General features: G+C 44.5%; 1 protein-coding gene across 11 annotated transcripts; it reads right to left on the bottom strand.

Annotated features, from left to right (window-relative positions):
- Positions 1-28,181: 28,181 nt before the first annotated feature.
- LOC147641677 (uncharacterized) lies at positions 28,182-69,092 on the bottom strand. 11 transcript variants are annotated; one of them, XR_015265830.1, is made up of 9 exons: positions 68,658-69,091; positions 56,870-57,075; positions 34,203-34,818; positions 33,895-34,108; positions 32,170-32,277; positions 29,386-29,484; positions 29,235-29,304; positions 28,864-29,001; positions 28,182-28,531 (listed from the first exon to the last, which is right to left on the bottom strand). XR_015265830.1 is itself a non-coding variant. In XM_086798186.1 (9 exons), exons 1-8 carry the CDS (start codon positions 68,900-68,902, stop codon positions 28,908-28,910), a joined length of 1,584 nt encoding a protein of 527 aa, XP_086654312.1. In that variant the 5' UTR covers positions 68,903-69,091; the 3' UTR covers positions 28,182-28,531; positions 28,864-28,907. The 11 variants fall into 11 exon arrangements, 7 of the variants coding, with proteins under 7 accessions (XP_086654312.1, XP_086654319.1, XP_086654294.1 ...); XR_015265836.1 differs by having other exon boundaries at positions 28,864-28,933; positions 29,235-29,315; positions 29,413-29,484; XM_086798186.1 differs by having other exon boundaries at positions 28,864-28,933.
- Between the last annotated feature and the right edge of the window lie 2,997 nt (positions 69,093-72,089).

Here is a 72,089-nt window from a genome sequence, read left to right as displayed (position 1 = left end):
TCCTCTCAGCTTAAAAATATTATATCTACTTTCTTACACCTTCAGCTGACTTCCTTTGACACTTAGTTGTCCCTATCTGACATTACTGACTCTTAGAGAGCTGACATCAATTGATTCAGCTCTGACTAAGCAAAGTTCAAATCTTCACTCACAATTGATTTTCCTCAATAATTTTAATCAAAACAACATATTCATCACAACTAAACACCATATCACAAACTCTAGCATCCACTCGACAACATGCTCAAATTCAAGCACTCTGTCTTCTTCAAACTTGCAAAACAAAACCAGTCTTAACAACCTTGAGACCCTGGACAAAACAAGAGGGAAAATAAATATTAAAAATTTGAGGGATACCATGCAGGTAGCTCTCTGCCAACTCTTCAAATCCTCATTTTCATCTCCACAGCATCAAGTTTCTCTGCTAGATACTATAGCCAACTTTTATATATCTCTTTCTCTCTTTAACTCATTCTCCTAGTCTTCTTCTTTGAACATCTTTCTCCCTCCTCTGCATGCTGTCTATGCCGCTGCATATACCTATCTGCATTTTTTTTTCTCCCCTCGACTCTCAAATAAAAGTCTCCTTCATCAAAAAAACAAAATCTCCCCCATACTTTTTCCCTCGTTCCTTCCTAAAGAAAGACTTGCCATTCGATATCCTCCAGCTCCCCACCTTCCTCTTTCTTTTCTCATCCTCCTCATTCTTCTGGATCTTCCACATGCATCAACACGACTGCTTGTCTTTTTAAGTAGGAGAATGGCCATACACATTATTCACCCATTTATTTAGATTGATTAGGCTGATTTCATACTACATCCACTCATACATGAAGGTGTATAGCTACGTCCTATAGTGGCATATACACCTTCAAAACACTATCTAAAAGAAAAAAGAGGGTTTCCAAAAAAACTGCATCAACATCTAACAAAATATTGACTCTGGATCCTCCATCCAATAGAACACTAGAAATACTCTAGCCTACCAGCATCACCTTAATTACTGGAACAAACTCATTGATGACCAAAACTTCCGCATTGATGACCACAACTTCCGCTTTGATAACCAGAACTTCCGCTTTGGTGGAACATATGGCTGTGGCACTACTAGAACTGGGAATTTCCAAAATTGACTGGGGCTTTATTGTTGCAGGTCTAATAGCCTCCCTGGATACTCTCTGATAGCCTCCCTGGATACTCTCTGATAGTACAATCCACCCTCTAAATTGAATGCACTTCAATGCAATTTATGCTCAATTAAATGCAGATATCCTATTTTTAATGCCTCTACCACATTTAGACTTATCTTACTAGATATGGACTGTAAAGGAAAGGAACGGACATGGCAGAAGTGCCACGACCATGGCCTGATAAGCGAATGAGCATTCCCTTATCAGAGCAGCCAGACACAGAATAGTTTTGCCTGGAAATTTCCTCAAACACCTGCTGATTTCAGGTGCCTAACCATTGTTTTTTGGTGTTTTTATTTCAATAGGGAGCTAAAGCTAATCTCTAGCTACCTATTGGTGCCTATAATGCATGATTTAAACTAGCAATTGAGATTAATTAGATGATTAAGATAGAATGCAAGTTTAAGGAAAAAACACATAAAATTGAGATTTTGCTTGAATGTTAAGGGCAAGGTAAGGGCACTCACTTGCTTCTCCCACTCTTGGTGAAGGCTCGAATGCTCCAATGCTCGATTAACAACCAAAGCTCCGCGTAATCTCCATCAAAAAACAAAACAAAACAAGGTTAAACATCCAACCGTTGGATTTGCACTCCAACCAAGCTAAATCAAAGACTCTAGCACATGAATGGTGTAGAAGACCCCTAAGCCAAATGCCTTCCCCTGTAGCGGTGCCAAAGATGTTAAGGAATAACACACTACCTTGCACACAAGAGAGAAAGAAGAGGAGAAGGATGCATGCAAGAGTCAAATATGGAGAATAGCACTTGGCCACTCTATGAAGGTTATCTCCTCGATGTGAAGCCACTACGGGCTCACTACACACTCTCCTTGTGTCACCCAAGAAGAGATCTAATGCTAGGTAGAGAGCAAGAGGGAAGGAGCTTTGGAGAGCTCAACCACCTCATGCCACTAGTATGCACATAGGACATGGTAGATAGCAAGGAGAGGGTATAGGAGAAGAGGAGAGCATTTGCTCTTAAATCTTGAATTGGATCAAGAGGTAAGACCCCTTCACATCATCATGTGCAGTGCACACAAGAAATAGCTAAGTTCAACGGGGAGCAGTTCCATACATGGCAAACAAAGACCATGTACTTGCTCATGAGGAAGAATCTATGGGGGCTAATTGAGGAAAGTGATGAATGTCTAGTGGAGAGTGGGGAGAATGAGTGGAAGAATAGAAATGAGAAAGCATTAGGGCTCATTGCACTTAGCTTAAATGATGAAATCATTCACCACATTGTAGGGACACAATAAGCTAAAGATGCATGGAATGAACTTAACAAATTATTTGGCACTCAAGCAAAGAATTCAAAGATAAATCTGCTAATGCAATTTTATAAACTTGACATGAAGAAAAGTGAACCTCTAACCACACACTTGAACAAATACAAAAGCATTAAGTAACAACTTGCAGCCATTGGGAAGAAAGTAGAAGATGACAAGGCACTAGTAGTGCTTCTAAAGAGTGTGGACAAGGGAGAGTATGAGAACATTGTGGCAGCCTTAAAGAATGTACCGGATTTGAAGCTGCATGAGATAGAAGAAGCTCTATTAGAGCAAGAGAACAAGGTCAAAGAGAAGAAAGGATTGGAACCAATAACTGGAGAGGAGAAAGCATTCTACACCCAAGGAGGCCTCGCATGAGGACGAGGACAAGGAAGAGGTAGGGAAGGAGGAAGGACCTTCACTTGCCACAACTGTGGGAAGCCAGGACACATGGCTAGAGACTGCTACTACAGCAAACCAAATGAAGAAGGATCGATATTGGCAAACTTCATGGAGACTCCTAAGGTAGAGGAGTCAAGACATCTTTTCTCAGAGAGAAAGAGAGAGAAACCCCACAACCCAATGTAACCTGCCCCAATAGAGTAAAACCACCTCTAAGCCACCGATGATGTAGGCCATGTGGTAGTTGTATGTGTGAGCACTTTAGTCAAGGTCACGGGTACTTGTAGTAGTAGCCTTGGACACATAGAGAGAGAGTGTCAAGGACTATGAGTTAGGGACTTGAGGCATTGGCCACGGGCTACCAAGTAAGAGGGAAACTTGGTATAGAGTCCAGGTGTGCTAGAGTTATTCACTTGAGGGGAGGTGTTGAAATATGCAAGTGAATGGGTGTGTGCAAGAACAAGCCCTTAGCTAGAGATCATAAAGGGAGTCTGTAATTGAGTGGGTAGCAATGAAAAAGTGAGAAGAATCTACTGATGAGAGAATCAAGGATAGCATGAGTGAATATAGGGATATGGAAAGATTCTAGGAAAAGGTGCCCCCAACAGATGTAGGGGAGGTGGCATAAATCAAGGAGAAATCAGTGGGATTAGATGCTTGGCATCTTGTGGATGTAAAACCTATAAATTGAGGCATTGGCCTAATGAGAAATTGTTGGTTTTTGAGTATCCATGCCTACATTAAGCTATTAGATTAATTGTGCACTAATCTCATCGTAATCACCTCCTAATTACATACTAATCATGTTGATCTATGCATTTGATCCACCATAACTCATTACATTGTTGTAATTTAACTCACTTGGGTGACACAAGTGGTGGTGGAGTATCCATGCCTACATTAAGCTATTAGATCAATTGTGTACTAATCTCATCGTAATCACCTCCTAATTACATACTAATCATGTTTATCCTTGCATTTGATCCACCATAGCTCATTACATTGCTGCAATTTAACTCACTTGGGTGACACAAGTGGTGGTGGAGTGAGCCCCTAGCAACCTCACAAAGGGGAGTTAACCCTCATTAGGATTGGCTAAGTACACATCTCTGACTTGACCCTTGCATGGCTATTTCTCTTCTTATTTCCCTCTCTTGTGTGCAAGGTTGTATGTTTAGATTGACATCTTTGGTGCCACTGTTGGTGATAGCACTTAGCTTAGGGTCCTCCACATATTTCATTTGCTAGAGTCCTCATTTGGCCTGGTTGGAGCAAATCCACCGGTTGATTACTTGTTGTTTGTTTGTTTGATTGTGTTCAATGGAGCTATGGAGGTCAACTGGAGCATTGGAGCATCAAGGTCTTTACCAAGCAGGAGACACAAGTGTTCAATCTTTGCTCTCTTGACATTCATACAATTTTTTATTTTTTGTTAAGTTTGTACCATAGTTTAATCATCAAATTAATCTTAATTTGTTAGGTTTCTTTATGTATTCTAGGCATCATTAGGTAGCTAGAGATTAGCTCTAGCTCCCTATTAAAACAAAAATCCACAAAAATATTGGGAAGATACCTAAATCTATAAAAAATAGAGGAAAGTAGGTGAAAATTCCATTCTAGATGAACCTCTGAGAAGTGAATGCCTGTTCCATTCATATAGTGAACGATCGTGGTTAACTTGCCACGCCCGTTCCATTCCTCCTAGGTAAATTTTGTGAAATCTTCACGCATTAATTCAGAAGTGAGCATTAAAAAGATAATATTTGCATTAAGTTGGCATAAATTACATTTAACCAAGGCATACAAGTGCACTGTCAGAGAATATTGTAGGTGGCAGTTAGACTTGCAACATTAAATTTACTGAAAAATCTCTAAAAACTAGAAGTGAATGCCCATACCATTCACGGCGTATGCCCATTCCATTTGAATCGAACGGCCATTCCTTCCCAAAAGCATATGCCGTTTCCAACGTGTTTCCTTCAACTGCCACACATGTGTCAGTTTCCCCACACTCGTACCATTCACAGCGTATGTATGTGCCATTTGTGCCATGCCCGTACCTTCTCCATTTGAAAGTACATGCCCATTCCTTCCTAAAGTCATGTGTAACGCCTCCGCTATGGCTGCGTCTTCCTCAAGCCGCCATAGCCGAGGCGTGGAGAAGAAGAGAGGGTGGAAGTCGGTTCACCTCCCAACCATATAATGACGAGTTAGGGTTTCTCGTTGGGTTTTATACCAAAACCCTGGCCTGTGTCCACACCTCCTAGCCCGGCCGCCCATCTTACTTAAGAACCGTGCTAACTTAGATGTGTACACACATCAACCAAACCCTAACACCCATTAACCCCTGAACCCCGCTAGCACTAATAATACTCTCGAGACTCCGAAAGCTATTAACTTATGCTAGGGTTCGACTTCCGTAGGACCATAGTCCTGACATCATGCTTGTGTCTTCCAAGAAACTTACACATGTGCCGTCTTCTTCTTGAGAAGTGTACACTTCTTCCCTCCTAAAGCGTACGCCCGTACCATCTCAAAGCGTACAGCCATACCATTTAAAAAAAAGACTATTCACAGGGGGGTTCTGCATAGTAGTTCCACACATTCATGCACTTATGTTCAGGTAAATTGGTGCGAAACAACCCTCTCTTTGACGATATAAACTCTCCCGAAGCTCCCTCGCTTATAAGGTTAGACCCATCAGGGTCAATATCGCCTGGAGCCAAATGGTGCTCGTCTTTGATAGCACCAGTGAGAGCAAAGACTATCCCAGCACAGGATGAGAAACTCTTGACCTTGAAATAGGGGAACCTGAAGCTCAGTGTATGGACAGATCACCTATCCAAGAGCAAGACCCTACCTCTCCCACACATTCACAGAAAAGCCTTGCTTCAAGGCTCTGCAACATCAGCAAGAAAGATAAGCTTCTCATCCCTAATGTCGGCAACAAATTCACCAACCTCAAGACTACACGGTATAGGACAAACCCTGGCCTAAGCACTCTTCACAGAGTTCCAACCCTCTGGTATACCCAAAGCCAACTCTCTGGTGGATCCCCAAACCTCTCCTACAAGCCCAACACTTCTACGAGCGCATCCATCACATTTGGGTCCTCAAATCTCCCCAACATCAACTTCCAGCCCATGTCACTTAGCAGTCCCCCACCCTTCAATGGAAGCCCGAGGCAACATCTGCCATGAAGACTGCCCAAGAAAGAGGTTAAAAAAACTCCATAGTGACACTGAAACCCCCATGCTACCGCTGCCGTTGACAAAGTCAATGCTGATATACCTTCAACATTAGCAACCCCCCCACCTCTCATTATGAAGCGGCCACAACTCCTTCAGCCTCAGGTACTGCCTTACCAACGGCCTCAAAATCCCTCAAGGAAGTGACCCCTACTACCTTTCCCCATTACCCAATTGAAATCGACTCCTTATCTTGGCGAATTGGGCACGCGGTCAGTACAAAACCCGCAAAGGGGTGCTGGTAGCATAGCTCTTATGTATAAAACCTATCTCAGGATACACACACATAAAAAAGAAAAAAGGAAAAAGAAAAAAGAAAAAAGAATGCCACGGTCGTACCACATTTGCCACGGTCATTTCTTTCTCAACTCAAGTGCCACGCCTATTCGACATGTGCCATAACTATTCCAAATCTTATTCAAAGCCTCTGGCCATTTAATGTGTGCCACGGCTTTTCCTTTCTGGTCCCCTGAGTGAATGCCTATCCCCTTCTCCAAGTTGAAATCCCACGCCCGTTTGCTTTGCATTTCTTGATGCCGCAGGGCTGTTCATTCACCAAGCCGTGCCCGTTCGCTTCCACAGTTCGTTTGCCACGGTCATTCGCTGACTTTGCCACCACGACCGTTCCCTGAAAGTGCCACGGCCATTCCTTGGATTTTCCACGATTGTATCCTTTAGCCAGACCTAAAAATCAAGGGCCCACCCCCTCCATTTCCTCACTTTCAGCTCTTCCCCTGGCCGAACTATTGCCCTTTTTTCTCTTTAGCCTTCACACTCACTTGCCAGCCAGCACCATGCCAGAATCATCCCACTCCTCTCAAGAGGTCTTTCTACACACCTCTATCCGGAGGAAGAGACCTGCAAGTGGCTGTTTCAAAGAGTATGCAAAGCACTCGTCGACCCAGCTCTCTCACTTGGGTGAAGCACTCATGAAGAATTTTAACGGGCATACAATACATTCCCTTATGAAAAACAATCATAAGGTGTAGCACAAGCCCCTTTACTACATAGGATCGTGTTACATGGCCATGGGTACAGACCTTGCTTTGGTGCAGAAGCTGGAACAACTTGGTTTGGGGAGACTGCCTACCTTAGAGCCATGGGGGCCATACCTCTACAACGCTCTTCACTTCACCGAAACCTACAATGCCAACTCGATGCCAATCAGCATATTGGGGCGAGGTCATGGATCATGACGACCGAAGGCACTAGCAGGTACAGCTCAGTATTGCTTTGATCAGAGATGCGTTGTCACTCCCGCACATGGATCAGCCATACATCTGCCTGACCAACGCGTCAAAGCTAACCAGAGGTTTATTCAGGGGCAGCGCCAAACAAGGATGGTGTCAAATGGGTGAATATTACATAGGAGGATCTTGTCATGTGCTAGCACGAGCATTACAGTTCCGACTCACCACCAGGTGGATAGACCGTACAACATGTCTACTTTGGCTCGGGTCCACCAAGGCTAGATGGTGAACTGGGCGGATTACCTTTTCAGAGAACTACACGTAGTCTGCTCCAACCCCTAAGGGAAGCTGGTGGGTGCTACCCGCTTACCACAGTACTCTATTATGCAGCTCGATGGGAGGAGTTGCCTCGTGCAATCCAATTGAGCGACCCAGATGGTGCAGTCACTTATCACCCTCTCCATCTACTTCTCCTAACCCCCCACCAGCAAAGAGGCCACTCCATGAACCAACAGTTTACAGAATGGACTCCGCCGCCCCCCAGCCCAGGACCCCAACACAAGATCAGCTAGCAGCAGGTGTGCAGAAGCCACCAAAAAGGCCACCGAGGTGGAGGAAGAGTGGCAGAAACATGAGTTTTTCAATAGGAACCTCTTTGAAACAATGCCTCCAGAACGCTTTGCCAAGATGCCATCCTATGCAAAGGCAAGCCCTTCTTCCCCCAATGCTACACAAAACATAGTCAACACTCTCCGTTGGGTGCGCTCGGGCAGCTTCCGTTCTAGTCAAGCTTATGTAGAAAGTGTACATGCGGCCCACAGAGATGTGCTGAATTTTGCTCTTGGATTCTCTCACATGGCAAGAGATATCATTACTACACAGATGATTGATTGTATTTACTGTTAGCAAAAGGTGGCCCATATGTCCTAGAGAGAAATACTGCTCACTATCATCGAGGGCCTGCATCAAGATGCACAAAATCGGGCCCAAACTACGGAGGACACCCTTGCTTGCACTGACACCACAGATTTTGTCAAGCATCGAGAGATTATAAAGGCCACAATCTGTACTTTGGAAGAGCAGCTCGGAGACGCTGAAGCTCAGGCAGCCCAACCTCCTCCCACACCCTCTGCTACTTCCTCCAGCACCTTAGACAAAAAGGTGGACACCCTGATGGACACGGGCTACGGAGCTCCCTATCTTGGCCCTTCCCCCACAAACTCCCTACCAGCCCATCAATCTCCAATTTCAGAGCATCCATTTAAACCTTGTACAGCATAACCTCTACATCTCATTGAGCCACTGTCCTGCCAACACTTCACATACACCCTCACCAAACTCCCCATTGCGAGTGTAACCTTGATCCCCCATTTCTACTTCTCCAGGGGTTTCTCTCTTGCCAGCACCCTCACGACTTTTTTCAGCTCCCCCAGCACCCTCTCCAAGCCGTCATGAATGAGCTAGAGCCATCTTGTTTAATTTGGCTTTCCCATTGACCACCTAGTCGACCTAATTGACTTATTAGTCCCGAAAGGCTTATGCCCCCACCCCTTCTCCTTGTGCAGATCTCCACAGGGGAACTCCATTATCTATAGACAGTCAAGTGGCACATACTCAATAGTGCCTATATTTCTCTTTAGGTGGACCCCCTCCCACCATACTCTGCAAATGGCTTGCTGGTTCTCTACCCTAGGCGCTTTGAGAAGATCGAGGTGATGGCACCAACTGGCATATCCCAGTTTGATGATACACATGTAGCTTTCCTATGGGAGTTCTCTGCTGACGAGGTTGTTGTTTTGCTGTTGCATTCTTTCATGCTGCCCACGGCCCCACAGACGCCGCTGGAGCTGGCCCTGCCCCCCCGAATGACAACAACAGAGGTGATGATGGGCAGGGTAGCTTTCCACCTCCACCTCCACCCCCAGGAACCTCTTCTCCCCCACTCAGCTCATCCTCCACACCTCCCAATAACCAACCCCCACCATCACCACCCCCCTCAAGTACCTCTACCCTTCCTCTTTTTCATGCACCATCTTCTTCTCCCCCCCTTCATTTTCCCACTCCACCCCCATCACCCACACCTCCCTCCCCACCTTCTTTATCCCTTCAGTTAGGCATGCACACTGCATTCAGGGATATACCCTCCACATCTGCTAAACCCCCACCACTTCTCAATGCCAGGCTCGCCATAAGACCCTCAACATCAACAACCCCTCCACCCCTATCGCCAGCTCAGCAAACACCCACCCAAACCCTTGAAGAAGGGGAGATCCCACTGCCACCACCATCTGAGCGTGAGGAGGTCAACCCTCTAAACTAGCGTGATCCCCTCGACCATGGAGTTCGAGCAGGCCGCCATAGATATCCTGCTCGGTCGACAACTCCAGGCTGAGCCCCTTACCCGCACACCGACAACCTCGACCTCAACGTACTTTGCCCGTACCTCAATATGCGAAGCATCATCAATGGTGGCATGACCACACCCACCCCAAACTTACAGGCGGCTACCACTGGCCACCTGCTGCTACTCGCCCCATAATGTTTGATCTCATGGGTGAGCAGCCGGCCTAGCAGTGACCATTCCTCGCCAAACCATTTATTTGGGAGACCTACTGCAACGCGCCGTGTGCACTAAGGATCAGCCCTGATGACTACCTTCCAATTCGCCGCCCGCCACCGAGAGTGGGCTTGAAGTGTCTTTCATAGAGCAGATGAAGAACACCAATTAAAGTTCAACTTTTCGTGGTTCGCCCCCCTAGTCCATGCAACATCCATGCACTGAAGAAAGTATAGTATGGTGCTTTCACGAGTTCATCCGCCGACCAGGTCCCCGACCCGACCGTGATGGCCACTATTCGATTCTTCAATCTTATCATCACACTGCTAGAGTCGTTTCCAGACTGGGACCATTACTTTGAAGACGCTCTTTTGACATCAACAAAGGGCCCACCCTCAAGCAGTTCTTTGGCTATTACGAGCGAGTTATGTGGATGCTCACTTGGCGCCTTCAAACTTTTGAAGATATGATGGAGACCACTTTTTGGACCAGCTACCGAGTCTTCCATCGAGCCCCTCCTTCTCCACGTTGATTGTATATAAGACATGGGATGACCGAGCTTATGGCTTGTGTAACACCGGTCATGAGAAATAGGTGTACATAGAGCTAATGAAACTAGGAAGACCAGTTTTGGGCCCCCACTTGTAAATGGGCTCATGTATATAAGACATTTTATGAAATATGAAAAGGGACAATCCCATTTGTCTCACTTGAGTTTGCCTTCTCTCTCTCTCTCTCTCTCTCTCTCTCTCATTTGAGATTATGGTTGCATGCTTGCTTGTATGCTTAGATTATTGGTATGTGAGTAGGAATGGTAATGCTCTCCCTTCTCTTCTCCTCTACCTTCTCCTTGCTATCTACCATGTCCTATGTGCATACTAGTGGCATGAGGTAGAGGTTGAGCTCTCCATAGCTCCTTCCCTCTTACTCTCTACCTAGTAGTGGATCTCTTCTTGGGTGACACAAGGAGAGTTTGGAGTGAGTAGTGGCTTCGCATCATCGAGGAGTTAACCCTCATAGGGTTGGCCAAGTGCTATTCTCTCGATTCGACTCTTGCATGCATCCTTCTCTTCTTCTTTCTCTCTTGTGTGCAAGGTAGTGTGTTATTCCTTAGCATCAGGTCTGAGTTAGCACATGCATGACTAGGTTAGATAGGAGTCAGTAGGAAGTCAACAAAAAGTTGTTGACTAGCTTAGATAGGAGTCAACAGAAAGTTGTTGACTAGCTTAGATAGGAGTCAACAGGAAGGTTGCTGACATGATCAGAGGACACAGAAGTGGTCAGGTGTCTGAGTCAGCCGAGTTAGCACAGTCAAGACTAGGTTAGATATGAGTCACCAAGAAAGTTGCTGACATGATCAATAAGGCTCAAGAGCAAGGGTTTTGAGGATTGTAAGCTCTAGAGGAACTAAGAGTCTAGAGGACATGAATCTAATAGAGGTCAAGTGCAGTTAGCTGAATAAGATATAGTTAGTAGATGAGGGTCAGATGAGGTTTGATACAGTCAACTAGAGGTCAGATGAGGTCTGATACAGTCAACTAGAGGTCAGGAATCTAGCAGAGGTCAAGAATCAGATACAGTTAGCCAGAGGTTAGGAATCTAACAGAGGTCAGGTGTAGTTAGCTGAATCAGATACAGTTGGGGTTTGATATAATTCCAGTAGATCAGAGGAGGTCAGATGAGGAGTTAGGATTGAAGATCAGAATTGTTGAGAGTTAGATCTGACCTAGGAGGACATTTTGGTGGGTCAATTGATTTAGACTGAGGGGGTTTAGGTGTCCAAAATAGGAGCGGTCAGGATCAAGAGTTGTCCAAAGTTGCATTTAAGCAAGTCCACTGAGCTAAAGAGAGGCAAGCCAAGACCTTTAGTTTTGGTGTTTGTTTGTTTGGTGTTTGGTGTTTTACATACCTGATCTCATCCTGCCTTCCTGTAGTGCTAGCTAGTTGTAGCTAGTGTGAGAGCTGAAAATCCCTCATAGACTAGTGCCCCCAGTGAGTAAGGCTTTGAATCACATATAGCTTGTGAGAAGAAGTGGGTATTATGGAGAACACATATATGCCTACCTATTTGGTGATTCCTTTGTTTTTTTGGAGAGGAAGGGGAAGATGCACAAACATTTTTAGAAAATGTGGCTGCTTCATGCATTCTGAATAATAAGGATACACCATAAGATAGGAGGACTACCTTGGTCTTGGGACTACTTCATGCATTCTGAACAACAAGGATACACCATCAGATAGGAGGACTACCTTGGTCTTGGGACTGAGGAAAGAGGCTAAGGAATGGTTACTAATTTGGATAGATAGGTTCAAAAGTCAGAAGCAGTTAGAACTCAATTTTAAAAAGGAAGAGATGTAGCAACCTTATGGCAGAAGATTCTTGGTCTAAAACAAAAGAAATTGGATGAATATGCTAAATATAAAGCTGAATTTCTAAGGTTGTGGGGTAGACGGATAAGAGTCTTAACCAATCCTGGAGAGGTGGCACAATTTTTGAAAAAAGGCATAGCTATTGCAGGTTTGCACCCTATGCTGCTGTGAAGGCCAAAGTGGAAGAGGTTGAACCTGCTGACTTTGACAAAGTAGAAGCAAGGGCCTTATATAAGGCAAAGAAATACAAACACAGGAAACACATGCAAGGGGCAAAGGAAGATGAAGGACCATCAACAACAAGAGGAGGGGAAATAAGAAAAAAGAGCAAGGAAGAGCAAACTATGCAAGGAGGACACCCTCAGGGCATAAGAATGAGAGATGGTGAGCACAATGAAGTAGATGGAGGTAGAGAAATGGAAAGAAGTAGAGGAAGGATCCCTAATTTTCAATGTTGGAATTTTGGGGAGTTTGGTCATGGTATGAATAATTGCCCTTGGCTTAGTATGGAGTAGCTTTTCCAGTTTATCCACAGGTTGTTCTACAAGTACCATAGATTTTAGCAGGGGAAAATAAGTAAGTATAAGGAGGAAATCAGTAGAGTAATTCATGAGCTCATAGGCAATGTGAATTGACGAAGAAGAATGTGGAATAACAAGAAAGGATGTGGAACGATGTGAAAAATGAGAGTTCGTTAGAAACTGTATTTATGAAACCTGTTTTTAAAAGACTGTTTTATGTCAAGAATGCTGGGGAAGCATTTTGACTATCTGGTCGATTATGGTCATAATAACGACCTAAGTGAAAGTTGCAACAGCGCGACGGAGAGTCATTGGAGGACGTCTCGCGTGGCAAGGTCGGCCAGCCGAGGTCTTGACCAGCCTTGGTTCGATTTAAATGGTGAGCTTCCGGTGTATGATGGATGAGGGGCCAAGGAAGCGGCCTATGAGTGAAGCGCTAGGTGACCTGTGAAGGAGCCTAGAGGGTGCTGACCATACGATGCTCGGGCTCTGGGGTGCATCGAGGAAGAAAATGGAACAATGAGTTGGAGTTGTTTTCTAAACACGAGCATGGATCTGGTTAATTGGCCTTGCTGGTCTTCAACGGATGAGTCCATGGCTTTTTTATATGGACCTGTTGGTTCATCTTGCTGATGTTCAACGGAGAGTCCATTTGGATTTTCTTAAGTGATTATATTTTCAAGTACTATAAGCTAGGAACTATTGAAAAGATCCCTAAGTGAACAGGTGGTGAGTGTTCTGGTTGCCAATGATGCCATAGGTACACCGATGAAGAAATGAGATTAGAAATTAGAATTCAAGCTAGATATTTTGGAGGATTGTGATCAGTGATGTTATGGTTTCATTAAAAGATTGTTTTAAAGATAGCTGAATCTGTTGAAAAAAAGGTAATTTCATATTGGGTGTGTAAGTGGTGTGACTATCTTGAACTTTGCTTGAAGCGTCGGCTAGGGGCCTAGGAACTCTTTTCCCAGGTACCCGAGGCAAAACATAACCAAATTTCTAAATGGATCCTATCAATACAGTGGTTGGGTGGTTGGCTAACCCATGGGATCGGATGGGGTTAGGCTAGACTCATGGATCCCTAAAATAAGACTAAATTCTGTTAAGTTAGGATAGTTGAAGTAAATCACGGATAATCCTTGTTCTATAGAAAAGAATCAACGGCTGTGCCTCTTGATGAGAAAAAAAGCGTTGGTTTCTACTATGATCCAAGTGCAAGTTCCTCCCTTGACCCAGCCATGTGACCTACGTGTTAGGTCGGAATGTCAATGGGTAGATTAAGGCTCTTGACTACGATAGAATAGATTTTCTTGGTGGAATCGCCTATGTCTGCTGGGCGAGGGAAGTTTTTCTGGATTCGGTTTAGGAAGAACCGAGGGATTAGTCTCTTGTCCCGGATATTCGTGGGCGAGGCCCCAAGTGGGAGACTGCCCTGCGCCGCTTGCAAGAAGTGCTACTTCCGTTGTTAGCACCCCCGAATTCAATGCGCAGTGGGAGCAGGGATCTTTTAGCTCGTATCAGAGTGAATTGGCTAAAGTGGATCAACCGAGAAACAATTAATGTCAAAAATTTATGAAGTATTAGTAAAAGATTGTAATTGTGTGATGAAATTCATACAAATTGATATTCGAAATGAAGATTCATAAATTGAAAATTGTGTGGAATCCCTGACTTGCTTGAGGCCTAGATATGATGGTATTTACCTTATAGTTCCAAGGACCGTGATTACCCGTATATACCGTGGGTATAACTGCAGCTCTTTACTAGCAATATATACGAGTAAATCTAAGACCTTGAAATTATAAGCAAAAATGTTATCCAAATGATGAATTCAAATGCTGATATGATTTTAGAATTCTGGTTGAGAATTGATGAACTGATTTGAATTCTGATTGAAAGATGATGATTTCTAAAGTTTGGTTGAAAGAAGATAAGTTGAATAAAGCCACAATGAGGATGAATGGGAAGAATCCCAAAATGAAGATGTTTGTAACTGGAAGACGATTATGACTTTAGTAGATCACTATGAGATTAGTGGATTGTGCTGACAGATTGTTGTTGTTGACCTTTGACCCATTGGATCTAATTAAGGAATGACAAAATGAGAACTTGCATAACTAAAATTCCCGTGGAGAAATGTTCAGATGGGATTTCCGGTCTGATGGACCATTATTGTGTTAAGAAAATGAATGAATTATTATCTGGTAATGAGTTCTATATGTTCTTCTTGAAGAAGAGATCTTTATCCCAAGATTCTGTGGGGGCTGACCAATCTATAAAGAACTCCAAAATCAGTTGGATCTAAAGTCGAATTTGAATCATAAATAAAGTGGTCTTTTCACCTGAGCGTCTTGGTTAATTTGGAAAAAAAGGACTTAACAAGAATTTTTGTATTGATAGGATCATGGATCAAGGTCGTCGTGGTAGGAATGTTAACCCCCAACTCGATGAGAAAGAGCTCGACCCGAATGTTTGAAAAACTCTTCATAGATCACAGCCTGGACCTTTCAAGGGTGAAGGGAAAAACTTGGGCGAGGCTTTTGAGAAGTGGATCGAAGCAATGGAAGAATACTTCAATGTCACTGGGTACAACAAGAAGAGTAAAATGGCTCTTGCAAGGTTGAAGATAGTAGAAACAGCTAGAGTGGCATGGAGAAACCACTGCGAGACAAAACTGTCTGGATCGGAACAAATGGAAGAAAGATCTTGTTTTACCCTGTTTTGGCCTAGCGAGAGAAAATGTCTAGAGAGAGATAATTCAAAATCGAGATATCTTTGGATATAAAAATCCTCCTAATGTCTAAAATGGATTCCCCTGAATCAGAAGTTCAAATGAACTTTCCAATGTGCATTAGGAATTAATTGAAAATGGTATAAAGGACCTTAGCCTAAGGGTCCAGATTTTCAGAAATTTTTGGATTATGGTCCAATTAAGGTTCAATGGGCCAATAGGATTAATCCAAGTGTTGGGATGAGATAAATCCAAAGAATAAAAGAAAATACCCAAAAATGAGTAAATGCTCACATAAGATGAAGAGTTGACTGAGTACAAGGTTTATTAGTTAAAAATTAAGAGATATTAGTTTTAAAAATGAGATATTTTAGAGAAATGATGCATTTTTGACACGTTGATATAAGGAGAGGGAGACCTTTGAGGTAGGCACCTTTTTCACATATGTGGTTGGGTTTTTTAATCCAAAAAATGTGATATTTTTATCTCTCCTCTCTCCTGGAGCAAACTAGATCAAAAAGGGAGCCAAACTGGTCCAAATTGAGTCAAACTGAAGCTGAAAAATTCTAGAACCTAGTTGGACTTGGTTAGTGGCCTCCATCACCTAAATAGACCCTCATTCCTTTGTATTTTCATATTGGAGCTATACCATGCTAGTATTATCTTAAAATAATCATATTTCTATTATCCCTTAAATTTTCCTCTCTTGGGAGCTTGGAGCTTCTCTCTCTCTCCAACAACTCTTGAAGTTTGCTCTTCTCCTCTTGGTGGACCAATTGATTGGTTGGGGGCTTCACTACTGCCAAACTTGGAGGTAAGGTTAATTTTTATGGTTTTTTCCAATTATCTCAATGACTTTCTTCTCCTCAACTCCTCTCAAGCTTGAGAAGCTTTCAAAATGATTGTTTTTATTCAAATCAAGCTTTCCCTAAGATTCTATGCTTAATTGTAATGCTTTCTTTGAGTAAATCTCTCTCTCTAAAAGAGTAGTCATCTTTATGGCTACATCTTTAGCAAAAGAATGCTTCTCAATGATAATCTCTTATTTCAAAACTAAACTCTAGGCTTGATGAGCTAGAGATTAAGAATTGATATTTTCTTAATTTTGAGTTGTCAATGATGCCATAGGTACACCGGTGAAGAAATGATTAGAAATTGGAATTCAAGCTAGATATTTTGAAGGATTATGATCAGTGATACTATGGTTTCATTACAAGATTGTTTTAAAGACAGCTGAATCTGTGAAAAAAAGGCAATTTCATATTAGGTGTGTAAGTGGTGTGACTATCTTGAACTTTGCTTAAAGCGCTGGCTAGGGGACCTGGGAACTCTTTTCCCTAGTACTCGGGGTAAAACATAACCAAATTTCTAAATGGATCCTATCAATACAGTGGTTGGGTGATTGGCTAACCCATGGGATCGGATGGGGTTAGGCTAGACTGATGGATCCCTAAAATAAGACTTGTCAGGACTATGGTCCTACGGAAGTCGAGCCCTAGCATAAGTTAATAGCTTTCGGAGTCTCGAAAGTATTATTAGTGCTAGCGGGGTTCAGGGGTTAATGGGCGTTAGGGTTTGGTCGATGTGTGTACACATCTAAGTTAGCACGGCTTAAGTAAGATGGGCGGCCGGGCTAGGAGGTGTGGACACAGGCCAGGGTTTTGGTATAAAACCCAACAAGAAACCCTAACTCGTCATTATATGGTTGGGAGGTGAACCGACTTCCACCCTCTCTTCTTCTCCACGCCTAGGCTATGGCGGCTTGAGGAAGATGCAGCCGTATAGCGGAGGCGTTACACTGGTATCAGAGCTAGCGGATGTGACCTGCACACGGGAAACAACGCGACGCTGCAGTAAAAGAAGACGCCTACGTGAACAGCCCATAGAGAGCGCCGCCGCCGCCGCGTACGGCAACCACAGCAGCGGACGCCTAAGGCGGCGACCAAGGCAGTCCGGCAGTCCTAGAAGGTGATTGGTGAGCGATCGTTGGCGCGCCGTTGGTGAGCGCGCGAGAATTCTCCCTTACTTAAGTGGCACAAGAGGGAGGCTTCACCATCCAAGGAGTGAAGGGTTTTGAACCCACCACCTCAAGCTCCAAGGCAAGTGTGCTAGCCACTTCACCTTTTCACTTGTGTTGTTCTTCTCTTCAAAAGAACTCTACTTATTCTTTCAAGGGAGGACACAAACTACAAGGAAAGTGACCTTTTCACCTTCAACTTTCCTTCTTTCAATTTGTGAGAGGAGTTTTCTATGCTCCAAGTTTGGAAGTTTTTGGTGGACGGATCTTCAACGACATGCTACATGCAACACACTTTTTTGCATGCATGTGTTGATTGACAACTCGAGTGGTGATTTCTTCTCGATTTTCGTGCATGAAAGAGGAATTCTTCTACGACGCTTCAATTGGAGTTCGCTCTTTAAGGTAATCCGTTCTCTATTTGTAAGCACGTGCATACCATGGCCTCAGCGGAACCGTCTCATGTTCACTTTGATTTTGAGAATGATATGCATGATGTTAGTGAGGCACACCCTTTGGGTGGTGGTGTGGGTGATTCGCGATAGGCCGTTTGCGCCTGATCGGGATGCCAACATGACCGATGCCGAAGGGGGTGCGAGTCCACTAGATGATTATGGTTTGGTAGACATGTTAGAGTTTGGGCGTCTCACTTCAAGGGTAGTTGCACTTGAGCGCACTATAACAAATGTCAATACCAATCTCACAAACATGAGCATGCTTTTTACTGAATTTATGGCACGTTTTGCAAGTGGATCGGCGGCAAGTGGAGGGCCTATTCCGATAGTTATGCCTCCTCTTGTTCCAAATCCTACAGTAGAATCTATTGCACCCTCTGCAATGCAGGAAGGGGCTATGTTAAAAACCGTGAAGCCGCCTGTGTTTGAGGGAGAGGAGCGCGATCGTAACAAGGATGCGGTCCATACATTTTTACACAAGTGGACGGACTTGCATCGCTTTCGCCGCACTCCCGCTGCTGTTATGGCCACTGAGACGAGTCTCACACTTGAAGGTAAAGCCTACAAGTGGTGGATGAGTCTACCTATTGAAACTCGCCCTAAGACTTGGGAGGAGTTTGAGGCAGCTTTTAAAAAGGAGTTCTTACCGCAAAACGAGAAAGATCGGAGTTGGACAACCTGGGACAAGTGCAAGATGGAAGGTCTTACACTTAATCAGTATGTGTCCAAATACCGTGAAGTCATTCTCAAGCTAGACGGTTTGGACGACTTTCAAAAGGTTCGTGGGTTTGTTAGAGGCCTTGATAAAGAATATCAGGTAAAGGTTAAAACCCAGTATCCTAAAACTTTGGAAGCGGCTATCCAAAGTGCCCTTATCTTTGATGACACCATGGATAAGAAGGGTATGGATAGACTGGCCAAATTCAATGGCTCGCAATTTAATGCTAATAAGCGTAAACTTGCCAGCAATTCTACTGAAAACACAAAGAAGTCTAAAGGCTCAAGTGGTCCGTTGTCTCCACAAGACTATGAACGGGCCAAGAAGGAGAAACTATGTTATCATTGCTTAGGTAGTGATCATGAGAAGAAAAATTGTCCACAGTTGCCTCGCAAGAATAAGGATAAGGTCAAGGAGAAGGCTGTACACATGGTGCAAACGCTTCCCTTGGATGCTGATCCTAAGTATTCTGCGGGTAAAGGTTTCGCACACTGCCGAGATGCGTGAGTGTAATCTCACTGCATCTATGTGGCAAGAGACAGTTGGACCACATGATTTGGTCCGTATGCATGGCTCCATTTATGGTCATCGAGTACGTATTCTCATTGACGATGGTGCCACGCACAATTTCTTAAACTATGCATTAGTTAAGAAATTAAAGTTGCCGGAGACAAAGAGTTCTCATCGTTATGTGGTGTCCACCATTCAGGGGGATGATCACGATGTGTGGGATACTCTAGTACGGCAAGTGCCTGTGTTTGTGCAAGAACACACTATGGTTCTTGACTTCCAAGTGATGAATATGTCTCGTGTGGATGTCATCTTAGGACAGGAGTGGTTGTATGGGTTAGGGTCATCACCCAAAAGGAGTTATGAACATAATACGTTTACGTTTGAGGCCAATGGTAAGCATGTTTTACTTATTGGGGAACGTGATGTACCCCCAACACCACTCATATGTAATGCCGAACTCTCTTTTTTGGAGCATAGTAATCAAATAGAAGAAGTCTATTTTTGTTATTGTGTGTCGCAATCTAGTGGGTTTGATGTGCATGATGTTTCTTCTTCAAATGAATCTTCCTCAGTGATGCCTTCTTTCTCTTTACCTTCTTCTAAAATCTCTTTAAATAATCTTAAGCAACCAGTTAATGCTTTGTCTTTGCAACAACTGTTACAAGAATTTAAAGATATTTTTCCTAATGATTTACCAGAGGGTTTGCCACCCGAACGAACTTTGCCTTATCGCATTGATGTCGTTCCAGGCACCAAACCAATTAGTAAGCCATCGTACAGGCTTAGTGTGACTGAAGCAACTGAGGTGGAACGTCAGCTTTTGCTGACTACCTTAGTAAGGGCTTCATTCACCATAGTGCTTCACCATGGGCATCGCCCATTCTTTTGGTGAAGAAAAAGGATGGATCCATGCGCATGTGTGTGGATTATCGCTCCTTGAATGCGGTAACCATTAAGAACAAATACCCGCTACCTAAGATAGATGAGTTGTTTGATCAACTTAAAGGTGCGAAGTATTTTTCTAAAATTGATTTCATTCAGGATATCATCAAGTGCGTATTAACGCTGATGATATAACCAAGACTGCGTTCCGGACTCGCTTTGGACACTATGAGTTTTTGGTTATGCCGTTTGGGCTTACTAATGCCCCGGCAACGTTTATGACGCTTATGGATAGCGTACTAAGGCCGTACTTAGGCAAATTTGTCATTGTCTTTCTTGATGACATTTTGGTCTATAGTTCGACTTTAGAGGAGCATTTGGAACACTTACGAAAAGTTTTTCAGTTACTACGCGAGAATGCACTTTACGCGAAAGAAAGCAAGTGCGAATTTCTCAAGGATAGCATACAATACCTAGGTCATGTAATTTCTGCAGACGGAATTGCTATGGATGTTAGTAAGGTTGATGCTATTATGCGATGGCCAACACCTCGAAGTATGGAAGAACTTCAAATCTTCTTGGGAATGGTAGGATTTTATCGCAAATATGTGAACGGTTATGCAAAGATTGCCGCTCCCGTGATGACTGATCAATTGAAAGGTGCGGCAATTACCTTTCAATGGCGTGAGGAGCAACAACGTAGCTTTGATAAGCTTAAAGTTGCTTTGGCTACGGCTCCCATCTTGGCAATTGTGGATCCTCAAAAACCATTTGTGATTGAAACGGATGCCAGTGCTAAGGCAGTGGGTGCGGTTCTCATTCAAGATGGTCATCTTGTTGCCTATGAGAGCAAGAAGCTCAATCGTGCTCAACAAAACTACTCAGCTTACGAGCGTGAGCTCTTTGCCATCATATATGCCTTACGAAAATGGCGACATTACTTATATGGTGCGCAATTCGAGATTGTTTTTGATCACGAAAGCATAAAGTGGTTTATGAACCAAACAGATTTACAGGGTCGAAAGGCCAGATGGGCTGAGATCCTTCAGGAGTATGATTGCAAGCTACGCTATCGCAAAGGACGTTACAATATTGTAGCTGATGCGTTGAGTCGTATGCCAGAGATTAATTTGCTGTTATTCACAGAGTTGAAAAGCGAATTGTTAGAATCTTTACGAGGCAAATGCAAGGAGGATTCAACATACTCAAAGGTGTGGAATCATGTTCAAATGAGGGGTCCCTCTCACTCACACGGTAGTGTTCCCATTTCTTCCACACATGGTTCTTCTTTATCACAAGATGAACTACACCGATGGAAAAACTTTTCCATCGATGATGGATACTTACTCCGCAAGGGGAGAGTTTGTGTTCCATTGGACTTAGACACTAGGCGCCAAATTCTTTTTGAGTGTCATGATAGTCCAAGTGCAGGTCATGCGGGCATTCGCAAAACGTATGCTCTCGTAAGAAAGCATTTCTTACGAGAGCGGGCATTCGCAAAACGTATGCTCTCGTAAGAAAGCATTTCTATTGGCCTGGACTTCACAAGGATGTTACTGACTATGTTCTGCAGTGTCAGAAGTGTCAAGTGAACAAAGCAAAACGTCTTAATGCTGGCGGGTTACTGCATCCATTAGAGATTCCCGACGGAAAGTGGGAAAGTATCTCTATGGATTTTATAACGGGCTTGCCCACAACGAATCGTGGACATGATGCCATTTGGGTAATCGTGGATCGATTAACCAAGCTTTGTAGGTTTGTGCCTACTAAGAAAACAGTTACAACTCCAGAATAAATTCTGTTAAGTTACGATAGTTGAAGTAAATCATGGATAATCTTTGTTCCCCTGAACCACTATAACATGTGCTATCTTTAAAACTTTCTCGTCTTGTCAAACAGAATAATAGATTAGTGGTTTAGATCACTTAAACCTAAGGATAAGGAAGATTTCATTACCTTTAATAAATCATTCACCGTCGTCAAATACTTCAAACAAGGAACTCAATGGATTCTAATGGACTAGCTTTAGAATGTTTTGGAGTGGGAGGGAAAAACAATAAGAGATTATATTAACCAAGCTTCGTATCTCCAAACTTGATGTGATGAACAAAGATAATTTCTTAAAACATAGACTGAGAGGAAGATTTAATTTCTTAAGGACACAACGCTACATAACACTTTATATGTCCAAGGCCTCTTTGAATAATGTTGCGAGAGCACAATCGATTTTGATGACAACTTCATGGAAGTTTATGCACCCGAACAACAGCCAGGAGGGACACTATCAAAAGCATCTTTTAACATGTCTATTTCAATAATAAATTAAGAAAGTTTGTGACCTCCTAGATGGAAAGTCAATTGAGAAAATTGCTCCAACCCAACAAATGACACAATAATGGAGAGCTAGTCTCCGAAGAGATCGACATAGTGAACCATACTTATATCTAAGACATGAGATGGTTTGGTGAACCATACTTATATCTAAGACATGAGATGGTTTGGTGTGTAGTTTGTTTCATGAATCATACAACTTTAAATGTTTACAATTGAGGCAAACAAATTTGTATACGGTACACACATTACTAGAGGCTAGGTAACCATGATAATGCAAAATTCTTTAGCCAACAAAACCCTCAAGCTCAATGCTAGCAGCCTGCCACCCGCTAGCTTTGCCATCTATAGCCTTGGCTTTACTAGCTACACCGACAAGACTTATGATTGGAAATGCACCTTACTAAGGGAAAAATATTCCCTAACATTGCAACCACAATGTTGCAAACTCCTTTTAGCCAACAAAACCCTCAAGCTCAATGCTAGCAACCATTAGCTTTGCCATCAAACACTAGGAATCTTGGCTTTCCTAGCATTGCAAAAACCATTTGTAACTAAGTATGTGTTTATCTTCTCATACTCAATAAAACCATGAGGCTGAGATACATAAATCTCCTCACGTAAGTCACCATTTAAGAAGGCAATCTTAATATCCAATTGATGTATATTCCAACATGATGCGGCATTGCCAATGCAATAATACACATGATCGTAGTCATATGAGACGTGGGTGCAAAGGTCTCATAATCTATGCCCTTCTCTTGAGCATAACCCTTTGCGAGCCTTGCCATGTATAGTGATCACAACGCTACCATCACCTTTACACTTTAGCTTATAAACCGACTTCATACACCAATGGCTTTTTTGCCATGAGGCAAATCTACTAAATACCATGTCATTTTTTAGGATTGAGTCGTACTCATCCCACATGGCATGCATCCAATTTCCTATGTTTCCTCAAAGGAAATAGGTTCCTCTTCATTGCATTGGCACACAATGAGAGGATAATCCACAAAAGAATAAGATGCATGATGAGAACTTGCATGTGTCCTCTTAGGTAAAGGAGTAGCTAATTTGTTGTCCCCTGTGATGTCTGCACCATCCATTTTGGCATATTCTTGGATGCCTATATGGCTGCCCTTTCCTCATTCACCACTACATCTTCTATAATTACCTCATCAATAGGTTGATCTATGGGCTAAAATTTGAGCTGATTTTCAGCCAATATGGGTTGCTTTACAGCACCTTTTTGAGCATTCATTTGCTTCACATATGACTGTATGGCATTGTACAAAGGTAAGAGTGTGTCAAAGATGCTCCGTGAGCATGCATTTTGCTATGAATTGAGTTCTCAACAAAGACAACATCTCTACTCACCAAAATCCACTTTATAGCTAGATGATAGAGTCTATACCCTTTGCTTTTTAAGCTGTATCCCACAAAAATACATTTTACTACCTTATCATCCAGCTTATTACATTGTTGCTCATGCATAAGCGCATATGCAAGATAGCCAAAAACATGCAAATGAGCCACGAAGGGCTTCCCACCATTCCAAGCTTCATAAGGAGTAATTGTCTGCAAGGCATTGTTCTGGTATCTGTTTAGCACATAAGTGGAACACATAACTGCCTCCAACTTGAAAACATGAGCCCAATCCCTTCTGTGTGGCCGGCATCAAGTACACCCACATGGAGCATACTGACCGATCAGATATTTTGTGTCATGGACAAGATAGCAACAACTCAAGTATATTGAATTTCATTTTCAAAGAAGGCATGGGTATGGATAATATTATGGAATGGATATACACCCCTTCAAGTACAAGAGCCACACATTAGAAATGCACATGCTAGAAGTATGGTAGATGCAAATTATGCATTTACTTGTGATGACTTTCTCACAATGAGAGATACATGAATATTTCAAGGAAGTATGACACCACCAAATATCAAGTGCACAAAGATGATGCTCAGAGTGTATGCATGTGGCACATTGAGAATAGTGGCACTGTTTTCATGTGTGCCAAGAGCATGATAAGGAGAGAACTCGACCATTTGTATTGGGTATTCAAACCTATTGGCAGTTTCAAATGATGGATGAATATCGAAACTGTGTGGCATCATCTCCATGGATTCCACTTCTAGAATAAATATGTACAAGGTAAAATGTCTTATTTTTATATTTCATAATCTTATATATACGTTCTTATTATTGCTATTTTCTTGCAAACTGATATCTATGATGTGTTATTCTAGTATCATTTATTTACATTACTTGTCTTTGATACACATCACAATGGATTTCATATAGCATGGGTTATCACATCAACAAATTGATACCCAAACAAGTACGCAGTGGTTGAAAACAATCCATAATCGCATTCTTGATTATAATCGCTTATGGGAGCCCAATGCATTCCTAGTTGATGATGCATTAACCCAGCATCAAGCCATCGGGTTTATACTAAAACTAAAAATAACATGCTTATTTATTTTTACCCCTTTGATAGTATATGAATTGTGGTAAACATGACTCCTTGGACTCTTTTGCAGAGAAGTGTTTTATGTGCTAATTTACCTTTGTATTCGGCACGTTAAACGAAACTGGCTCAAACATCTCATTAAAAAGGTCAAGGATTAGCCCATGAGAGCTTCTATGTTTAGACGCCTTGGTGCTATCATGAACATGTGAAGCATTGGTGGTATATCATACACCAAAACAATGGAAGAATGCCAACAAATGGTCATTGACTTCAAGTCTGACTTGTCGCATAAAGACAAATTCATGGATTACTTATCTACCTTTTGGAAAGCACGCATTGGTACATTCTTAATCTTCTTCATTAATTGATAGGATTTTGTTAATAATTTGAAAATATACTAATAATTGATCTTCATCCTGTGATTTTAAAGAAACATGAGTACGGGCATTTTGAGGAATTCGCCACATTCCAACCAAGACACCAATAGTTCTATTGAGTCTTATCATGCCATATTAAAATCCAAGTGCTTATATGGAAGAAAACGATTGGTGGGTCAAAGGGTGGATTGGCTCATACATCAACTCATCTCCAATGCCTTAACATACTATTGGTATCAAGATGAGATGAAAAAGACTGGTTTTAAGAGAAACCACATCATTGAGACACTACTCAAAAATTCCTTGGATAGAGCACAAAGGATTCCGGGGATGATAGTGTACATTTTGAAGTTGACATTGGTTGTGAAATTACAAAGGTTAGAAGCATGTCAAACTCTTTCTTTACATATACAGTCTTCAATGCCGATTGTGAATTGACATGTTGTACATATGAATGGGCACAAAAAGGAAACTTGTGCAAGTACCAAGTCAAAGTAGGATGCATAGCTTTTCTTTCTCTATACGATGACTTCCTATGCAAGGATGCAACCCACTACACCCATAAAATTGGTGCTCTTGCTAGGTTTTCAAAATTCTATATGTTGAACTTATGAGAATTTTTTTTTAAAAACCTTTCTTAAATACTTATGTTGCCCATCTTTAAAAACTTCACAACGTAGACTTGTCTCTCCATGTTAAGAGGTTATGTTTTCCCTTTAAAACCTGAGGATATGCTCTACTTCACTAAGAAAGTAAGGAATGATAGTACACCAAAAATAATGAAGTTGAGAGTGTAACTACTAAAAAAGAAAGAATAGCAAATGTAATAGAACTAATAATGAATACTTTAGCAACATCATCTATTGTTTTTTTGGATGAGGTAAAAGCAAAGTTGATAATTGAAGCCAATTACAAATACATCATGCAAATACATTACACAATGTGCATCTTAGGTGGAAGCAACCATGGCTACTCTACAAAATTAATATCAAAGTTTGCAAACGTTGTTACCAACACCTTAGGTACATCTAGCCAAATGTTTCTACCATGTGGAACATTTAATCTTTTTCTTAGAGTCTAAACATGTAATAATGCGGCAAACTACAGAAACCCTTTAACAAGATGTGATGCAAGCATATGCAAATAAAGAAAAGATATAAGGGGAAATCTTAGAGTTCTTAAAGAAATGCAGAGTTTCATGCCGGCCTAATGCAAGTTGATGAGCGCAACCATAAAGCAAGGTTCTTCAAACAGCAGCTTGACAACAAGAAAACAAAGTAAAACAGGTGGCCCGCTTCAGTTTTGTGTGGAGATAAGAAGAAGGGTAGAAGAAATAAAGTTTTTTTTTTTTGGGTGTAAAAGCACCTACATAAATAAGAGGTGTTCACAAAAATAAGAAGAAGGGTAGAAGAGATAAAGTTTTTTTTTTGGGGGGTGTAAAAGCACTTACAGAAATAAGAGGTGTTCACAAAAATAAATAAATTTAAAGCTATGTCCCACCAACATCGACAAAACTCATCCATGTAAATCCTTCAATTATAAAAGGAATGCCTCATCATCATACACATGCATATATCTAAATTCTTTCACAACGCCACCAACATCAACATGGGTCTTCATCGGATTGTCATCAAACCTCATGGAGTTCATATGTAAGTTCATCATTATCATCATTGCCTTTGCATATTGGACCAGAAGTGACATCATCATCATGTAAGGCTTTATGAACACATTGAGAAAATGTTTTATCTTTGCTTTACGAACACATTGAGAAAATGTTTTATCTTTGCCTACATGGATTTCATAAATCAATAAAGAAGATGAAGAGCTACATCTACATCAAGATCTACATCGACATGAAGAAGATCAAGAGCTACAACGACATGAAGCACATCAAGATGGATTTCATAAATCAATAAAGAAGATCAAGAGCTACATCTACATCAAGATATACATTGACATGAAGAAGATCAAGAGCTACAATGACACGAAGCACATCAAGAGCTACATCAACAAGATCAAGAACAAGAAGGAAGCATCTTCCAGTAAGAAAGAAGAAGCCTCATCGAAGGCCATCTACATTAAGGACAAACGGGAGTAGAAGTATTTGTATTGGAGTAGAAGTGGAGGTCTTTCATAGCTCTCTCCTTTATCCTTGCAAGGCACCATTAGAGTGATACCTTTGGTGATGTAGTTGAGGAGACCTACCTTCCCCACAAGAGGAGGTTGTCATTTTGATGGTTGGAGGCAAGCACCCCTTATCTACCCTCGTATATCTCTTCCTCCCATTAAGCAAGTCTCTAGGTTACTCCATTGGTGAAAATCTTTGGCACCATTGCCATAGACAATTCCCTAGTTTAGGCCTCCTTGCATTTTACTTACTAAGTTACGTTACCCTATTGAGTGCAAATCACGTTGCCCTATTGAGTGCAAATCGATTGGTTTTGAAAACTAATTTTGGTTAGTTTTATTTTTGTTCTTTGAGTAAGGGAGCAATGGAGAAATGGATCTCACCATATTAAAGTTGAACCTCTAAGAGAACAAGCAAGTGATCTTCCATTTTCCTTTGATTGAAAGCTATTTTTGCTCTCTATTTTTTGGGTGTTTTGTTTTAGAAACATAAGTCTTAATTTAACCATTAATTTTCCATGTTCATGTAAATGATGCATTTAATAATGATTGCAAGGCTTAGAACTTAAATTTTGTGTTTCCTTCTCAAATCTGTGTAGGATTTGCATGAATTACATAATCACATACTAATCCAAGAGAGCTATCGTGCGTGCCATTTGAGATTATTTATGTTAAGGCTTCAATAACCTCTCGCCTTTCTCATTAAGTAGAGGTTATTGATGAGTTTCTTCAATATTTTGATAACATACTTTAGTAAGTATGCCTCAAGAAACATAGAACAAATAAGCAAACAAGAAACGTGAAGACATGTTTTAAAGAAGGCGATTATGTTCTCTTAGGAAATGAAAAGGAGACGTCTCAAGAACATTGAGAAGAATCCAATAGTGAAATTGGCACCAAGGTTTTGTGGACCATTTAAGGTCACCAAAAAGATCAATGACCTTGCATATAGAGTAGACCATTTAAGGTCACACTAACAAATTCACAATTCTTTCCACATTAGTTTTGTTGAAACCATTTAGACACCTTCGCAAAGGTGTTCTTCTACAACTCTCCTCATGGTAAACCATGGGCTTGGGAAAAACCATTTCCAAATAGATGCATCTTCTTTGTAAGTGCCTTCATGCATTCTACTTGTACCTAGAAGCGTGCAAAATCATGATGGACATCATTAAGTCTTAAAATTCACTCATTAACAAAAAGTCCAAGGGCTTCTTTTGTAACCCCTCCATAGAACATGAAATCAACAAAATATCATCTGCGTGAAGAATAATTGCAACAATGAGGGGAGATCGAAATCAAGTCCAAAGACCTAAGTTATCCTTTTGGGGAGTTCAGAGACACCTCATGACCAATAAACCAAATCACTACATGTGGGAACAAAACCACCTCATAAAAAAGGGCCTTCTACCAATTAGCTGTTAAGATTCTTAGACATTCATACCCACATTCACATCAAACATATTGCTCACCTCAAGTAAAAGATACAATGTCAAAGATCTGTAGGCACTGCCCTTCAGAAATCAACAATCATCTTTTTTGCTGAAAGTTCGCACAAAAGTGTTGCTTCAAATTCTGCTCAACAGAACTTAGCATTGTGTAAAATGTGCCTGTCAAATCAAATAGCAATGCTATGAAATGAGACTCTCTACCCTGCCAAAAAGGGGGTGTGAGTTTAAACCTTGAGACCTAAGTAAAAGTAAATAGTGCAAGCCCCACACCCCCAAACCCCAACCCCCCCCCAAAAAAAAAAAAACACACACACACACACACACACACAAAGCAACTGCATGGCAAGAAACAAAAACAATAGTTATAACACCATATGCGTATTAAAACACACCTGCAAGTCTGTCTTTCTCTTCCAGTAGCATTCCTTTGATTAAAAGTGCTCCAGGTGCTTGCTCAAAAACCTGGAGGAAAACTGTAGAGCGAGTTAAAATTGCCCCACTTGTTCCATGCTAACACGGATAAAGTATGCCTTCATTTCTTACCGATAAGGTGAAATGCAGGTCACTCACACTTGATGAAGCTACCACTTCACATTGTGAATCCTCTCTCTGCTGCTTTTCTAGCTGATCATGAAAAGAACCCTGCAAAGAACCCACACAAACAAATTTATATCTACCTACTTTAAATTACTTTTTGTTGATACCAGTAAGCGTGCGCACACACATCTTTCTATATGTATTAGAAGTGTAAAAGTGTGACCATTGATTGAATTTAATAGCCAAGATCAAAAAAATTAAGTGAAAAAGCTTTTTCTTCATGCTTTGTGTCCATATATGCACGACCTTTACAGAAGAAAAGCTTAGTTGTAAGGATGCTTTTACACCATACTTTCAAATTTTGGGGGCCATGGAGGGGATAGATTTAGTTCTCCCTTTGTCACATTGTAAGTGACCCAAATTTTGTTTGTGCTTTTTATGAGTGTGCCCAAGGTCAAGTGATGAAAGTTTGGCTCCAGGCAGAGACGAAGGAAAATTTTCTGGCAAAAGCAGAGTGGATACACCCCCGCATTAATGAGACTTGTGGAACTATTCAGGATGAAAGTTTCAGAAGAGTTTAACCCATGATAGAACGAATAGAAAGAACAGTGGTGTGTGTCATAGATTGACAATCATCAATACCCAATCTTGAATTCTAAAGAATCTTAAGAATACTCCTCCAACTATAGGCATTAAAAGTATCAGAAGCTTGTGATCTCCCAACAGTTTCTTCATGCATTCCATTCCCGTGTTTTTGTGGGATTTACTGCCTTTCTTGTATCCATAGCTTTTTGTTTTCCGATGAGATTCTCGCCACTCTCCATTTAAAATGCACTGCCTATGTCCTAAGATTCCAATAGAATTTCACTAGAGAAAGCAGCTCAGGTTGTATGTTCTTTGCTCCTTATGGTTACAAGTCAGTCCACCCTTTGTTACTAATAACTATTTCCACAAGTAAGGATAGAAACCCAGCGGAGGTGGTTGAGTGAAAAAAGCGTTTAATCTCAGTAAATCCACTGAATTTCAAAAGAAAGATTCAAATTGTACTTCCCTTAATGCCAAAGTAACTGCAAATGTGTAAAGAGAATATTGTTGCCCAGGTTGACTGAATGTTGCAGAAATAGCTTAAACTAAATGTAGAAATAGCTTAAACTAAATGTATGAAATATGTTTGGACATCCTTACATGCATATGTATGAAATATGTTTGGACATCCTTACATGCATCTTCTGGTTATATGCAGGAACCTTGGTTGCAGGAAACATGGGCTGGAGGCGGGGAGTTTTCCCGTTTTTTGGCTGGTGCACACGTTTCCCACCTTGGAAACGTGAGGGAAACAGCGCTTTTTTCAAAGGTCCGCCCCCCCCTTAAAAAATCCTACCTGACCTTTAAAAAACGGCCAAAATTGGCCACGTGGCAGAGATTTGGGGAAAAAAAAAACTCAGCTACATTTTTTGCTTCACAGTGCACATTCTCTACATTTTTTGCTTCCCAGCGCACCTACACTCCTGCACTCTCCCGTGCACACTTGCACGCCTACAGGTTCATGCAAGAAGAGAAGATTGGTTCAACAAACCAAACCAAACCTCTCCCGTGCTTGTGCTTTCATTGTGCCCCGAGAACCGTGCTTTTCTCATCTTGCAGGTGCCCCCTCGACCTCAAAAACTCTCACTACCTGATGCTATTCGAAAAAGAGCCCTAAATTGCAAATGCATTGAGCTTGTGCTGGTTCCATAGTGGCTCTGCACCAAGACTCTTGAGTCTGAGCGAAAAAAGCCACCTCAAACAAGAAGAGCCCTTGCATTTCGGTGACTCCAACAATGTTTTCCTCACCATCAACTTCTGCAGTGCCTCTTGTGAACCCATTATTCAAGCCCAAACCACCAGTCACCCCTGAGCCCCTTTGGAAGTATGTCACTCCTATAGCTGCATTCAGTAAAGGGAGAAGCAAGAAATGGAAGAGTAGCTTCTGCAAGATTGAGTTTGCTAGCTCCACATTTGCAAAGATTGGCCATTCGGGTGTTGTATCAGGTGTCCAGTGCCTCAGCTTGTGAGCACAATTGGTCTACTTATGGGTTTATTCATTCGGTTAATCACAATCGACTAGGTCATAAGAAAGCTGAGGACGTGGTGTATGTGCATAGCAACCTCAAGTTAATATCTAGGAAAGAGGCTTCCTATGTCTCAGGGCCATGCGAACAGTGGGATGTATTGGAGGAGGATGCTTTAGAAGCATGTATCGAGGATGTACTTGATGACGAAATTGTGGAATCTATGTAAATGTATCATGTCATTGATATGTCACCTATGTATGTCACTCATGTATTTGTCTCTCAATGTTTGATTCGTGAGAAACTCGGATCAAGTCTTTCTTTTAAATGTGGTTTTAATGTTTCGTTTATGTTTTGCACTGTTATTGGCTTTGAAACTCAACCTGCCCTGGGCGTTTCCATCCACATAGGTTTGCCGTTTCCTCGCGTTTCCTGTCCTATGATGTTTCCCTAATAGAAATGTTTCATGCAACCTAGGCAGGAACATAAAGATTCACTAGTTATGTGATTCCAGGTGTGTAAATGTGGATTACTTGTTTCCAAAAGTAATATACACACGTGCACACATCCTTACATGTATCTTTAGGTTATGCAAGAGCATAAACATTTACTCAAATGTGTTCCTGGATGTGTAACTATGGGTTCCGTATTACAAAAGTGTTTCAAAGAACAATAAACGCACATACATATACGTATTTATGTAAATATGTATATTCATAACACACACACTCACTTTTACCTTGAGTGAAAAGGTTGCCGTGTCGACTTTACAGGCAGCTCCAAATTCTTGCACGTAAAGGACCAATGCCTGAAATACGTCATATGCTCTACAATGCCGAGGCAGCCCCTGATCAGTGAGATGGGTCATATTCAGTATCTTAAACTTGTGAAAATCTAGCTTAATGTTCAATCTCATACAGATAAATTGATAATATACAACATTGCAAGCCCATTCCCAAGATGCGAAGAAAACTTCGTGAGTGGTAACCTGTGCTACGGTACTAGTGGCTTCAATCAGTACCAAAAATCAACCAAAAAGATTACCTATCAACAACCACCTTTCCAACCCACAACCTATGGCTTCCAGTCCACTGAATTAACAAATGGTGGAATATCTTATGTGACACCTAAAGAACTGTCTGCACACATGGGGTGCAAAAGGAGCAAATCAGTGTGCACTTCCCACTGACATCCAAGCTGAAACAAAGCTTCCTCATCCTGTTAACTATTGCATCCAGACTGCCAAAGGGTTTTAGACAGAATGCATCCAACCAGCACTAATTTGCAGCCAGATCCACACCTTAACATTGCAATCTCTGTAACGCCCTTACATCAGTGAGTAACTGTTCAGAATCCAGATGTCAAAGCGACTGGAAGTTCATGATTCTTGTGCTCCATATATGTCTGGCTCTTGCCATATGATTAGGTCACCACTCACCTCATCTTTCTGCCACCTAGCTTGACAGCTCTTCATTCTTCTGGTGAGGCCTCCTTCCCTCCTAATCATCCTACCACCCACGTTTGCCATTAGATGCTGCTGCCCAGCCAAAGCAACCCCTCAAACTGCTACTGTCGCCACTACTTTTGCCACCAGTTAAGTACTCTTAGTCCATGCCTACAATCCCCTCCCACCTAACCTGTAAGGAAACTAGTCAGGTGCATGTGTTAACAAAATGATTAAAGAAGTGGAAGGCTTAACACAAACACAAGCATGTAATGCCAAGATCCCCAAAATGTGGTCAATCTCTAAGCACCCAAGTAGAAAGCCCAAATTTTTCCCAAAATGCTGGCTGCTCCTAGCTGTCTTTACTTCCAATAGCGCACTGTATGGTGGCTCAATTGCTGAAGGTGAAACCCAACTATGTGATTGATGATCTCTGTGGGAAGGGAGGTAACCTGTTTTTAGGCAAGGATCTGCTGGTTGTCTGTTTGATTCAGGTCCGCGACCTCTTTTATGAAGTCCGACCAGTTAATTACCCAAATAATTAACTTTCCTTTTCGAATACGTGGGAGCCCATGGCTGACCTGCCTGGCACAACTGCTGCCCGACATGTTGTACCTGACTGCGCCCTCTGGCCAACCTGCCTGGCAACTTGCATGGCACACGTCTGGTCCTGTAGGGTCTACCAGTGTGTTGGGTTCGTCACATGACCCTAACCCGCAATCAAACAACCAAAAAAGGGAGGGAGATGGACAGAAAAAAAGAAAGGGAAACAGAGGAACCGACATCTGAATATAAGAAAACATAAAGCACATCAATCTGGAAAAAAGGTAAGAAGGTTGAAGAGGGGTGGTTTTGTGTGACTCGATTTATCATGAAGGACCAGAATGCCAAAAACTCGGTTTGAAGCACCCCAGCCAACACTCGTATTCACTCACCTGGCCTAGAGAACAACATAAAGTTGTGAGAAAGGTCTACATTTATAAGCCAGGAAAGAAATGCATAACCATATTAAATGCTCACCTCTAGCATGAAAGAGATGCGGCTTGTATTGGTGGGTGTGACTCGTTGAGAAAGCAGACTCTCTTCAGGTTGATTGAAGGACCAAGCAAGACCCCACCGACAAGTCCGACCTTGTACAAACTCAGTCGTACGAAGCATCCCTATTCCTTTTTTTCTGAGCTCCAACATCAATACCTTGAGATTCACCTTTCTCCCAACCATGGTAGTAAACCAGCTGCAATACATAAGAAGAAACAGTCAATGACAGCCACAAACAAGAAGCAAACAAGTAACACAATTTTCATACAAACAAGGGTTAAGGCTCTTACTGTATTTTCTCCTTCAGCTCTGTACTATCCTCAATTATTCTAGTTATGAACCCCTCTTCTCCTCCCGGATACACCATTTCTGCCGAAGTTCCGCCACAAGACGTGTGAGGATTTGCACCTGCTTCTTCCATACTCTCGAAAAATGGGGGGTTGCACATGCAAAAATCAAACCTTTCTTTATCACCCACAACCCCTGCGAGAACAGGCAGGCTCTCATGTCCAGGGTGACAAACCTCTTCCAAATTCTCCTTTATAATAGATGAGCCGTCGTTCCCATCAACAAACTCTTCAACCATTCCCATTTTCTCGCTTGGTTGGGAAGCTGAGACCACCTCATTTTGCACTGGAAAATCCTGACTGCACGCGGCGTTCCCAATGCATGAGACCTCAGGTTCAGTAGCTTCACCAATGGATGTCGCCAGGCTTGATTCTCCACCTTCGAGTGGACCAAAACAGCCAGACATAAGGTTACACTCTCCATCTCTTGTGTCTTTCTTCAATTTCTTATCAAGTTGATGTTTGAAGCCTTTAACGCTCCTAATTGAAATCAAACCAGCCAAATGTGAGTTTTGCTGAACATTCCACCGCGCCCACTCAAGAGCCGTGTCTGTAACATCTGCAAAGTGGCAGAAAGACTCGACACAAATAAAATCTCTCTCTCTCTCTCTCTCTCTCTCTCTCTCTCACACACACACACATCTACCGCCAACTCCAAGATGTGGAACCTACTGTGCCCCTACCCACCCTCACATACAGCTCACCACCATACTCCACACATCCGCCACCACTTCTTTCATCTGCACGCAACGGTCTACTGCCAAGCCACCTTGCGGTTCCATGCCCCAAAACTGTTGGCATGATGACAAATGCCGAGCCACACCCTCCCGCCTTAAGCATGAGGTATGGATTGGCCAAATCACAAAGTGCCAAGCACAACGGATTTCTCAATGGCTCACCCAACGCAAGAAACGGGAGTTCTACGCTTGGAAAGAGGATGAGTTATACCAACTATTCTTAAGGCCAAACCTCAAAGAGGCGTAGAGGAAACTCCGAGAACATCACCCCCCCACACCTATCACCTCCCCGGGCACACGGCACTATATCATATCCCCCATCAGCCACCTCTACCCCTACCACCAGATCCCCGCCCCACCACCTCCACATTCAAAAAGGGCATGGTCCTCAAGGCCATTCGTAGACTACGTAATGGGTGAGCTCAAGATCACAAGGGACTCACTGCCAAGTACATCTCACATGCCGATGATACCTTGGCGCCCCTACTAGCCTACATGTTCAATAGAGCCCCTTGTGAAGCATTTCCACCCTCTTGGTCCACTAACACCATCACCCCCATCCTCAAAGCCGGAGATCCACTTGAGCCTAATAATTACAGGACAATCATGATTGCCCACACATTGGCCAAACACTATGGATCAATGCTAGAGGCAGAGCTTAGTTCATTTGTAGAGAGACAGGGCCCCATCTGACATGGTTTGGAGCATCATCACCCTCTATGAGTCCGTCACCGGACATGTCAGAGCCCCAAGAGGTACATCACAAGAGATTTCCAGCACTCATACTTGTATGTGGGACGCATACCATACCACAGGCACGTAAAAAACGGTACGAAGCGAAAGGAGCTTGTCAAATCCCCACGGATCTCCTCGTGATCGTTCTTGGTACGAGACCCGAATCCTGCAAACAAACGAATAAACAACAAAGGGGGTGTAGGCCTGGCTCACCTCCCAACCATGACAGCCGTGGGCAAGCCCATAGTCTTGGCTGTCCCCACCGAGCCACGAGCTGAGCTAACTAGGTTGACGTACCGACCAATCTCCTCCTCGCAACGTCCCATACCGCCATGAAGCTGCCCTCGCGGGCCTCGAGATTGCTGCCGGCCTCGGCTGCATAAAGCAGGTGCACGTCTGCACTAGATCCAGGCTCCAAGACCATAGAGCTCTCACAAACTCGCGAGACTCTCTATATCCCAATAACTAACCTTGGCCACCCTTTTATAGGCTCTTGGCCGGGCGTCCACACTTGGGCGCCCGCCCGTCCATACTTGGGTGCCCGCCCGTTAGTATATCCCTAACTCAGCTCGTCAATCAGCCTGCCTAGCTCCAAGCTTCCCCAAGCCTCGAAACTAGTCTTGCGTGCGTGTAGCACACGATAGATACACGCTGTGCACATGACATACTCCCCTTCCTCTAAGAGCTCACTCCGGAGCTCACTAAAAAGCCAGGGTAATCTCTCTGAAGAGTAGTCAATGTCTCCCATGTAGCGTCGTCCTCAACACGATCCTTCCACTTGATCTTGTATTCCGTGATAAGCGTATTACGCAATCTTCTTTCACGAAATCCAAGAATCTTTTCAAGTTCGTGCGGAACAAATGTCATGTCCTCGACATCTATGATTTCTTGAGGAGTAACTAACTGATCTGTTCCACCCAGTACTTCCTTAAGTCTACTGACATGAAATACAGGATGAACTTTTACATGAGAAGGCAAATCGCAACTGAACCAATCCTTTGTGTAATATGAAATGGTCCACAGTATCTAGGGGATAATTTCGGAGATCGACCTGTCCGTAAAGTCTTGGAATCTTTCGGAACTCGCAAATACACCATCGTTCCTTTAGAGAACTCTCTGGGTGAACGATGTCTATTAGAATAAAACCTGTCTCGATCTTGAGCACTTCTAATAGATTCCTTCGCAACTTGTAACATTTCCTGCATATCTTGCAAAAAATTATGTGCTGCATCATGCTGAAGTCATGAGAATCCTACTGTAACAGGTGATCTAGGTTGAAAACCATACATAAGCATGAAAGGACTAAACCCTATACTCGTATGCTTAGTACTGTTATATGCAAATTCTAACATAGGAAGATAATTCTCCCATGAACTCTATCTTTTGGATACATATGCTCGATGTCATGGCCCTGTGAAAATGGAACAGCACAAGTGTGGGCATGGTGGTTGCTGAGTCAAAATATTGAATGATTCACATGGGGGGTGCCCGGACAGAGTTAATGATGTGTGGACATCCCTAGGTGTGAAGGGGGGAACTAGAACATTAGAATTTTAATGTTTTATTGAAAGTTGCCCCTAGGCCTTAGTGGCCCCTAGGGAACTTTAATAACAATTAAAGTTGGGGCCCTAGGATTAATATGGAGAGGGGGCAACTCCACTTTTGGAGTGCATGCCTCTCTCTTCTCTCTCTCTCTCTAGCTTTTGGAGAAAAGTGGAGCATACGTGCTGTTGGGAAGCGTGGAAAACAAGAGGAGAGAAGTCGACTGCTGAATAGGGTGCTGCTGCTGATTTTTTGTGTGCTGGAGCAGGCCGTACAGCATCCGTACAGTTCTGTACGACAGCACGTACTGCTGTAGGCAGAGGCGACGGTTGTGGAACAGGTACAGATTGCAACAGGCGGCTGCAGCTGCAGAATTCAGGCAATACAGGCTGGTACGACTGCAAGTACAGTCCTGTACTTCTGCAGGTACACTGTACGGCCAGAACAGGTGCTGGACAGACCTGGTACAGGCGGCGTTGGCTGACTGTACAGCAAGTACAGTCGGGTACAGCAGGAGCAGACGCACCAGTATCCTCAGGCAACAGCAGAACTGGCCGTACAGTTCTGTACGGACAGATTTTGACACGTGTGCAGAGGCAATACGGGCTGGTTCTGTGCAGCTTCTATGTGCTGAATAGTCAGGTTCAGAATTGAAGTGGATGCAGAGAGGAAGGTACAGACAAGTACACTCACACGTGTGAAGCAAGGTTGTTGAAACAAGTGCCTGCAAGTACAGATTGATACCGTTACTTCCTCCGGTGTGCAGATCCACGAGCTGATTTTGGGTAAGCTCCGCATCTGTTCATCTACCTCTCTTTCTATTGCCTTATGTCTGTTGCAGATTTGAGTTATCTGGCCCCTTGTGAGAGGAGGGGTATGGTAGATTGAAAAGGGTGGAGACAGAGGTTGAACAGTACATGTATGTATGAGCCGAGATGTTGAATCATGTGCTTGAGATATGCCAGATGTATGCTCATGGCTGCCCTGCTTAGTGGTCTTGGCTGATCAGAGGGAGGCACAGTGTGTTGTTTTGAGACACAGATCTGTGTGCGTGAATCCTCTGTGCTAAGAGGGATTGTGGGCTGTCAGATTGGACATACAGGTGTAATCTCTTGGCTGATTTTGTTGTACTCAGCCTTTCATACTTTTGAAATTGAATAAAGAAATACCGCAAGGGGCGCCAAGCTTTGGGGCCAACAGGTGTCGCTTTGTTTTTAGATTTGGGCACTCTAGCTCCAATCTGTCTTGTTTTCACATCTAGACTACAAGTGGACGGGTGACTACTAGTCTACCGCACTCTGGTTTCTATCAGAGGCCGGTTTCAAGGTTCCGTTGCCGGGACCAATCATCAACTTTCTGAAGGGGGTGAGCTCGTGGTTGCCTCGAAGAAAGCCATCGCTGAAAAATTCAGCAAACATGTCTGATACAGAGGATGAGTACTTCTATCATGAAGAAGAAGAGCAAGAGACTTCTCCTGGTTCAAAGATCGTTTGGCTAGTGTTATGGATGTATTTATGCAGCTCACTCAGAGTGAGAGATTTGCTGAATTTATGAGATCCCGCACACCGCATGGAGTCCGTATGGATCCAGCAAAGGTGGAAGCGATTCTTAATTGGCCAGATTTGAGGACCGTGCATGATGTACACAGCTTTCTAGGATTGTGTTCCTATTACAGGCGTTACATACGGTACTTTGCTGAAATTGCTTCGCCTCTTCATGCCTTGACAAAGAAGACAACTCCGTTTAGATGTGCTGATCGGGAAATTACAGCATTCAAAAAGCTCAAAGAAAAGCTTACTTTGGACCCAGTATTGGTGCTACCGGACCTCCGAAAGGCTTTTGTTGTCCAGTGTGATGCATGTGGAAGTAGCATTGGGGCAGTTCTCATGCAAGAGGGACATGTCATAGCCTATGAGAGAGTAGAATATTGCAAGATGCCGAGAAGCATTTACAGGTTTATGAGAAAGAGATGTTGGCTGTAATTCACGCTCTTTCTACATGGAAACACTACTTGCTTGGGGCTGATTTCACTGTGCAGACAGATCATCAGACCTTGCGTTATTTCATCACGCAGACTAAGCTTTCAGAGAAGCATATGCGTTGGGCAAACTTTTTGTCAATGTTTCACTTCCAGATTGTGCATGTGGAAGGCAAAAAGAATGTAGTGGCATATGCTTTGTCATGCAAGCCACAAGTCTCTGCAGTTTCACTTGCTTATCATCATGAGCTTGATGAAATGAAAGAGCAGTATGCCCATGATGAGGACTTTGAAACGTTGTATGATCAGATGTCTGAGGGTCAGCGGCATGAGCATTACACTCTCAGAGATGGGTTTTTATTGATGCATGGCAGACTGTGTGTTACCAGGCCATTGCAACTCAAGGTTATGATTGAAAGTCATGCTCCACCGTATGCAGGTCATCGAGGTATTGACGCCACGGTCAAAGCAGTGGAGACTTTCTTTTATTGGCCAACCTTGAGAAGAGATGTTGATGCCTTTGTGAGGCAATGCATCGTATGTCAGAAGGTAAAGTTTGACCGTCAAAAGACATCAAGGTTATTACAGCCTTTACCTATTCCAGATAGACCTTGGGAGAGCATTGCCATGGATTTTATATTTGATCTTCCACGGACACAAACCGGCAATGATGGCATTTGGACTATCATATGCAGGTTCAGTAAGCAAGCTCATTTCATTCCCGTGCGTAAAACGATCAAAGTGGATCATATGGTGAAGTTGTTCATGGCGAACATCTTCAAGTATCATGGCTTGCCTACGTCTATCATTAGTGACCGTGATGCACGGATGACGAGTTTGTTCTGGAGAGGATTGTTTGACAACATGGGAACAACTCTCAAGTTTTCATCGTCATTTCATCCACAAACAAATGGTCAGTCAGAAGAGGCTAACTCGACAGTGTTGGATCTTCTCAAGTGTTATGTGTCAGAGCACAAGCAACAATGGGAAAAGTATCTTCCTTTGGTGGAGTTTGCATATAACAACACTGTACATACCTCGACAGGCAAGGCGCCTTTTGAGATTGTGGAAGGAGGGAAGAAGGTACCACCCATTTTGCATACAAAGGATAAGATCTTTGAGGCTGATCAGTATGTGGAGAGTCTGGATGAAGCTTATCGGAGAGTTAAGTTGGCACTCCAGAAAACTCAGCAGAAGCAAAAGAAAGCCGCAGACCGTCACAGACGTGATTTACAGTTTGCATTGGGTGATTGGGTTCTTTTGCGCTTTGAAAAGACTAGACTCAAGAAGATGAAGGGTAAGGAGCGCTTATTCCCTAAATTGAGCATGCGTTATTATGGGCCTTTTCAGGTTTTGGAAAAGATTGGTGAGGCAGCCTATCGCTTGAAGCTACCAGATCACTGGAGGATTCACAATGCTTTTCACGTGAGTCTCCTTAGACCTTTCCGTGGGGATGTGCCTGAGGATGTATCAGATGAGGCTCAGCCGGAAGTTGAGGAACTTGATGAGGTTCTGATTCCAGAGCAGATACTGGCACATAAAGAAAGGAAGGTACGAGGTAAAGTTTCCCGTCGCTCTCTTGTGAAGTTCAAGAACTATTCACCGATGGATGCGAAGTGGATGGAGGAAGGTGACTTAACAGATTCACCTCAGGTTTTGCAGCTTTATCTCGATGCAGAGCCGACTCTTATTGTGGCTCATTCAGGTTCAGCAGAGCATGGGTCTGGAGCATTACCTGATGCTCAAGAGGGGGGGTAGCACCTCCACTCCCTTGATACAAACAGGCTCAGATGACATCTAGAGGTCGCTTGGTGCAGTTTTTATCTCACCCGAAGGTACTGAGGCTGACAGTACATCTGTTTATGGGACTTCTATGATATATGTGTACTAGTCACATGGGATTTTGTGGATATGTATGGTTCACAATGGTATACAACTTGGACTATTACTACGCCATTGGTTTGCAGTGAATGATGTTACATGTACATGGCTTAGAGAGATTGGGACGCTGATCTTGCCATATTGTATATTTCACTTTGGATATTTTGCTCTATCACTAGAATGCAATCGAGGACGCTTGCCATTTTTCAAGAGGGGGGTATGTCATGGCCCTGTGAAAATGGAACAGCACAACTCTGAGCATGGTGGTTGCTGAGACAGAACTATACGGCCAGTTCTGCTGTCGGCTGAGGATACTGGTGCGCCTACTCCTGCTGTACCCGACTGTACCTACTGTACAGTCAGCCAACGCTGCCTGTACCAGGTCTGTCCAGCACCTGTTCTGGCCGTACAGTGTACCTGTAGAAGTACAGGACTGTACTTGCAATCGTACCAGCTTGTACTGCCTGAATTCTGCAGCTGCAGCCGCCTGTTGCAATCTGTACCTGTTCCACAACCGCCACCTCTGCCTGCAGCAGTACCTGCTGTTGTACAAAACTGTACGGATGCTGTACGGCCTGCTCCAGCGCACAGAAAATCAGCAGCAGCACCCTATTCAGCAGTCGACTTCTCTCCTCTTGTTTTCCACGCTTCCCAACAGCACGTATGCTCCACGTTTCTCCAAAAGCTAGAGAGAGAGAGAGAGAAGAGAGAGGCATGCACTCCAAAAGTGGAGTTGCCCCCTCTCCATATTAATCCTAGGGCCCCAACTTTAATTGTTATTGAAGTTCCCTAGGGGCCACTAAGGCCTAGGGGCAACTTTCAATAAAACATTAAAATTCTAATGTTCTAGTTCCCCCCTTCACACCTAGGGATGTCCACACATCATTAACTCTGTCCGGGCACCCCCCATGTGAATCATTAGATTCTGACACGTGTGCAGAGGCAGTACGGACTGGTTCTGTGCAGCTTTTATGTGCTGAACAGTCAGGTTCAGAATTAAAGTGGATGCAGAGAGGAAGGTCCAGACAAGTACACTCACAGTGTGAAGCAGGGTTGTTGAAACAAGTGCCTGCAAGTACAGATTGATACCGTTACTTCCTCCGGTGTGCAGATCCACGAGCTGATTTTGGGTAAGCTCCGCATCTGTTCATCTACCTCTCTTTCTATTGCCTTATGTCTGTTGCAGATTTGAGTTATCTGGCCCCTTGTGAGAGGAGGGGTATGGCAGATTGAGAAGGGTGGAGACAGAGGTTGAACAGTACATGTATGTATGAGCTGAGATGTTGAATCATGTGCTTGAGATATGCCAGATGTATGCTCATGGCTGCCCTGCTTAGTGGTCTTGGCTGATCAGAGGGAGGCACAGTGTGTTGTTTTGAGACACAGATCTGTGCGCGTGAATCCTCTGTGCTAAGAGGGATTGTGGGCTGTCAGATTGGACATACAGGTGTAATCTCTTGGCTGATTTTGTTGTACTCAGCCTTTCATACTTTTGAAATTGAATAAAGAAATACCGCAAGGGGCGCCAAGCTTTGGGGCAAACAGGTGTCGCTTTGTTTTCAGATTTGGACACTCTAGCTCCAATCTGTCTTGTTTTCACATCTAGACTACAAGTGGACGGGTGACTGCTAGTCTACCGCACTCTGGTTTCTATCAGAGGCCGGTTTCACTCGAAGCATATCCTCCAAAATCTGATTCACTCTTCCATCAGATTGAGGATGATCAGAGGAACTCAAATTCAAAGTTGTTTCCAACTTCTCAAAAACAAGTTTCCAAAAATCACTCGTAAACTTAGAGTCCATATCACTGACTATGTCTTGCGGTAACCCGTACAGTCTAAACAATTGCTCAATAAATTGCCGTGCTAATTGCGTAGCTGTAATAGTCTTCCGGGTCGGTAAAAATCTAGCCATTTTTGTCAAGCCATCTACCACAACCCAAATAGAATCGTGGCCTTGATGCGTTCTTGGCAATCCGGTAATAAAATCCATGGAAATACTTTCCCATTTATTACCTGGGATTTGCAAAGGATGCAACAACCCTGCCTGTCTAAAGCGTTCAGCTTTATTCGCCTGACAAATCTGACACTTGAGAACATAATCTTCTACATACCCTTTCATCTTTGGCCGATAAAAAGTGTGTTTCACTAACGATAGTGTCCTCTGTACCCCAGGGTGTTCAGCAGAAGGGACATCGTGACACTCCTTAAGAATCTTGGACCTAATGTCTGGGATCTGCGGTACACAAATTTTGTCATTACGGAATAGTAAACCATTCTGAATCATCCACTGGCCTCCTGGAGCCTGAATGGTAGACTGCTCAGTCATCGAGTCTTGGTCAATCAATGAGCTCTCCTCCTGGATCTTCTGCCAAAATGGACCAAAATAACTATCACTCCTGCAAAGCCCTCTCAATGACTGAAATAAGTCAATAGAAATCTCAGTGAATGACAAAGTATTCACCTCTCGAATTCGACTAAGCACATCTGCAACACTACTCATGGACCCTTTCTCACAACGGATCTCAAAATCAAAATCTTGCATTAACTCCGCACGAGCTTTCCTTCCTCTCAAATCATCCGTATCACACACATACTTGATTGACTGATGATCAGTCAATACCACAAACTTGGAGCCATATAAATAATGTCTCCAAACCTTGAGAGCATGAATCACAGCATAAAGCTCCTTCTCAAGGGTTGGCCAACGAGATTGAATGTCGTCGAGCTTTTTACTTTCAAAAGCAACTGGTCTACCATCTTGAAATAAAGCAGCCCCGATAGCATAGTCACTAGCATCAATTTCAAGAACATAAGGCCGACTAGGATCAAGTAATACTAAGATAGGTGCTTCCTTGACATTATCTTTCAAAAGTCTGAAGGCCATATCCAAATCGTTATTCCAAGTGATAGGCTGATTTGACTTACGTCCACGACCTTTCAATAAGTCAGTCATCGGTAGTGTGAGCTGAGAGTACTCCCGTACAGATTTCCGAAGAAAAACTACAAAACCGAGAAAAGAACGAAGTTGTTTCACTGTTCGCAGTATAGGCCAGTCCAGAACCTTCTGAACTCGGTCATAGTCAATGCTCAATCCATCTCGAGTGATCTTGTGTCCCAAGTAAATGATATCGGTCATAAAGAACTCACATTTACTTAACTTAGCATATAGTCGATTTTGTCTTAAAATAGATAAGACAATCGTGAGGTGTCTGACATGATCCTCAAGAGTACGACTATATATCAAAATATCATCCAGGAACACCACCACAAATTTCCCCAAATGTTCACGAAAAAGATCGTTCATCATTTGCTGAAAAGTGGCTGGAGCATTGGTTAACCCAAAAAGAAATACGAGAAACTCGTAATGGCCATACCTAGTCCGAAAGGCGGTTCTTTCGACATGCCTTTCATGAATACGTATCTGGTGATAGCCAGTACGTAAATCTATCTTCGTGAAATATTTCGCTCCTGCTAACCGGTCAATCAAGTCATCTGATCTAGGGAGAGGATAACGGTTCTTAATGGTCAGCTTGTTCAATCTCTTGTAATCTATACACATTCTCCAGGTGTTGTCCTTCTTTCTCCTAAGCAACACAGGTGTACCCCAAGGTGATTTACTTGGACGGATCTGGCCCATCCTCAAATAATCTTCGAGTTGTTTAGCCAACTCATCTTCCTCAGCTTGGCTCATCCTGTAAGGTGGAATACTGACAGGATGAGCACTAGGGATCAAGTCAATACGATGATCTACTGCCCGTTCAAGTGGTAAACCCGATGGCAGTTCCTTAGGAAATACATCTTGAAACGAATCAAGTATCTTCTGTAATTCTTTGCTTTCAAACACACTTAATTCATTTACATCCATGGAAGGTATGAGAAATGAAGAAAGTGGAATCAAAGCGGTATACAAAGAAGAATCCATTATATTTCCAAAATCAATTGTATTTACAAGAGATCCCTGAGAGGGATGAATACAATCACCTAAAATACTATAGTAGGTGTCCTTGTGCTGAAAAGAAAAAATATGACCACACTAATCTATCTGGACTTCAAGAGTCTTAAACCACTCAATCCCTAATAACAAGTCTACATTTTCTAGATGCATTATATAGCATTCCAGAGTGTCTTTGTAGTCCTGAATCTGGATTGGAAGCATCTCCACCTTTCGATCCCATACTTGCCTTCCCGCAGGTAGGCGTACCTCATAGGTATGATCGCTGGGTGTCGTATCAAGACTCAATTTCTGCACAAGTTTGTAGTTAACAAAATTGTGTGACCTGCCAGGGTCTAGAAGAATGTGAATCTTATAGCCATTCACTTCTCCATAAACTCGGAGAAGATCATGCAAGCCAAATACTTTAGGATTGAATAGACAATCAGAACAAGTACTAGGGAGAGAAAGTACAGTAATTGATGTACCTGTCAAAGACAACTGATTAGCTGCCTTTGGCTTGGGTCCTGCGTTCGTCTTGGTACCCTTTTGCTTTGGGCACTCATTACGCATGTGTCCTTTTTCTTCGCAAATAAAACAATGTCCTTCCTTCTTGAGCTTTACCCTAAGGAGTCGTTTCTTCTTCGCTGGTGTCGAACTTGAATTCTTGGAAGGTTGGTCCGAAGACTTTCCTTCAGTCGTGTTAGCCATAGGTGCGGAGAACTTTCATTTATGCTTGTTCCCCTGCTCGATAACGGGTTTCGACTTGGAAGAGACCATTGTATCATCATAGATACGAGCTGAATGAATGGCCTCGTCCAATGTTTTACATTTGTTATTTTGAACCTGTAATCGGTGTACGAGTCTGGTAAACCAGCTACGAAAAACCCCAACAGAGTAGTAGAATCCATCTTTGTAGCTTTCATCTGCAAGTCCCTAAACTTTTGGAGGTAGACCTCATAAGTAAGGTGCTGCGAGGTCATGGTCAAAGCTGAAAACCGAGCAACAACATCATAATCATCCTCTTTCTTGAGGAATTCCTTCTTGAAGACGTCTTCGAATTGTGCCCAAGTCGTTGGCTTAGGGTTGAGTTCCTTCCACCAAAGCAAAGCTTTGCCGCACAGGAAACCTGCTGCTAACTGTATCTTCTTCCCATCATCATATGGATGAAACTGAAAGTGAACTTGCCACTTATGTAGCCACGTGTCCACGATCTCCTTGGTGCGCTGCTTTTGCTCGCCCCCAAACGGTTCCGGAGAAATATTGGGGCCTAAAGCAAAAGCCAAGGTATCCATACCCGATAGAGTAGAGAGAGTAGTGGTCAATAGAGCGATGGAGTTCTGCAAAGCTTGCATCTGGGCTGCGATTTGTGCCTGACGTTCCGACGAAGAAGCTTCGAGAGCTACTTTGAACTGGAAATCTGATTTTGACACAAAGTCGTCAAAAAGATCGGCATCGGTACCTTTCGTAGCCGGCAAGCCTTCGCGTTCCAATAGGGGCTCCAACTTCGATTCTTGGGTCGACATCGTGAAGAGGGTAAGTAGAGAAAAAATTCGATCTGTGCACAATAAAAGTGCGAGTGAACTTGAGAGCTTGAAAACTTGAAAACTTGAGAGGTGTGTGGCAAGAAGCCCACTTAAGGGGGTTTATAAAGGTTTCCACAAAAACTAAAAGCCCCCAAAAGCTATCTTTGGCTTTTGCTTTTGTGTTTATATATATATATATATATATATATATATATATATATATATTCTATATTCTTTAAAAAAAATAAACACTTCTAAACCTTGGAGGGGGGTTTTTTAACTTTTTAAAAAAAAAACTAAAAAAATATCAAAAGCATCGAATGCTTTTGCGATTTTTTTTTTCCAACCCTCCCGGATTAGCGTCGTCGACAGCCTGGGGTGCTGACGTCCTCACGCGCCGTTGCTAGTGCTTTCGCGTCCGGCTGCGCCTGCACCAGCCTCGCGTGGGCCTGGCCACAAGGCGGCGTAGGCCTAGGCGCCTGCCTCGGTGGGCCTGGGCGCCCGCTTGGCCTGGCCTAGGCGCTGCCTGGGCTGGCTACGCAAGCCTGGCCACCTGTAGCTGCTGGTAGCCCAACGCCTACGCCTACAGCTAGTACATCAGTACTCGGCCAGCACACACAGCGACAACCGGCGTTCTCTCACGCTCTCTCTCTCCCGTTCGCATTCAACCAAAAACAACGAAGATGCTTTTTTCTGTTTTCTCTCTCTACGTTCATGCGACTGCACAAACGAATCATGCCTCTTCATTGCAAAGCAAACGACCCTACTTAGACTACCACCTCCCATCAACATGGGTTTCTTTGATGAAGAAAAACACATACTGAATCTGAAAACAGCAGTATGCACAGAAAAAACAGCAAGCTTTTTTAACACATACCTTTCTTCGACCTCATCTTCTCTACCTACCGACTTGCTCGTTCACGAGGTATGCTCTGATACCACTGTCAAATCCCCACGGATCTCCTCGCGATCGTTCTTGGTACGAGACTCGAATCCTGCAAACAAACGAATAAACAACAAAGGGGGTGCAGGCCTGACTCACCTCTCAACCATGACAGTCGTGGCCAAGCCCACAGTCTTGGCTGTCCCCACCGAGCCACGAGCTGAGCTAACTAGGTTGACGTACCGACCAATCTCCTCCTCGCAACGTCCCATACCGCCACGAAGCTGCCCTCGCGGGCCTCGAGATTGCTGCCGGCCTCGGCTGCGTAAAGCAGGTGCACGTCTGCACTAGATCCAAGCTCCAAGACCATAGAGCTCTCACAAACTCGCGAGACTCTCTATATCCCAATAACTAACCTTGGCCACCCTTTTATAGGCTCTTGGCCGGTCATCGGGCGTCCACACTTGGACGCCCACCCGTCCATACTTGGGTGCCCGCCCGTTAGTATATCCCTAACTCAGCTCGTCAATCAGCCTGCCTAGCTCCAAGCTTCCCCAAGCCTCGAAACTAGTCTTGCGTGCGTGTAGCACACGATAGATACACACTGTGCACATGACAAAGCTGTACGGGACAAAAGTGGGATGCTTTTTTTTTCCAATAGCGTTTTGTTGCTCGCATATGAAACGGTACAGACGTTTCGTGTCGTGCGGTATGAAACATTTCCGAAAAGTCCTTGTGAAAAAAAAAATAGCAGTTTCTGTCCTTTTTTTTTTAATGCCCGTTTTTCTGATCATTTTTCTGGCCGTTTTTTGGCTGTTTTTTCTAGCCGTTTGGGGCATGGGCAGCTAGGCTCTCTCTCACATGCTCTCTCTCAAGGCTCAAGCTCTAGAGACTAGTGTCTACTATCTAGTCTCTCTCAAGCTCTCTGCCCGCCAGTTCGCCATTCCGCCTCTCTGCCCATTTCGCCTTAGGTCTGGCCCGCATTCCATTTTGCCTCTCTGCTCCCCGCATTCCATTTCGCCTCTCTGCCCGCTAGTTCGCCATTCCGCCTCTCTGCCCAGTTCGCCTTAGGTCTGGCCCGCATTCCATTTCGCCTCTCTGCTCCCCGCATTCCATTTCGCCTCTCTGGTTCCATTTCGCCTCTCTGCCCGCCAGTTCGCCATTCCACCTCTCTGCCCAGTTCGCCTTAGGTCTGGCCCGCATTCCATTTCGCCTCTCTGGTTCCATTTCGCCTCTCTGCCCGCCACTTCGCCATTCCGCCTCTCTGCCCAGTTCGCCTTAGGTCTGGCCCGCATTCCATTTCGCCTCTCTGGTTCCATTTCGCCTCTCTGCCCGCCAGTTCGCCATTCCGCTTCTCTGCCCAGTTCGCCTTAGGTCTGGCCCGCATTCCATTTCGCCTCTCTGCTCCCCGCATTCCATTTCGCCTCTCTGCCCGCCAGTTCGCCATTCCGCCTCTCTGCCCAGTTCGCCTTAGGTCTGGCCCGCATTCCATTTCGCCTCTCTGCTCCCCGCATTCCATTTCGCCTCTCTGGTTCCATTCCGCCTCTCTGCCCGCCAGTTCGCCATTCCGCCTCTCTGCCCAGTTCGCCTTGGGTCTGGCCCGCATTCCATTTCGCCTCTCTGCTCCCCGCATTCCATTTCACCTCTCTGCCCGCCAGTTCGCCATTCCGCCTCTCTGCCCAGTTCGCCTTAGGTCTGGCCCGCATTCCATTTCGCCTCTCTGCTCCCCGCATTCCATTTCGCCTCTCTGCCCGCCAGTTCGCCATTCCGCCTCTCTGCCCAGTTCGCCTTAGGTCAGGCCCGCATTCCATTTCGCCTCTCTACCCGCCAGTTCGCCATTCCGCCTCTCTGCCCAGTTCGCCTTAGGTCTGGCCCGCATTCCATTTCGCCTCTCTGCTCCCCGCATTCCATTTCGCCTCTCTGGTTCCATTTCGCCTCTCTGCCCGCCAGTTCGCCATTCCGCCTCTCTGCCCAGTTCGCCTTAGGTCTGGCCCGCATTCCATTTCGCCTCTCTGCTCCCCGCATTCCATTTCGCCTCTCTGCCCGCCAGTTCGCCATTCCGCCTCTCTGCCCAGTTCGTCGCCTTAGGTCTGGCCCGCATTCCATTTCGCCTCTCTGCCCGCCAGTTCGCCATTCCGCCTCTCTGCCCAGTTCGCCTTAGGTCTGGCCCGCATTCCATTTCGCCTCTCTGCCCAGTTCGCCTTAGGTCTGGCCCGCATTCCATTTCGCCTCTCTGCCCGCCAGTTCGCCATTCCGCCTCTCTGCCCAGTTCGCCTTAGGTCTGGCCCGCATTCCATTTCGCCTCTCTGCCCGCCAGTTCTGGTCCTCTGGTCCGCGTTTGCCCACCCACCCTTGCTCAGGCCCCCAAGGCAGCAACATAACTCTCTCTCTCTCTCTCTCCTCCCTGCCTGTGGGAAGGACTGCAGAGTGATTTGGAGGAATGGCCCCGAGTCTCCAAGAGAAACTCGAGGCCCTCGAGATGGCAATGAAGGCACTAATCAAGGAGAACAAGAAGACATCCGATTCCAACCTCAATGAGGTGGAAAACAAACTACACAGGCACATCATAGCTCTCGAAGCATGGGTCACGAACCTCGAACAAGAGAACACGGCACTCAAGGAGGAGGTGAGTGCATTGAAAGTGGAAATGGTAGCCATCAAGAATGCTGAGAAGGAAGAAGGGGAGATCAATGACAACACTCTCACGGCCATCAAAGAAGAGATCTCCAAGGAGATCACAAAGGACATGGAGGGAAAGCTCGAAGCCAAGCAGTCAGGATGGGTCGAGGTGGTGAAGAAGAACATCCGTAAAGAAGTGAGGGAGGAGACTCAAAGGGAAGAAAACCAAATCATTCACACCACCATTGAGGAGGAGAAGATGAGGCATGCTCGCCGCCTCAACATTCGAGTCACAGGTATAGCCGAGACACCCGACTCCACTCCCGAGAAAGATGGACAGCTTCTATGCATGAAGCTCGGCTACAAGGAAGAGCACCCTCTCCCCTTCACCAAAGCATGGAGAGCCGGGAAAGACTCAACACGCAAGCGAGCCCTCATCCTACAGTTTGCAGGAGAGACGGAGAGGGTCACCTTCATGAGGAAGAGGGTCATACTACGGGGTTTAGAGGGAGCTCCCATTTTCTTGGATGATGATCTCACGAGGATGCAGCTTGAGCATAGGAGAACTTGCATGCCACGAGTCTTACACGCGAGGAGAGAAGGCAAGAAGGCCTTCTATCGAGATGGTCGGGTCATCATTGATGGCCGGCCCATGGATTAGCGGTTTGGGGCCTATGGGACACAGACCAGGCCACTGACAGAGATACACATAGCAGTATGGAACTATAATGGTTCACTATGGGTGCAGCTTGGACGACTGGAGCATGTTATGGTGGGGAGAGACATCATACTTCTGACAGAGACACATCAGAGCCCAGAGAGAGGGCTACCTCGAGTAGAGGGATTCCAGCGGGAGTCAGCATACAGGAGGACCACACGCCAGGGTACCTCGAGAGGGTCGGGGGGAGTAGCAGTCCTATTCAGACGAGAGCTACAGGGGAGGCTGAGAGTGGTAGCACAGGATCCAGAGGCCAGATACATGTGGATCAGCTTACAGCTCTCACAGGACAGGGTTATATACATAGCTCTATGTTACTTTTCTCCATCAGGATCATCCTATGTCATTACAGAGGACATGCCACAGGAGGAGGAGACAGGAGCCTCGCCATACACTTGTCTGTCAGAGGAGATTATGCATTATTCTACACTAGGGGAAGTATTTCTTACGGGCGACTTCAATGCCCACACACAGAGCAGACAATGTGAGGTGTATGACTATGATGACATGGAGATCCTCCACCCTGTGGATCCAGAGGAGATAGGGGCTAGTCGGGCATCAGAGGACACTGGACCAGACAGAGGACATTATGGGGACCACTTACTAGAGTTGGGAGCCAGGCATCGTCTCGTTATTTATAACGGGATGCTACAGTGGCCGGGATCAGGAGGGCTGACATGCTTCCCACATGGGGGTCATACACGGACCGGAGGCACCGTGGTAGACTACATTATGGGGTCTTTGGAGGCATCACAGCTTGTCACCTCATTCTCCACTCCACCTCGTCCTATTGGGGCAGATCATACATACTTGGCATTTTCACTAGCCGGATCACCAGTATCACCAACCCCCCACATACCCACGCCACACACTACCATCTACTTCACACATGACATGGCAGACATATACACTGGCAGAGTAGAGGATGGGCTCCTACTCATGGATCCCCTGGCATCTATGGATACCATTACAGCCCAGCTGGCATCACTCCTACACATGGCTGCATTACAGAGCTTCCCACATCGTGTACACTCAGGAGAGCCTGCGAGACCTGGGACTATGCCCCAGAACAGATGGTATGATGACGAGTGCAGAGCCCTATACTCACGGCTCCGCATACAGAGAGCCTTGGGAGCCATCACAGAGCAGGAGTCGAGGAGAGAGATGAGGAGACTTACTCGCCGCAAAAGGCGGGCCTTCGCAGAGACACAGGAGCTAGAGATCTTTCATTTCTTCATGAGTAGAGATAGCCCTATCTCATGGCGGCACTTCAGAGAGCCCCGGACCCCGACACCTATTGCAGACCCACAGACATGGCACACATATGCAGAGGGTCTATACCATGCCCCACAGCAGCCACCTATACCTCAGCCACTGGAGCCTTGACCTACCACAGCTAGCTTCTTTACCCACTCGATGGTACAGGAAGCTATCCGCCGCCTACAGCATGGTGGACGGGCCGCCGACCATATGGGCCTGCAGGGTGAGCATCTCATATATGCAATAGATTCTTTAGCTCCTTTTCTTGCACACCTGTTTAACAGGGCACTAGCAGAGGGTTTGCCTGCGGAGTGGACGATGCACACCATTGTGCCGATTCACAAAACAGGGGATACGCTCGATCCGAGCAACTACAGGACGGTTATGGTTGGCCACGTGCTGGCCAAACTCTATGGTGCAGTGCTGGAGCAAGAGCTTAGCTTATATGCTGAGCGAGCAGGTTTACGCTCATCAGGGCAGGCAGGCTTCAGGAGAGCTTTCTCTACCACTGACCATGTATTCACTTTGAGATGTATGATTGATCAGGCCAGAGTGAGGAAGAGAAAGCTCTATTGCTGCTTTGTGGATTTCCGCAAGGCATTTGACACAGTACCACGAGAGAGGCTCTTTCAGCGCCTGCAGTCTCTTGGCATACCAGCAGATATGACATGGGGGATCTATGCATTATATGAGCAGGTTTTTGGGCGAGTCAGATGTCCAAGAGGTATGTCCGAGACTATTGCTAGCACCATTGGTGTGAAGCAAGGATGCCCACTTTCCCCCACGCTATTTGGGTTATACATTGATGAGGTGGCTGACTTCATTACACGGGGAGGCGGAGATGGAGTTGATTTAGCAGGTACCTCAGTACATATTATGCTCTATGCTGATGATATTGTATTAGTGTCTGAGTCCCCAGGTGGTCTACAGCAGCATCTACATGCACTCGATGATTTCTGCACACAGAGGGGTCTTACTGTGAACCTTGGGAAAACCAAGGTTATGGTCTTTCATACATCGAGACAGGGAAGGAGTCAGCTGACATTCACTCTCGCAGGATGCCAGGTGGAGGTGGTGACATCATACGTGTACCTAGGGGTTACCTTCTCTGCAGCAGCCACACGCTTTACCATGGGTTTAGCAGCCAGAGCTAGATTGACACGGGGATATGCAGCATTGGCTATGCTAGAGAGACAGTGCCACCAGGCGCATTTTCAGGAGCCCCGGACGAAGGGGTGGCTATTTGACACATTAGTCGCACCGGCATTGATGTATGGAGCAGCAGTATGGGCGCCAGGCCTTGCTACCCATTGGTGGACACAGATAGAGAGACCACAGGCCCTCATGATGGCACGCATGATACGCAGCAAACCGTCAGTACCTCATGACATTATCCGAGCAGAGTTTGTCGCGCCTCCTATGATGGTAGAGGCCATATTTCAGGCTATATGCCTGCTAGACAGATTCAGAGAGATGCCACAGGACAGATTATCATACAGAGCTTTTCAGGCATCTAGACAGTTGGCTGAGGCAGGAGACAGAGGATCATGGTATGCACAGGTCACACATTGGTTCTCACATCATGGCCTAGACATGGATCATCTACCACCATTCCAGTATGACAGGGATGCACCACATATCCGTCTCTCTCATAGTGAGAGGAACAGAGTATTGAGACAGGATCTATGGCAGCTCTATACACGAGAGACATGGATATCGCCTACACAGCCTCTTCCACCGAAGATGCTATACTACAGAGATCACTTCATGAGTATCACTGATGATGGATTTATAGAGAGGCCTAGATACATGGAGGGCTCTTTACCACACGGCTCCCGAGTGGCTATTGGTCAGCTCAGAGTTTCATCACACCGATTGGAGATTGAGGCTGGCAGAGCAGCACGGATCCCCCGAGAGGAGAGGGTATGCAGATTGTGCAGAGAGGAGTGGAGAGTGAGGAGCATTATGTATGCAGATGCAGAGCATATACAGCCATCAGAGAGAGATATCCCATTTTATTCAGAGAGCCACATTCCCTACGCCAGATCTTTGAGGCAGCAGACCAGCGCATACTGGGGAGATACATTCTAGACATACAGCGCCACAGAGAGACATTATTACAGGCTCAGACAGCTCCAGAGGGGGGACGACAGACACAGATTACTACATTTTTTCAGAGATCCATACCCCTCCCAGCCCCTACACGGCAGGGAATTACTCTCCAGAGAGCAGAGACACTTATAGCCTGCAGGAGACAGAGGACACCTGGCTTTCGGACACCACGCCTATACCAGAGAGAGATGACAGAGATCAGAGCTCAGTTTCACAGAGAGGGTGCGGAGCGACTGGCCCGCTTCAGAACCCAGGCATGTTCTTCACGGAGCTGTGGACACCCCCTTCACTGATGTATACCATTTTATACCCCCAGTATGGTACAGGATGGAGCTAACTAGGTTGCATATCATGATTGTATACTCCATGCATATAGCTTTGCATTCTCCTAGTAGTAGAGCTCCATCCCCTGCACACCCAGATTCAGCTTTTTTTATTCAGTACTTTTTCATTTTGTTGGGATGACAGAGGATACCCCATACCTGTACTCCGATTTGTCTCATAGGCCGAGTTCGGTCTTTTGGAAGACGTTAATAAAATCTTTCTTTCTTTCTTTCTTTCTCTCTTCACGCCCTACCTCTCTCCCTCTCTCAAGCTCTCAACTTTCAAGCTGTCTCCCTCCTGGGTCCCGCCCTCTAGGGCCTAGGCTCTCTCTCTCTCTCTCTCTCTCTCTCTCTCTCTCTCAGGATGGGTTGAGGTGGTGAAGAAGAACATCCCTAAAGAAGTGAGGGAGGAGACTTAAAGGGAAGAACACCAAATCATTCACACCACCATTGAGGATAGAACATCCATACTTCGTCCATGCGGCTCGAATCGGGTCAAGGGCTCGATCAATTCTCTCCTTCTCTTCATCAATCTTCCTCGTGCGCATAGCCGTGTAAGAGACCCCCGTCCACCCCTCACATGGACCCACATTCGCAATCGCCGTCACCATCTTCTTCCATTGCTCCTTTTGGAGTACATTGAAGGCAAGATTGCATTCAATAATGGTGCGAGCAATCTCTATCTCCGCAAGGCGTTGCCGCTCCTTAAGGAATGCAACCGAACCTCTCACACTACCCGTGACTTGGTGGAGAGAGGGTTGCACCCCTTCACGCTCCACCACCCTTTGCCTTTTGCCCGGTGCGGAGGCGGACCGTGCATCCCTGGAAGTGGCAGTGGAGGATACACCAATGAAAGAGCCAGTGGCCGCTTCATCATGTGCCGATGGTGGCTGGTGGTGGTGCCGGTGCGTGTGTTGATGATGCTCCTCTACTTGAATTTGAGACGCCGCTCATCTTCCACGAAATGTCATCGGCAATGCTTTGCGGAATCTCCTTGCATGGGGCAACTTTTCCCCCAATCTTTGAAAGGTGCTAGAGAAGCCTTGTTGTTCCACTGGTGTATGACTTGCCGCAATATCGGCATGTCCAATGATGGGAGTTGGACTTCTTGGTGTCCTTCTCCACATTGAGGCAATGCAAATCAAAAGCCTCATGCTTCTCCCGAGGCATGATGGATAAGAGAAGGGCTAAAGCGTGGAGTAGAGGAGAGAGCGTAGAGAAGATGAAGTATGGGAAGAGCTTGGAGGAAGAGAACTTGGAGTAGAGGCTCAAGTGGGATGGAAGGAGCTTGGAGGAGGGTGGAGGAGGGTGGAGTAGAGGCTTGGAGTAGATGGAGGGTGGTGGAGGAGAGGCTTGGAGTAGATGGAGGAGAGGCTTCGTCCTTGAGGCTTTTATAGAAGGACTCAGGAGAGATGAAAGGAAAACAACCAAAAAAACGGGCAGAAAACGGCCAGAAAACGGCCAGAAAATGGCTACTTCCAACGGGCAGAAACGGCTACTTCCAACGGGCAGAAACAGGCAAATTCCGTACCTGATCGTACGGATCCGTACGGTACGGTACCGTACAGTACGATTCGTACGCACTGCCAGATCCGTAAGACGTACGGAACTAAGCATGCAGACCACATACGACATCCGATCCTTTGTGGGCATATGCCAAGCATATTCCACCCACATTGACAGATTCTCTACTTACAGATTTACTTAAGGGTATCAAGACCAGAAGGCAACGGATCCGAATAACTCCATGAGTGTTCGAGGCATTCAAGAACCTCAAGGTGGCTTTGTTAGAAGCTCCTTGCATAACGCTTGCCTCGTAGGACGAGCCACTCCAAGTAATCACCGATGTGAGTACATCGCGATTGGAGCTGTTTTACAACAGAATGGCCATCCAGTAGCTTACATGCCCCGTAAGTTACTTCCCGCATAAAAGAATTACTCAGTCTATGATCTGGAAATCCTAGCAGTAATTCAGGCCCTGAAACATTGGAAGCATTTTCTTTATGGCCGCGAATTTGAGGTTTGCACTGACCATCAGGCATTATGCTAGATTCAAACAATGCATAAAGTCTGAACATGTCTAAAGATTTCATTGATAGGTGGTTGCCTAGATTAGTATCCACATTGGGAAGTAAAAGAATACCAAAAGGGACAAATGGAACTAACTTCCGTCCCAATGCAGTGTACATAGCAAACACATCTCAAAGCATACAGTTATATTTGTCGTCGTTTTTAATGGAGTGAACTGGACAGCTTTTGTGTTCTTTGTCATGTACTCATTGATAGACAATTGGAAAAAACCTAAGTGCCCTCCCTACCGTGTTCCTTTTTTTAAGAAGAAAACAAAAACATCAGTATTCTTACCCGTGCCAATGAAATGCCAGCCATGTAAGGCAGCACCAAGAAGAGGATAAATACAATTTGCCCCAGTTCCAATGTCAAATCCCCATGTCACATCACCAACAGTATCATGCCAAGGCGACGGGCAGCTCGTTAGCAAATCTTGAATCCAATGAATGTAGTTTGTTCGGTTAGGAACAGTTGGGCAAAGTTGCCCATCTGGTATCCACCTGCAAGCATCATCCAGATCAATCTATAAGAGGAGTCTATATGACATAGAATTCGGCACTTACAATGAATAAGTAAGCTTCACAAAATTGCCCCCTGCAATAATAAGTTCCCTTCATATCTTGCAACCATCAGAAAGGGATCAGAGTTAACCTTACAGCACACTGTGCATGCCCCATAAAAGAAGGCTTGTGCCATATACAAAAGAATGGTTGTCTCACACCTTTTTCAAAGAAAACTCAGACTTGATTGCTATTGCTAATGCACATTGCCGAAAATGTTATTATTTCATGCAGAAATCTGGCAAGCATTCCTGCTTACATATATTAAAAAAATTGTGCTTTTACACAAGTACATCTACTCCTAAACTGGGGCTGTTGGAGGAAGGCAAGTCAAAAACAGCTCAGACAATTAAAGTGGTACTGCATCAGCATAGGGTACTATCCACAGGCTACAACACTCCTTGCTGTAAGTGGATTAAGTCAGATTATCGGTAACAGTTCCAAAAACAAAGACCCACCAAAAGGCAAGTTAGCTAGCTACCACTTGACTAGCACTGGATTCACCTTTCATGAAGTACAAAATTAAATCTTCAAACAATCCAAGGGCTTCACTTAAAGAATCCGACTGCAATGCCATGTCACCAACTTGACCCCTTGCTTGGAAAACTATTTGGTACAAGCTTTGAAAGATGGAAGATCTTCCTGTGGTGTTAACGCACGGCTCAACTGCAGCCAGCAAGATAGCGTTTTGCAGGTCTTGCAAATGCAGCCAAAGGGCAGCTCCCGTGCAAGGCAAATGCACCATACAGGGCGGCCAGCAGCAGGTCAGCAGGGCGGCTGTACGGACAACAAACACACCTCTACAGGGTGGCCCAAACAGTCCCAAATCAGGTCCATATCAGTCCATACAGGTGGACAGCAAGTAAGTTGTGTTGTACATTCATTTTCTTGCAATATAATCAAGCCAATACGCAAAGAACACCGGATCGGATCCCAATCCACCCTTCCAGCTATTCAGTTTTCAGCAGTTTGATTGCAACGTTAATCATATTTTTGCAACGCTTGCCCATAAGGTGCATGTTACATTGGTATCCGAGCTTCAGGCTTCGATAAGAGAAGGTGCTGAATTTTTTTTCTCACCCATTCAAAGAAGGCTTTAGTACGTTTTGGGTATTGTGGGTTCCCCTGCCCAGCCTGCTCTTGTTCATCGCGAAGGGATGAAACCCTCGCCATTGCCTTGACCAAGAGGTGTTGAAAGAAGTTGTTCACTCAAAAGGGTTATTTGTGTGGTTGTGTTATATAGGCTCTAGGACACACCTCTCGAGTACCGGAGTGGCTCCCATCTGTCGAAGGGTGGTTGGTTTACTAGCCTTCTGGGAAGCCCCAAAAAGAGCCTCCCACACGTCTAGTGGATATTGGATGGTCTTATTTTGTTTAGGCACGAAAACGAATGCTCCCACTATGAGTAACCAAGAAGAACAATATGAGGTAGAGAGGGAGCAGCTAGAGTCTTCCATCTCTCTACGACAAACCTCTACTCCAAGTGTTTCCCCTTCCGTGGATCGTTAGGCACGTGAGTCTTCATACTCTGCAAAGTTATACATCTTCTTTGCAAGTTTCTTCTTCTTCCTGTGTGACATTGGCCTCTTCTTTCCTTGTGAAAGCAATTCTTCTCATTGTGGTTATTTTTTCCACAATGTTTGCAAGGCTTCTTTGAATAGCAGTCCTTCTCTGCGTGATTGTTTCTACCACAAAGGGAACACTTTATACCTTTAAAGTTCTTCTTTGTGAAAAAGGAGCTATCCCCCTCTACTGCTTTGTTCTTAATCTTCCTTTCTTCTTCCTTGAAGGAGGTTATGATCCCTTCCAAAGTAAGATTCGGTGGGTTCTTCAATGTGGTGATGAGGTTTGTTACGGCCCTGTGTTTTTCTCTTGACATTATGCAAGTGTGCACGGAAACATGGTGAACAGTGTGGATGGCATCAGTTTGGAGCAATAGCTTCATGAACAGATTGGTATAGCTATTGGGACAGCTTGGTAGTAGCTTTTTGGACATCAGTTCTAACACTATTTTGGGCAACGTGCTAGGGTTTAGCAATGTTCCGGACAACTCGTCAGTGGCTAGATGGTTGCGCGCGATGGACACGCTTGGGGATCCGCTTTTTGCACGTGGGGCTTCCCCCTTGTTGGGCGCATGCAGCTTTTTGAGTTTTAAAAGCGAAAAATCTTTTATTTTTGAATAAAAAGCTAAGTGAGGTATTTTTAGCTTTTGGCCTCACTAAAGGCACACAAAAAAAAGATTATTTTTGGGGATGCCTGGTGGCATGGAGGAGTAGGGAGGAACGTGCGGCCATCCTTGGGCATTGGCTTTTTGAAAGTCATTAGCTCGACCGAAAGAGGCCAAATTTCGAGAATTAATGTCTGCAACATCGACAAGGTTATATTTCTGGACATCGACACGCAGTGTGGGGTTAAGCCCTTCAACGAAGGCATGAAGTTCGTCCACTGGGGACAAAGAATCAATCTCCAGTATCAAGTTGGTGAACTGGGAGATATAAGAGGCCAAGGAACCAGTTTGGTCCAAATGGCGTAAGCGAGTACGAGCTTGGAAATCCGCATTGGCAAGAATGAACTGCTTACGGAGGACCCGCTCGAATTTTTCCCACGTTATAACCGTTTTTCCAGCGTGCTGTCATCGCCATAATAAAGCAGTGTCTTTGAGGAGGGATACCGCAAAAATCACCTTTTTGGAGTCAGAAAGGATCATGGTTTCAAAGTATAACTGCAGTTTGTAGAGCCATTGGTCTAAGATGCCGCTTATTGCGCTGACCACCATAGGAGTCAGGGGGTTTAATTTCCAATTTCTTTGTTTTACTGGCTTGTAAAAGACAATAAAGAGTTTTAAGGTCGTCGCCTTCTACCTCGAAAGGAATGACGTCTTCGTCTGCTCGTACTGTTGCTGAAACATCTGCTCTACTAGTACAGAACTTGTATAGGAGTGGCGATCTGTGTGGAGCTGCTGGATCTGAGAGGCCAAGGATGCCATAGACTCCTGAAGTTGCTGTTGGAACTGCTGTTGAAGTTGCTGCAAAGCTGCCTGCCATTGTGGAGGGGCTGGTATGTCAACAGATTCTGCCATGAGAGGAGATGTTGATGTAGAGGCTTCAGGGTGATGAGGCTCTGGGGGTTTTTGCTGCTGATGACGCCGCTGGGCTCAAGTAAGAACCATCGGCTGGAGGGTGCGGCATCTGTAAATCCCGAGAGGAGAGGCTATGTACTGGTGAAGCGGCTATAGACCATCCAGTATAGTAAGGACGATCCCCTGGGACTGGGCTCGCACAAGAGTTTGCTACTGGAGAAGAAGGTACAGGAGTAGGGGCAGCTACTGGTGTCAAGGGTGTATACTCCGGTGTAGAGGGGCGCACCGTGAATGAAGATGGATGAATGTCCTCAAAATAAGTGCAATATTCATGAAAGATGATGCTACACTCGGGGAGGATAGCACCCAGATAAGGATGACGCCTGAGCATAAAACAATAATGATCCAGATCCTGTGCAGAAGTACGAACACGGATCACCCACACGTCGAATTCTCGGAGGTGAGAAGTCGGTGTGGCTATCTGAATGCGGTAATGAGTGGGCTGGAAAAAGGGGGGCACACTCACTAGAACAGGGGCTGGGACTGGTGGAGAAACACGGGTAGGAGAGGGCACTACGGACTGAGAGGGTGTATCCTGTAAATAACTGAAGTTATAGGTTTCCTCTGCCATAAGCCGTCGGAGAAGAGGGTAGTGTATGTCCACGTGATCCCGTAAAAAGGGGTATTGGCCCCGGAAGAGTGGAAAGCCCGCAAAGGAATGAAATGACGGGTTGCTGATATGTTAATACTCCACTTTATGTGAAATGTGTATACCCAAGAAAATGGAAAAATCACACCTGAAGGAGGTTGCCATAATAAATAGTATTGCTGGAGAAGAAGCACCAAGGTCGTAGCCGTCAAGCCACGGAGAACAACAACATAGACCGCAGGAGCCTAGCAATGAAGAAGGCTGCTTTTTGAGGAAGGGAGGTGACAAGAAGTTGGCGCGCAGAAGACCAAGGCAGGCGCCATTTCGTAGGAACCCGTAAGGTAAGTGTATGGGTTTTTTTTTTTTTTTGAAAAGCCGCTGGCCGGCTGGCCGTTGTGTTCTCTTCCTTTTTTTTAAAAAAAAATGTGCTGGAGGCCGTTGGGTTCTCTTTTTCTTTTTTTTTTAATGCACTGGTCGGCGGCTGGCCGTCGGGTTCTCCTTCCTTTTTTTTTTTGTGCGCTGGTTACTGGCGGGTTTCCTTGCGCTAGCGGGTGGCCGTTCGGTGCTGGCTGCCGTTGCTTCACGTGGCTAGTGGAAGCCACGTGTATAATAAGGCTTAAGTATAAGCCTTAAATCATAAGGCTTGTTTTTTTTTTTTTGTGAAACGTCACGTTTTAAAAAAAAACTTGAAGAGTCATGGCTGTAGAAAACGAAGGGTGGCGCCCCTTGCTTGGAGAGGTATTCAGCCCGAACGGAGTGCGATCAAGACCTCCAGTAGACTACAGGCAACCTACAAGCACTTAGATAGAACCCTGATGTGAGTCTCTGCTTCCCATCGTTTTTTTTTTTTAAAAAGAAAATTGGAAAAAAATGCTTAATCAAGCAAAATTGGCAAAATCGGGTAAAAGTAAATGGGGCATTCTCTCCTGCTCTTCCATTCAAACTTGCTACACCCAATTTTAGGGTTTGGGCAGGCTGATTTTAGGGTTAGCGTTTGGACTGATTTTAGGGTTAGGGTTAGGGTTTGGGCATCTCACATGGCGGAAAAAGTTTGCTCTGATACCACTATAAAGCTTTTATAGCTTTATTAACATGATTAAGACTTAATTAATAAACATAAGACAAATGCTAATAGAAAGATTGAGATGTTTGCACTGAGACAGGGGCCTTTCTTAAATAGAGGCCGAAAGGGTACAAGTGAAGAGACACATCCCTGGGAAGGGGTGTGGCTCTTGAGTCAACGGTTATGTCCTTTGGACATAGGGGTGTGCCTTTTAATGAATAGACATGTCCTTTGATAGTGACCCATGTGTAAGGGTGTGACCCTTCACAGGTGTCCTTTCAGTTAATAAGGGATTAAGGAGTAATTAAGGAGAGTTTAAGAGAGAGTTAGTCACAATCGTGACAGAATCTGAAAAGAAAATACAAAAAACCTTGACCTTTATTGGCTGGGAATTCCCTGCCCTTGACCTGCAGTCCTTCACCCCTTTGCTTAGGACCTTCTTGGCTTGTCTAGCCCCTTTATGCTTGAGCTCTTGGTGAGAAATGAGATGAACAAATGGGATTATGGACTCTCCTATTTATACTACTCCATCTAGAGTAGTCGGCCAGTTCTAAACCTAGCGGCCAACATAAAATGTCCCACGACTGAGTTTTTCAGCATTTGATGCTGAAAAAAAATCACATAAAATGCTGCGTTTTCCTGATTCTGGATGGCTGGACAATGCTTTTGCAAACATCTTGAGGGCTGGGCAGCCTGTATGGGCTGCCCCATACCTGCCCTACAGCCATACAAAGGCTGCATCTCCTAAATGTCTGCCTTTAGCCTGCCCCTAGGGCTGTCCTACAGCCCCTCCATGGCTGGTGGGTTCAGCCAGGGCCTTCCTGGCCCTCATGGGGGTGGTTCCACACTATCCCCATGCCCACACAAAGACCCGGGGTAGCCCTATGGGCTGGCCCCTTGTTCTAAACGCAAACCCTAACTAACTACTCAATGATCTGGCATCCGGTACCATACCAGATACACAGAATCACTGACATCATTCCAGAGGGAGACTTACAACGCAGACTGGCACTGTTTCATGTGTAGGACAGTGCACACCTGACCTTGGACTCATGTGCAGGACAATGCACACCTGACCTCGGACAACTGAGATGGATCCCTGGCTGACTCGTCCCGGACTGGGCTCACATGGGACCAGTTCACCATCCCAAGTCCTGCACCTTTTGTACAGATATGTCTACGTGGCATCCAAGTGCGGGATGCACGTGACATCCCCTTCTGCTTAACTTGACGGAAGCTGCATAGCCTCTAAATAATCCGTCAATAACGCCGGATAGTCTTCAAAAAACTCTGTGTCAAGCCATACCGCTTCATGGGTCCCTCGTGAGGAACTGTCTTAGTCTTCGGCCTGAGCCATGCTTGAAACGGTGCAGAAGGATCTGTTCTTGAACCATAACTTCAGCTTCATCAACAATATCTGGTTCCGCTTCGTCTTTGACTTCTGAAGGGATAGGACCTGCGTATGGCTTTAACCAACTGACGTGAAACACATCATGCATAGTCCAACTCGGAGGTAGCTTTAACTGCATAGACACCTCATTAATCTTTTTCCTGATGGGAAAAGGCACTTACCTTGCTGATCGTGGACATATCACTTCAGCACATCAAAGGCCAATTGGTTGTATATCTTTGTCTGGCCGTCCGTCTGTGGGTGGAATGCACTGGAAAAATTCAATTTAGTACCAAAGTTATCAAACAATGCCCTCCAAAAATGACTGGTAAACTTGGCATCTCGGTTTGACACTATGGTCCTAGGAATCCCGCCAATCGGGTACCAATGTCGAATGAACAACTGGGCAACATCCTCAGCGGTCACATTGGCCCAGCAAGGAATAAGCATAACAAATTTGCTAAATCTATCAACAATAGTTAAGCACTGCGTATTACGCTTACTCGGACTGGGAGGCAGATTTGTGACAAAGTCCATCAAAATAAAATGGAAAGGACCCTCAAGAATTGGCAAGGGCTGTAACAACCCTATCTTCTTTTCATGAGGAGCTTTCACCTTTTGACAAATATCACAGCGTTGTACATATGTAAACACATCTCGCCTCATCTTTGGCCAATAATATTGACGTTCCAATTTCTCCAGAGTCGAATTCATGCCCCTATGACCACCTGTAATGGCGTCATGGGCATTATAGAGAAGAGCTGCCCTGAACAACTTCATGACACACAGTCGGCCTTTGTAGAAAAGCCAACCATCGCGTATCAGAAAGTGGCATGGTCCTGTGGCATCCAATGCCTGTTCCCATCGTGTACCGAATTCCTCGGAATCCGCGTACATGTGCTTCATGTCATCTAGTCCTATACCAACAAGATCGAGTCTAGTGATTTGAATCATAGTCACTTGTCCCTTCCTGCTCAACGCATCGGCCACTCAAAGGTACTCAATCATACCACCGAATTGCTGGAATATTTGACTCCAGCGGTGTTGTCGATCACTCCACTGTGCACTTGGCATTGTCTAAATCCAACGTAATGCCTGATGGTCAGTGCGAACCTCAAAGTCACAGCCATACAGAAAATGTTTCCAATGTTTCAAGGCCTGTATAACTGCTAGGAGTTCACGATCATAGACTGAGTAGTTTTTCTCAGCGGGTAGTAACTTACGAGACATGTAAGCTACTGGATGATCATTCTATTGCAATACACCGCCAATTGCGATGTTACTCGCATCGATGATCACCTAAAATGGTTCGTCCCACGAGGCAAGTGCTAAACAAGGCGCTTCTGATAAGCCTAATTGCAGACATAAAGTCGAAATTCTATTGGCAAACTGAAGGACTGGTTGCGCGTTCTGACGCGCTCCCCTGAACTCGTCTTCGAGTCGCTCAAGGTAGTGGGGCGGTAGAAACCGCTGCTTAAGGTCGCGGATAAACTCGTCCCACACATAAGCTGCCATACCTAATCCGGTGTGGGCATGAGCCCACTAAGTCCACCAAGGAATGGCCTCACCTTCCAAGTACCAACTGGCTAAGATCACTCTCAGTATCTGTTTTTCTAACTGCGGCAAAGTAAGCTTCAAATTGATGCAACCATGAATAAAGAGTTGTGGGGTCGAGTTTACCATTATACTTACTGAAGTTCATTTTCTCGGGAAAATGATTCGAGGACGCCACCGATGTCAATCTGGCGTCCAAAGCTTTGAGGTAATGCTCGTGTTCCACGCGTCGCATGGCTTCGTCTTCTCGTTGTCGGATCTCCAATGCACGCATCTGCAACTCAAGCAAAGAGCTCGGCTATGGCTATGACCCCGCGAGAGGGTCTCTGTGTCGAGGATCTGGAATCTGGGATACGGAAGGAGAGGGAGGAGGAGATGGAAAACGCGACGATGGAGAACGGATACGCTCTTCCAGAGCCAAGATATGCGCCTTCTGCTCATCCAACTTGGTTGTCTGTTCTGCGATTGCTCGCATCATCTGCAGGAACATGTCTGTAACACTCAAGCCTAGTGCCCTAGCTGGGCTGCCTGGTGCACTCTGGTCCTATGGTTCTTGGTCTCTCTCGTCGTCGAAGCTCGCCATAGCAGAAAAATGCACTTCCTTTCCGGAACGCAATCTGACCATCCACTATCTGTGTGGGAGACGTCCTGAGGCTTCCGGAGGCTGAAAACCAACCGTCCTTCGAGGGACAGGAGTCACTCCGAAAGGGGTAGTCCACCGGCATCTAAAAACCAACCACACGAGCGAGAAAAAATTCTGGTTTCTTTGCTGAATCTTTGCACTTGAAGTAGGCTCTGATACCACTGTAACATGCAGAAGCTTCGGAGAAGCTCGGTAACTTCAATGCTCAGAAATCAGCACTCTTTTCGCGACGGAATTAACGCACAAATTGAATGAATATGTGCAAAAAATAGAGAGAGAGAGAGGGAGAGAGATGGACACATTATTGGGTCCCAAATACCCTTTGTAGGGCCCCCACCACGGATGGTGTATTTGCTTTATTAGAATGATGTGAATCTGAAAAGAAAATACAGAAAACCTTGACCTTTCTTGGCTGGGGATTCCCTGCCCTTGACCTGCAGTCCTTCACCCCTTTGCTTAGCACCTTCTTGGCTTGTCTAGCCCCTTTATGCTTGAGCTCTTGGTGAGAAATGAGATGAACAAATGGGATTATGGACTCTCCTATTTATACTACTCCATCTAGAGCAGTCGGCCAGTTCTAAACCAGGCGGCCAGTTCTAAACCAGGCGGCCAGCATAAAATGTCCCACCACTGAGTTTTTCAGCATTTGATGCTGAAAAAAAAATCACATAAAATGCTGCGTTTTTTTCCCTAATTGGCTGGGCATCAAGCGCCTGATTCTGGATGGCTGGACAATGCTTTTGCAAACATCTTGAGGGCTGGGCAGCCTGTATGGGCTGCCCCATACCTGCCCTACAGCCATACAAAGGCTGCATCTCCTAAATGTCTGCCTTTAGCCTGCCCCTAGGGCTGTCCTACAACCCCTCCATGGCTAGTGGGTTCAGCCAGGGCCTTCCTGGCCCTCATGGGGGTGGTTCCACACTATCCTCATGCCCACACAAAGACCCAGGGTAGCCCTATGGGCTGGCCCCTTGTTCTAAACGCAAACCCTAACTAACTACTCAGTGATCTGGCATCCGATACCATACCAGATACACAGAATCACTGACATCATTCCAGAGGGAGACTTACAAAGCGGACTGATACTGTTTCATGTGCAGGACAGTGCACACCTGACCTTGGACTCATGTGCAGGACAATGCACACCTAACCTCGGACAACTGAGATGGATCCCTGGCTAACTCGTCCCGGACTAGGCTCACATGGGACCATTTCACCATCCCAGGTCCTGCGCCTTTTGTACAGATATGTCTACGTGGCATCCAAGTGCGGGATGCACGTGACAATCTTATTCTCATTGGCAGTCATGCGGAGCACATAGCTGTGATGAAGGCTGCCTTGTCAGAGGAGTTTGAGATGACGGATTTAGGCTTACTCCATTTCTTTTTGGGATTGGAGACTTGGCAGACCCAGAGGGGGTTCTTTGTTTCTAAGAAGCGGTATGTTCATGAGTTGCTAGAGGCCTTTGGGATGGAGAACTGCAAGCCTATTTCATCTCCAATGAACCCGAATACCAAACTTACTATACATGATCCTTGTGAGCAGGATGCCTCCTTGTATCGGAAGCTTGTCGGTTCATTGATTTGGTTGCTAAACACCAAATTGGACTTGAGTTTTCCGATGGGGTTCATTTATGCAGACACCTTTGAAGACTCATTGGGACGCAAGATTGCGGATCTTGCGGTATCGGCAAGCTACGAAGGATCTTGGACTCTTTTATAACACTGGAGGGGGAACGAAGGACCAAGTCAGTCTTCGAGGTTGGAGTGACTCTGATTGGAGAGGAGATCCAGACACGAGGAGATCTACTTCAGGATACGGCTTTACCCTTGGCTCAAGAGCGATTTCTTGGAGTAGCAAGAGGCAGCCAACTATTGCCTTGTCTTCTACTGAGGCACAAAATTGGGCTGCTTGTGGTGCTGCTTGCGAGTTGGTGTGGCTGCAGAGGTTACTTGGCGAGATTGGGTTTCCACATAAGGACCCCACAGTCATCCAGTGCGACAACCAAAGCTGTATAGCTATTGCTCGGAACCCGGTCTTACATGCCCGGACCAAGCACATAGAGATACAATATCACTTTGTTCGTGAGAAGATTTTGGCTCGTGACATCTTTCCACCTGCAATAAACCCGCATGACGCTATAATTAAAGTCCCAAACATGTTCTCTGCCCAACCAGTCCACACACAGCATGACCCGTCTTTTCAAGGCAGCACGCCCAACAGGGGCTACCTGCTAGCCTGAGCTTAGCTAGCCTGCAGGTACATCACAAGCAGACTCTTGTTGGTATTGTACTCAAAGCTCTGAGGAAAGCAATTGAAGCCTAGTGATTGAGCAGTTTCTTCTCGCAGTGGTGGGAACAGCTTCATTTCGCTCTTGAAGCAAGATATTTGTTTGTTCACTCTACGTCCAGCTCTGACCCTCATGACACCTTTTTGGAGTTCTTGACCGCAACTAGGAACACACCATGTGCATTGCCCCTTGTAAATATAATTTTCATTGTGGACATCTCCATTTCACCAATTGTGAGCAGCCAACTTTCTAGTTGGCTTTACATTTGTGAAGTGGCAAGCTATGGAAACTGTGATGATACCAATAACTAGAAGAGACCCCGAGATTTCTTGCGGATTAGAGGCAGCACAATATGTGAAGAAAGATAAAAAGACTCATTTGCAGTGGAGACAGGTTTTAAGCTTCAATGAAGACGGGTCACGATTCACTATGAGGATGATGAAGAGCATTTAAGCTTAGCATAGAGACAGCTAGGGCAGAGACAGGTTTTAAGCTTCAATGAAGACGGGTTATGATTCACTATGAGGATGATGAAGACCATTTGCACTAAGCATAGAGACAACTACTGGCGGAGTCATAAATACTTTCATGTGAGCCTGTACACATGATATTCTGAAAATGCATGCATGTGTAGCAGGCATCATAGAGACATAATTTCATTTGAGCATCCACATGATATTCTAGAGATAAATGCATGTGTGGCACGTATGCATGTACGAATACAAATGTGATGAAATGCTAATGCATGTACGTACAGCCTCACGGTCAATTGAAAAAAAAGGACCAAATTCAAACATGATATAGACGTAAATTTTTATACAGACCTAGGGTTTGTGGGAAGTAAACATTGTTACCATTGGATGCCAAAGTCGTGCATCAGCAGGACGCGAGTGAGTTCTCTGGTGGCATTGAAGTCGGTCCAGTCGATCCTGGCTTTCCCATTTGGTGTGAAGGAGACGTAGTGGTTAAAGGTAGGGTACTTGGACGCAAGAAAGGTGAAATCTGGGGGGTTTTCTGCGTACTTGTTCCGAGGGTGCATGGTGGCCTTTTCCCTCTTCCTCTTTCTCGAGCTCGTCTGCTGACTACTGGCGCTCGCCATGGATTCTCTGTCCAAGAACTCTGTCTCTCTCTGTGCACCGTAAATATGCCTTGCTCACAACTTATTTTTGAATGTTTTTTAACGGTTTTTTAATACTATAATATCTTTTTCAATCTCTCATTTTTGGAAGCTTCATGCTTGGCACTCTCCGTGGAGAAGCATGGAGAGCATTGGTCACGATTTCAATGGCAAGGCGATCTCTCTCTCTCTCTCTCTCTCAAAAAAAGAAGAACTTTACATTACATCCTTCCAACCCCACCGTCTGCACACAAAACATGGATTAATTTACTAATCAGTGATTAATCAGTGCTAATCACTATATTTTGATGCAATTGAGGGTTCAAATTAACCATTAGGTATCTGATACAGATCCCTATAACTTCAGATTGCAATTCGGAGTTGGTTTGATACTCCAACCATTTCGTACAAATTGGTTACCCTTGATTTAATGTAATTTCTGGTAAAATTGTGCTGATAAATTTGTGATAATCATCATTTTGCATTTAACCCTCGGTTAATGCCTGTAAATCTCACTCAAATTCAAGACTATTCACAGCCAGAGTTGCATTTGGGAATGTGCATAAGAATGAATGCTATACGCATTATGTATTGGGCACATTGCATCTGTGTAAAAATAGGATCAGACACTGCCCTTATCCAGAATAAGGCAAGAGGTAAGACCTCCCACATAAATTTGGGTTTGCATTGCATAATAATATAAGATAAACATCATAAGCCCAAAAGCAGTGTTAGCAAAATGGTTAAACATGTTGCTCACATGGAGCAAGAAGACCTGAGTGACGGACAAGCTCATGGCCCCAGCCATGAAAGAAGAAGAACATCTCCTTCCAAGAAGAAGATCCACACCAAGAAAATCTAAAGGAAGCATTGAAGGAAGACATGGACACGAGAAGAGAAGCTGCCCCAAGAAGACAGAAAGAAGAGACAGACGAGTGAAGAGAAGCTGCCACGAGAAGAAGACTGAAGACAAGAGAAGATATGAGGCTCCAAAGAGTGAGGAGCCATGTGAAAATCTTTTCTGAGAGAGAGAGAGAGAGACCCCACAACCCAATGTAACTAGCCCCAACAAAGTAAAACCACCTCTGAGCCACCGATGATGTAGGCCACGTGGTAGATAGATGTATGTGTGAGCACTTTAGTCAAGGTCGCGGGCAACTATAGTAAGCCTTGGACACATAGAGAGAGAGAGAGAGTGTGTGTGTGTGTGTGTGTCAAGGACTATGAGTTTAGGGACTTGACGCACTGGTCGCGGACTATCAAGTAAGAGAGAAACTTGGTACAGGGTCTAGGTGTGCTAAGTTGACTTGAGGGGAGGTGTGCTAGACACTGGTCGTGGGCTATCAAGTAAGAAAGAAACTTGGTATAGGGTCCAGGTGTGCTAGAGAGTATTCACTTGAGGGGAGGTGTTGAAATATACAAGTGAATAGGGTGTATGCGGGAACAAGCCCTTGGTTAGAGGCTGTAAAAGAGGATGTGTAAATGTGAAAGAACCTGTGAAAAGGTGAGAAGAATCTACTGGGAGAGAATAAAGGGTAGCATGAGAAGATTTAGGAAGTGTGGAGATATTCTGGGAGAGGTGGAGTGAATCAAGGAGAAATTAGTGGGATTAGATGCTTGGATGTAAACTCTATAAATTGAGGCATTGGCCTAATGAGAATTTGCTGGTTTTTGATTATCCATGCCTACATTAAGCTATTTGCTAATTAATCACTAATTACATCTTAATTATTTATTAATTACTCACTAATTATATCTTAATTATTTACTAATTACTCACTAATTAATCATTAATTACATCTTAATTATTTGCTAATTACTCACTAATTACATCTTAAATATTTGCTTATTACTCACTAATTACATCTTAATTATTTGCTAATTATGCACTAATTATATCTTAATTATTTGCTAATTATATAATAATTATATCTTAATTATTTACTAATCACACACTAATTATATCTTAATTATTTGCTAATCATACACTAATTACATCTTAATTATTTACTAATCATGCATTAATTACATCTTAATTATTTACTAATCAGACACTAATTACATCTTAATTATTTGCTAATCACGTACTAATTACATCTTAATTATTTACTAATCACGCACTAATTACACCTTAATTATTTGCTAATCACTTTGTTAATGATGTTGATTCTGGTATTTGATCCACCATAGCTCATCACATTGCTCTAATTTCAACAAGATATTCATGTGTTGAACCACATAAGGAAATGTGTTCTCAATTGTTAAAACAACAAAGGGTTTAGGCAGAAGGTAAGACCTGAACTTCTTGACTGCCTCTGCAAACGTGAGAGCCAACATCATTTGCTCAACATTTAGAGAACTTCTCTCAGCCTCTAACATCACCTTGCTTGCAAAGTAAACTAGACACATAAAAGTTATCTTTGGATCCTTTTGTATTAATATAGCACCAACTGCGTGAAAGCCAACACTTGGACAAACATAGAAAACCAAATCCCACTAGGGTGGCATGATGATTGGTAAAGAACTAAGCATGATTTTTACCTCACTAAAAACTTTCTCAATCTCATCATCCCATGTAAAAGTACTCTTCTGAGTGAGTCTTTGGAATCGTGAAACTATTTGTGCAAGCAAGTGAATAAATATGGCAAGCTACCTAACCTTTTGAAGAAATGTGACCAGCTACTTTGTATTTGATGGAGATGGGAGTGCTAAGAGATCTTGCACTTTTGACGGATCAACCTCAATACCTTTGTTTCAATTTCTCTCTTTAGTTCCTACATTTATCGATTGTAGTGTCCCTAGCTCCTGTTTAGCTTCCCTATTTTGAAAAGTAAGGCCCATAACATTAAATGAACTATCATTGTCATTGCTAAATGTTTCTTCCTCAATCTTAGTGGTTGAGTATTCACTAGTATCTTCATCTACTATGGTCATATCTCAAATCCACTTCTTTACCCTTGCACATATCAGAGGTGATTTTCTTGCTTGAAGGCCCCTTAGATCCATATGGATTTAGCACCAACATTCCTGTTCTCCACCTTTTATCTACATTCATGGCTATGAGCCAAGGCTTTTCTAGTATAATCGGGTAGCCCTCCCCTTTGCTAGAAATTACATACATGTCAACTTCTAACTACTATGCAAAACAGTGACTCTCACGTCCTTAATG

The sequence above is a fragment of the Cibotium barometz genome, chromosome 1 (assembly GCF_041138505.1).
Source record: "Cibotium barometz isolate CiBa-2024 chromosome 1, ASM4113850v1, whole genome shotgun sequence".
Classification (NCBI taxonomy): Eukaryota; Viridiplantae; Streptophyta; class Polypodiopsida; order Cyatheales; family Cibotiaceae; genus Cibotium; species Cibotium barometz.
The sequence above is the reverse complement of the archived record's forward strand: the minus strand, read 5'-3'. Positions and strand labels throughout refer to the sequence as shown.

Bases quoted from the DNA above. Each gene is read 5' to 3' on its own strand.
- LOC147641677 (XM_086798146.1), bottom strand. From the start codon at position 68,902: ATGGCGAGCGCCAGTAGTCAGCAGACGAGCTCGAGAAAGAGGAAGAGG. The intron at 57,076-68,657 runs GTAACAATGTTT...TGATGCTTGCAG, and splicing joins CACGACTTTGGCATCCAATG to GTGGATACCAGATGGGCAAC. The intron at 34,109-34,202 runs GTAAGAGCCTTA...TATGTATTGCAG, and splicing joins GAGCTGAAGGAGAAAATACA to CTGGTTTACTACCATGGTTG.